Here is a 72,089-nt window from a genome sequence, read left to right as displayed (position 1 = left end):
CTTGTCCCTTTTAGGCTTTTTGCTTCTTTTGAAAATTGTTTTCCTTGTTGTATCTATCTTAGAATCTTCCAATCCATGTACCTTTCCCTTTTGGGGACATTCGCCCCCATGCTCTTCTTTGCTCCTCAGGCCCTCTTGGAATGTGCACAAGTTTTGATCCTTACTTCACACTAGTCCTTGTTTCTCTTCACAAGCTAGCTCATCAACATTTCTTGATTTGCTTTCTTTATTTAAAATGAGGTATCACATGGTACGATGCAATTTGTCATGTGTATGAAGAGAACTAGATAGATTTGCGAGATGGAAAAGTTGATAGACTCGATTGAGGATGTCAAAGGACATGGAAACTTATGATACAATATCCAAATGGCAATGTAAGACACTTTTTCAACAGATGTAGAGGGAGAGAACGCTATGAATTATATATATTTTGATCAAAATATCCAATTAAAGATTAAACTAGGCAATGAGATGGGTATTAATGTGTAGAAAATTTTGAACATTTCCCCTTTTTACTAAAAGCAATCTGAGATATCCATGAAAAGTATGCGCAATGAAAGGATAAAGGTTGTAAATGCCCCTAAACCCTACCCATGAAAAATGGATTTTGAAAATCCAAATTAGCCTACTTATTCAAACGTGCACAAATGTTGACTACCTCCCATCTTCTTTCTTAGAAAAATATACCCAACTCCCTCATTCCTCTTCTTCCACATCTAGCATTCCTCCTCTTCCAATTTCTCTAGCCCCACGCATGTCACTTCTCCCTGTATATTGAACGCCGCATTATTTCTTAGTGGAGCTTTGCATCAAGCCCTTCTTGTTGCAATGACCTAGCCATCCACCCACCATCCATTGTCTTCATCAACCATCCTAAAACATTGACAGAGTTTTTTTAAAATCTGGTTGTGCAAGTGATCATACCCCCTTCCTCTTTATTTTTTGTCAAGTTTTTCATTTCGCATTTATTTCCATCAAGTTTTTCCGATTTTCATCAAGTTCTTTTGTTTCTACCCCCCCCCCCCCCCCCCCCCAATTTTTTGTCCTTTGTTTCTCTTTTTTGTCACCTCCATTCACTCCTCCCTTACTTTTCTATTCACCCCTTATTTTCATCCCTTTCTCCTCTTTTCTAGCCTCCCCTCCTCCAAACCCCCCCTTGCCCCTCAAAGCTGCTAGGATGCTGTGCAACAAGTGCTACCCTACTAGTCACTGCCACCAACACCCCTTAAAATCATGATCTACCCCTTGTGTCCCCCACCAACCTCCCTACCTCATGCATCCATATTCCCCCCATTGTCCCATGTTTCAAGTGCCGTCCAGCTCAAACCACTACTCTACCATGGGTGTTTTGGTCGTGCTTCTCTAACCTGCCACAACAGTGCCCTAAAAGTCGTGTCTCTACCCCCACGTCCACACCAAATGCCTAAGCCACCAAGCATTCCCTACCACCATGCCCCTCCTTGGACATCGTAGCCCTTATCAATAGCCACCATCGAGTGTCATGCTACGCTTGCCTTGGATGTTGGCTCGAGTCATCGGTGATGCTCCCTTCTCATGACACCTCATCCATTTGCATGCCCTTGTCTCGTTAGCCCTTGTGGGCACAGCTCTATCGTTGTCACCTTTTTGCGACCCGCCAGTGGCTCTACCCTTTGCACTTGTGTGCTTGTCTTCCATCTCCATGCCCACCCATGTGTCACACCTATCATTGCACCACTGCCCCTGCCATAGTGGGTGCCATGCCCAAGCCCCTTTGTCCTCGCACAGGCCACTAAGTCCACCTGCATGCCACACACCTCCAATCTTCTCCCCATACCAACTCAACGCATGCCTTTTCTTTGCCACCTCGGGCATTGGAACCCCCTCAATGCCTCCAACCTCTCTTAATTTATGAACCACCTCCTGCAATCTCTCCCCCCCCCTCACATTACCCTGCCTCAGATTTCCCACATCACCATCCCTCTGCTACTCTACAACCCCCTATTCTATTCCGTTTCATAGAGTCCACACCCATTTTTTGGTTTCAAGGTTCATTGATCGAACTATTTGTATAGCCCCCCTTCCATTTATCACCTACACTCATCCCTCATCATTAGGTTCGAAGGCTTGTTCTCAGTAGCGGCAACAGATCCATCCCACCATTGACCATCCTAACCACCCCTCATGCACCTTGCCTTAAAAAATCTAGGCTCCCTGCTGCTCAGATAGAGTACAACAAGCACACCACCAAAGCACACAGCGAACACAATCATACATCACATACTAACTCAAAAACACAACACAACACAATCATGCACACACAAACAAAAAAAACATAGATACCGCAAGCCTAGCCAAATAGAGAACACACCGGCAAGTTGCAAAAACAAACGAATAATACGTTTTGACAATGTAGAGAGAGAGAGAGAGAGAGAGAGAGAGGGGGGGGGGGGGGAGGAGACATGGTGGATGAACATCGACCTAGGTTACATTAATCATAGGTTAGTGAAATTTAACTGTAGTTGGTTAAGCTTAACTCAACTAAACTTGGGTTTATAAACCTTAGGTTAGTGAATTCTATATGTAGTGAGTCTAACCAAATTGAACTAACTAGAATTAGTTAGTTCAATTTGGTTAGGTTTAGTTTCCTAAAGACTAGGGTCTCTTAACACAGTCTTAGTATTAAAGTGACTTCCCACCTAACCTTAAAAGCCAAAGAAGCCTCATTTTTACCTTATATTTAAGTAACTATAACTTGCTCAATTAAACTCCAAATTGATGCCATTTGAACCCAAAGTTCACACATGGAAACACTACATTATGAGGTATTTTTCCAACCCATGATGCACCATTTTGGCATCCAAAGCAATCGATTAATTTGCACTCCCATAAGAGCTATTTTTCGTACTAATTCGCTCATAAGTTTTGCTCATGACCCCTTGATTCACAATCTATTTGCATTAGCACGTTTTTGCTCTCAAGGTAAATGATCCTAGGCATATTCCATAGCACAGTAGTCCCTAAACTAACACAACTCTATCGACCTTGACACACCAATTTGTGAACATCAATTATCCTACTTATTCAAATGTGCACAAATGTTGACTACCTTCCACCTTCTTTCTTATAAAAATATAACCAACTCCCTCATTCCTCTTCTTCCACATCTAGCCTCCCTCCTCTTCCCATTTCTCTAGCCCCATGTAAGTCAATACTCCCTTTACATCGGTTCCATCCTCATCAATCGAAGCCCTTCTTGCTGCAATGACCTAACCATCCACCCACAATCTATTGCCTTCCTCAACCATCCTAAAACATCAACAGAGTTCTTTTTCGAATAAGCTTGTGAGGTGGTCATTTCCCCTCCCTCTTTATTTTTGTCAACTTTTCATTTCGCATTTATTTCTATCAATATTTTCCATTTTTTGTCAAGTTCTTTTGTTTCTATCACCCTCCCATTTTTCATCCGTCTTTATATTCTCCTCCCTTTTTTGTTCCTTTCTCATTTTTGTCCCCTCCCCCCTCTTTTCTACCCTCCCCCCCCTCCGGCCCTTGTTGCTCAAATTTGATTGGGTGCTGTGCATTAGGCATCACCGGCACACTAGTCACTACCACTAGCACCCCCTTAAACTCGTGCTACCTAAGCCACTGAGCACTCTGTAGCACCTCTGGCCCCTCCTTGGGCACCACAGCCTTTGTTAGCCATCGTGGGTGTCATGCTATGCTTGCCTTGGGTGTTGGTCCGTGTCATCAATGGTGCTCCCTTTCGACCACACCTCCATGCCCTTGCCTCGCCAACCCCTATGGGCACACCTCCACCATTGTTACCTTTTTGCAACCCGCTAGTAGCTCTGCCCTCTTGTCTTACATCTCCATCCCCACCTACGTGTTGCACCTATCATTGCACTACCGCCACTGCCATAGTGGGTGCCATGTCCAAGTCCCTCAAATGTCCACCCACCTACTACCCACCTCCAATCTTCCCCCTCCACCAACTCAGTGCATGCCTTTGCACTGCCACCTCGAGCCCTGGAACCCCTTCAATGCGTCCAACCTCTATTTGCGAACCACCTTCTCCAATCTCTTCCCTCCCCTCACAATTTGCCTTTGTTTTCCCACCTCATTATCCCTCTACTAGTCTACAACCCCCCTTGTTTATTCCCTTTTAGAGTCCACATCCATTTTTTGGTTTTCAAGGTTCATTGATTGAACCACTTGCGCAACCCCCCTTCCATTAATCACCTTCACTCATCCCTCATCATTATGTTTGACATCATGTTCAGTAGTGGCAATAGTTCATCCCACCATTGATTATCCTAACCACCCCTCATGCACCGTGCCTTAAAACTCTAGGCTACCTATCACTCTGCACACATAGAGTACAGCATGCACACCAACAAAGCACACAACGAACACCCAATCATGCACCTATGCAATGCATATAAACTCTTAAACACAACACAACACAATCATGCACACACAAACAAATAAAAGCACACATACAACAAGCCTAACCAAATAGAGAACACACTGGCAAGTCATGATGGCAAAGTGAGAATACGTTTTGACAAAGGGGAGAGAGAGAGAGAGAGAGAGAGAGAGAGAGAGAGAGAGAGAGAGAGAGAGAGAGAGAGAGAGAGAGAGAGAGAGAGAGAGAGAGAGAGAGAGAGAGAGGTGCATAAACATTGACATTAAGTTATGTTAATTATAGTTTAGGGAAGTTTAAATCTAGCTGGTTAGGCTTACCCAACTAAACTTGGGCCCATAGCTAACCTTAGGTTAGTGAATTCTATCTGTAGCTAGTCTAACCAAATTGAACTAACTCCAATTAGTTAGTTTAACTAAGTTAGGTTTAGTTTCCTAAAGACTAGGTTCTTTTTACACAAAGCCTTAGTATTAAAGTGACTTCCCACCTAACCTAAAAAATCCTCATTGTCACCTTATCTTTAAGTAACCATAACTTGCTGAATTGACCTCCAAATCGAATGTCATTTGAACCCAAAGTTCACACATGAAAACACCACATTATGAGGTATTTTTCCAACCCATTATGCACCATTTTGTGCAACCAATTAATTTGCACTCCCATGAGAGCTACTTTCCATACTAGTTTACTCATAATTTTTGCTCATGACCTACATGATCCATTTGCATACCAGCACATTTTTGCTCTCAAGGCAATGATCCTAGGCACATTCCATAATACGGCAGTCCCTAAACTAACACAATTCTAATCCATCTTGACACACACAAATTTGTGAACATCATGAGATCACATCAACTTTCAAACCAAAGGAGGACATGGCTGATCGACCTCTTGACATTTGTGCATGCAAATACAAGTCCATTGACACCCATGATAGCCCTCATCCCCAAATTCCTCCCCTCCAATCGACCCAATCCATCCACATTCTTTGATCCACAACATGACAGAGTGCCATCATGATGATGGTGAGCTTGACCTAGGAGCAGATGGAGATTACTTATTTAACCATCATAACTACTCCATATTAATCATGGGAGGTGGCCCCTTGGCAAGATTGAACTTCCAAAATAAAATGGCTAGGGTGATCCAAAAAGATTCCTCCAACGTTTTGGTGAAGTTTGGAGAGCTAGAGGAGATCAATTCTATGACACCCAAGCCACTTGGTTCCCATGGGCTTGGAGGACAAAGCCTTTGAATGGCACCTTGATCTTTTGGTATAGGTACAAGCTACATGGGCTATGCTATCTAATCAATTTAAAAGGTGGTTCCAAAAGAATGCCTTTAAGACAATCCGGCTCTTTAGCTCGGCAAAATGAAATAAGGCCACAAGGAAGAAGTGCACACAAATTTGAGCAGAATGAAGTGCTTAATTGCAAAGGGTGACCATCCCAATGACAACTATGTAGCAACAATGGTTGACATTGAGGATGGAATAATAGTTTTTGATACTAGCATCGATGATGGAAAATCAAATGTGCAAAGATAGACACTCCCAAAAAAGCAAAACTACATCAAATGCATAAAGATTCAATGAAGATCACCTTGCGGCCGTGACCACAAAGTTAAGAGAAGAAATGATACAATCCATGGACCAAAATATTTGCATGTCTTAGTCTCCATCTTTATGGTGGCCACATTGCATGGCCAATCATATGGCAAATGAGTGTCTTGTCCTAAGGTCTAGAATCAATGCACAATGTGGTGTCATATTTGTTCTATCAATGGGCATGATGAGAGTAATTTCATATATTCACCATGTGAAACAACCGAGCTCAACCTCAACAATACCAACCAGCATCCATTTCAATGTACAAGCAACCAAATTTTTCTCAAGCACCTCCAATGCCAAGGTTGAATCTTGTTCATCTGAACCCAACCTCTGCAATTGCTCAAAAATTTAAACCTGCAACAATACCCAAGAGCACCGAATCCCTCTCCTCTTACAATTCCAATATAGCAACTTCAAGCTAAGGTAGACCCTCAAGTTGATTATGATGCTAAGTATTTAAAATACTATCTAGAAGTATTAGAAGGCTTATCCATTTTTATGTGAATCAAGTTTGGCCAAATACATATCGAGCACAACTTAAGTGTGAATCATCGGATTGCAAAATGCCTTCATGATGCTTTACTGCTTTCCAACCACATCACAGGGATTGATGAATTGGCCATACTTATATGGATTGTCCCCTCAAACCCAAAACCCCACAACCAAATGAGGTTAAGCCTAATGTTCCATTAGGCATGATTAGGGTAGACCAACAAAAAGTGTAGGGCCTACGAGCATTTTGTTGTAACTTGTGAATGTCATTACATGTCAACAGAAAGAGGTAGCTAAGTATCCTTCTATTCTTATTCAACCAATAAGGTCTCTACAAAAGAAAACAAAAATGCCAATTCCTCCACCAAGTAAAGAGGAGCCAAGTTCATCAACTTCTATACATATATGTATATGTACATATGTATATATATATATATATATATACATATATATATATATGTATACACATATGTATATATGTATATACACACACACACACACACACACACACACACACACACACACACACACACACACACACACACACACACACACACACACACACACACACACACACACACACACACACACACACACATGCATGCACGTACACACACACACACACGCACACACACACACACACACACACACACACTTACTATCCCTTCCTCCATTGGTTTGGTCACTTGCTCATTAGTTCTCCCCCTGACAACCCCCCAAACCCCTCTTTCAATTTCTCTCCCTAGTATTTCCCTCTTTTAACCCACTCTCCATTCATTTCCCTCACATTTCCCTTCCTAAATGTTCCCTCTTCCCCCCTTTTTTCCCCTTTATTATCTTACTCTATTTATTACTTTTTATTTTCTTAAAATTTTTTAAATTTCTTTTATCTTCCCCTATATTCCATTTTCTCCTTATTTCCTTTAACCCTTCTTTTATTGCTCTTTCCTTTTATTTTTCTTCTTAAATGGTATCTGTAGTTTCTTAACTCCCTTATTAATCTTCTCCTTCATTTGTTAATTAATTTTTTTCTCTTTTTAAATTGTCTTCTTATCAAGCCCCCACCAAACCCCACCCCCCTTTTTTCCTTAGTCTTCCTTTACTTACTTACCTAACTATGTTAACAAACTAACCAAAGTTCCTAAACTACCCCCGACTCCCAAAACTTCCCCCGCCTAACTACATCCTAACTACACTTCTAGCCAACTACATTAACTAACTAACTCCCCACTTTGCCTAGTTACAAAACACACTTCCATCTATTTTCCAAATTCTGCGGCTTCTCGTTCTCACCGACTCCCAAACTCCCAACTGCCAACCAATTGTAAAAGCTTATATAGGCCCCCTTCTCATGCCTCCATAGCTTTACCAGCCCTTCCTTGCCCCCTATTACCATTAGCTCATTGCCTCTGTACCCGTTCCATTTCTCTGCACGGTTCCCACACTCAAGCAACCTACAGTCTAAACTTGCCGCCTCACTAAGCTCGACTTAGCTCATGCTCCTCGTTGTCCTCGATATCGCTCGGCCCTCGAGCCACCTTTTCACCTCCTCGTTGCCCGTTGCGATCCTATGAGACTTTTTTAGTGCAGCTTCTTGATGACGTGGATATACACAATCCACTTACTCCACACCATCTTCCATCTGCTCACGGTCTCTTTTAATCCACGTAGGCTCAAAGTACCTCTACACTAAGCCACCTTTGGATCACTGTAGCTCCCAATCTGCGTTACGGATTCACGATGCCCATGATTCAAATGGCTTCACTGCATACTGCGTCTCGAATTACCCGACTATTTGATACAGGTACTTTAGACTTTAGACGTTATACTTCATTGATTAGTTCCTAACCCCCCCGCCCCCCAAACCCTTTGTATTCTAACTCTCATAGCCCTCTTTTTATATTTTCATGCACTTTTTCCCACCCCACCCCCTTTGTCCTAATGCCATATTCTACCTCCTTACCCCTCACTCTCCCCCTTACATTCATGATGATTAACATCCCTCTATAATTCTTTTATAAATTCTTTTATGACCCTTCCCCCTCCCCCCCTTTTTTTTCTAACCTAGTATCTAATTTCTTAGATCTTACATACTGCCTATACTAACCTATTACTATTATATTCACTACTATAAACTTTTTGTCAATCTCTCTATGGTGACTTGTTTCCCTTTTTTTCTCTTTGTGGATACATGATTAATTTTCTCTCTCTTCGCCTCGACCTTTATTTCTTCCCCTCTAACCCTCCTTAATGTCACTAATATACTAATAAAAACTTCCCCCTCCTTTTACCTATTAAGTGTTAAGATTCCCCTCTCTACAATATTACACTCTACTTTTCCCTCCTTCCTTCCCACCTATTACCCTTGTATGCTAGTATCGTTCCCTCACCTTGTTATTCCCATCTATTTCCCCATTACCCCACTACCCTATTACTCTAACGTTGTCACCACCTGTGCTTTTTTACACTTTCCCTCTACAAAAGCTCCAAATTTTACCCTTTAAAAAAATTTCCAATTCTCAGGATTCACTCATGCTCGCTTCAATCCACTCTACACTCATAAGTCTAAAACAAGCTTGATGGGTTCATGGTTAAGTGTTAATTTTATTGTGATCTTGATAACAAGGGAGGGGTGTTTATGACACCAGTCTTCCCAACTAAGGTTTAAGTGGGTTCTCACCACATTTTTCTTGTTGGATGGTGGCAGGTAGGTATACTCTCCTCTTCAATAAAAGTGATGCTTGCTAGGACTTATCCAATCTAAACTTCTATACAATTTCCACAAAGTCATTTCTACAAAAGGGCCCACTGCTAGTTTCCTTTATAAACAGGGATTCATCGACTCGTACAAACTTTTCCGTTAATGCAATTAGTCCTATTTCATTGTCTAGCTTCGCTCTTTTGTCTTTTCACTATGCAAAGGGGTGTTGTAAAATCTTCCACACACACTTCCTACCCCTTCCTCCACTTGGTTTAAATCTTGACTCCCTTGTCTTCCCACCTTACACCACCCCTCCCCCCAACACACACACACATTTTGTTAATTTGTTCCTTATCCCTTATTTTCTCCTTCATTTTACTGGTCAATTTTTATTTTTCTAATTTTTACTAATTTTACTTTCCTTTAAATTTCCTTTTTTCCAAACTTTTCTTTTTTCATTTACTAATTTTAATTTTCCCTTTTTTAATCCTACTGTCTTTTTATCTTAATTATTATTATTTCCCTCTAATTAGTTATTTTTGTCACTTTTAAATTTTGTTTAAAAAAAATCTCCTCTTTCAATGTCCACTACTTAATTTTCTTTACTACATTAATGTTATCTTACTACATTAATTTTTCCTTTTCTTACTACACTAATTTCCCCCCCTATGGTTTTCCTTTACTATCTTTTATAGCCCTCTTTTTTATGATTAAGTAAAACCCCCCACTTCACGATTTTTTCAGTAGTATTTAAACCACCTTCTCTATTTTGTAATTAATTTTTTTACTTCTGTTTCCTAATTTACACTTTTTTAAAAATCTTTTACTTTCTCTCTTCTAATTTTTGTGTTTTTTCTATCCTCTAAACCTACTATCTTCTTTATTGTTTATGTTCATTCCCTTATTCTTTCCTATTTTAATTTCCATCTTTACTCTTTTGCTCTTGTTTTTGCCAAATTTCCTTAATTTATCTTTGTTTTCCTAAACCTTTCCTTATTTTTCTAAATTTTCCTTACTAAATAGTATTATTTCCCTATGCAATTGATTAACTATCGGTTTTCGTAACCTAACTCTACCAAACACACCTAACCACTCTCTTGACAATCGCCTGATTTATTTATCCTACCTTAAAAAAAGACCCCCTCCCCACATTTTCTACATGCCCGCCATTACACGCCCATCCTACACTTCTCGTCGGCACGCATCTACATGCTCTAAGCCACCTAGATGACCCGCCTTCCCAAACCTTCATCTATAGTATCCCGACTCCCCCAATTGACTAACTTGCCTCCTATTTAAAGGACCTGGCTCCCCACCTCCTTTCCACACATCGCTGTTTACGATAGTCTTTCCCACCCACCCCTCCAATCTGTCCTTTCCCTATCACTCATGCGAGCTACCTAGCTCACACCCAGAGCCTCGAGTTTTTACCACACTCCCGCCCGGCTACGCTGCTGCTACTCCATTATTGTTCCAAAAGCCTCGATTGTGTCATTGCAGTAGTCTAAGAGCAATTCTCCTTCAACCTCTCTCTGCGACTTCCTCATCATCCTTTCATGGCTCATTCCTCCTCTACGTGATGGCCGCTCGCATGCTCCTACTTGACTGCCGACATCAATGGACTCACAAGTCCTTCTGAACTTTTCTCCTCTCCCGTCTTTATTAAAACCTTTTTTAATAAAACACCCCCCCCTCTCTTCCCTTTAATTTCTCTCTACATCTCAAAAAACCCCCCTCCTCTCTATCACTTTTTTACCCCTCCCCCTCTCTTTTTACTCCCTCCCCCTCTCTTTTTACTCCCTCTCCTTGTTACCTTCAAAACTATCAACTTTTTCCTTCTCTCCCCATATATATAGTCCCCTTTTAGTTACTCTCTCTCATTCCCTTAATGTAATCCCTTCCCCTTCACACTTTATTCCTATCTTCATTCAATAATATACTCTTAGCTCTATTTACAAGTTTTAAGGTCTTCTTTGCTCTATTCTTAAAACTACTTTGAGGTTATTTATATTTTTCATTATTTTTCTAACATTTAACTTTAAGCCTTCTTTTAAAGATTTTGTTTTTTTGCATTTATGCTCATTACTCTAGGATAGTTAATCCCTTCCTAATGGGTTTTCTTCAATTTCTACCTTAACCTAGTACTCCTTCCTCTTTCCTGCACCCTTCTCCATATTTAGCTATATCCCCTTATCTCTTTCTACATTTCTTTTCCCTCTCTAACCATAATGCTCCTCTACAAATGCACTCATTTACTCTATATATACAAAACTCTCGCCCTCCTCAACATATATGTACTTCTAATTCTCAAAACCCCCCTCTCCCCCCAAAATTTTTGCCCCTTACTAATTCCCCCAAGTATATGTTTACCATTCTCCACTTTCTAGTTATTTGAAACCAAGTTTATCCCTGTACATTTCCACTCTTATAAAACCCATCTTTTACACTTCAATTTTTTACAGAGTGCTAGTTAAGTTTATGGCTAGGCTTCTAATTTATTGTGACCCTGATAACAAGGGAGGAGGGTTTATGACACCTGTCTTCCCAATTTAAGTTAACTTGGTTCTTATCATGTTTTCTTGTTGGATGGTGGCAGGTATGCAGATTCTTCTCTTTAGTAAATGAGATGGTTGTCATGACTTCACCGGCTTTACTTTTGTTTGCAAATATTTTTTGCATTCCTTTCCAAATAAACTCTTACATACTTTTTTATACATTCTCGTAAGTGGACCCTGACCTCGAAGCTTGGACTACCTGACAGATTCAACACTTTTTAACCAACTTTTGTTTTATGAACACCCATGTAATAAATAATTTTTTATCCACCCTCACGTGCCGTGTTGTTAAAAGGTTTTGTATTTTAAACACACACACACCCAAACCTTGTTAACCCTTGGCTAGGTTAACGCCCCAGGCACTAGACCTACTTCAAGAATTTGCAAAACATCAAAATGAATGAGATGAGAAAGCACAACTAGCATTCAATCTCATCAACTTCAATGTCAAAGATTTCATGATTCCAATCATGAGAGCCAAAAAAATACTCTCCATAAATCATGGAAACTCTTGAGAATTGATGTAGCACAAAGAACATGTCCCAAATCATTATGCTTGAAAATAAAGGAGTTTGTAGGAAAAAATAGGGGGGATGAAAGGGGGGGTCACCTATGTGGGAAGACAAGGGAGCCAAGGTCTAAACAAAAGAGAGGAAGGTGTAGGGTGTGTGTGTGTGTGTGTACCCACCCTTACCTGAGGGGACACCACATAATGGGTGCTGGACACCCATCAAGTGGTGTCCTGCCCTGCAACCAAAAAGTCCAAAGAGGAAGCCTCTTATAAGTATTTGCAAAAGGGATTATATTGTAAGTGTTTCCAAGTGGTTATTTCTTTGTGATCATCAAGTTATTCAATGTAATTTGACACATACCAAAATTTCCATAACTATCTTGAAACAATCACGCATCAGGCACAACGATTGCGTAGTTATGACAATTCCAACAAAAAGTAAAACCTAAAAGGGATAAGTCTTACCTCAAGAAGAGTTGTACAAGAACCACACAAGCACACAAATTTTCTTTTCTTTTGGAGAGAACATATCCAAACTCTCTCTCTCTCTCTCTCTCTCTCTCTCTCACACATACACACACACACACACACACACACACACACACACACACACACACACACACACACACACACACACACACACACACACACACACACTTCCTACCCCTTCCTCCCCTTGGTTTAAACCCTAGCTCCCTTGTCTTCCCACCTTACAAATCCCCCCCCCACACACACACATTTTGTTAATTTGTTCCTTATCCCTTATTTTCTCCTTCATTTTATTGGTCAATTTTTGTTTTTCTAATTTTACTTTCCTCTAAATTTCCTTTTTTCATTTATTAATTTTATTTTTCCCTTTTTTATTCCTACTGTCTTTTCTCCTTATTATTTTTTCCCTCTAATTTAATTATTTTTTTCACTTTTAAATTTTGTTTTTAAAAAAACTCTCCTCTTTTAATGTCCTTCACACTTCACTACTTAATTTTCTTTACTACATTAATGTATTCTTACTACATTAATTTTTCCTTTTCTTACTACACTAATTTTTCTCCCTACTGTTTTCCTTTATTATCTTTTATAGCCCCCTTTTTTATGATTAAGTAAAACCCCCCACTTCATGATTTTTTCAGTACCTTCTCTAAACTTTTTTAATTCCTAGTATTTAAACCACCTTCTCTATTTTGTAATTAATTTTTTTACTTCTATTTCCTAATTTACACTTTTTTAAAAATCTTTTACTTTCTCTCTTCTAATTTTCGTGTTTTTTGTATCCTCTAAACCTACTATCTTCTTTATCATTTATGTTCATTCCCTTATTCTTTCCTATTTTAAATTTCCATATTTACTCTTTCGCTCTTGTTTTTCCCAAATTTCCTTAATTTATCTTTGTTTTCCTAAACCTTTCCTTATTTTTCCAAAATTTCCTTAATAAATAGTATCATTTTCCTATGCGATTGATTAACTATCGATTTCTCTAACCTAACTCTACCAAACACACCTAACCACTCTCTTGACAATTGCCTAATTTATTTATCCTACCTTAAAAAGACCCCCTCCCCACATTTTCTACACGCCCGCCATTACAAGCCCACCATCCTGCACTTCCTGCTGGCATGCATCTGCATGCTCTAAGCCACCTACATTACCCGCCTTCCCAAACCTGTGGGGAACATTACTCTACCTCTAGAGCATAAAGCATATGCAAGAATCTGAGCCATTATGGATGGTGGTTCACATGGTCATTCGAAGCAAGAAGCTGCAAGAAGGTAGTAAACTCAAAGAGCCTGCTACACCATCTTCAGCTAGCAAAGTGAAGGATAGGATGGACTAAAGCTCACACAGCCGTACGGCCAGCCCACAAGGCAATCCAATAGGCACACAAGAGTTGACTTGGGATGCTCTACTACAACAAGACCTCCAAGGCTCTAGCATAGTCCATCAATCTCTACATCAACTGTGACTCTCTCCTGCTCGAGTACCTACAAGGATTGGGACTTAGGGGAATAAAAGCAACGTAGCCTTAAGCTCTGAGTAGATGAGTAGCAGCCTAGGGACTCCTACCGGGATCTCCAACACAAAGATAACAACACTCGCTACTGGCTATTGCACAAAATGAGCTCCGCAAGTAATGAGCCTCTCCATCAACCTTCTTCACACCTCTTGTAAGCGGCTCCACCCAGTGTCCATCTGTGCGACAAGCATCTCCAATAACTTGGCTTCTAAGCTCACAGGCATCTCAACCTCCCACGTCCAACACATAGCGACCCAGAACAATGCAGTTCTGGACTGAGAGAATTCACAGAGAATACATGAGGCTGTGTGAAAGGAGAAGCTACTGTCTCAGGATGTGCTCCAACAAATAGGAAAAAGCGGTTGCGGGCGACGACTCCATCTGCAGCACTCCAGCAAATAGCTTGACCAATAGTGAAGCATGACTACCTTCAATGGTAGACTGGAAGATGATAGCATAGACCTCTGGCTGCATGCAAAACACCAACTGCTCCAACCCATCTCCAGGCTCCTTGCATAGTGCCTACCAATGCCCCGCTCCAAAACACCATCACTCCAAGACGAAGGAGAAGGAGTCGGAGAAGAACTTGCATCTCTTTTGTGTCCATCGACATTGCCATAGCCAGGCAAAGGTCTCACAAAGTATAGACTTAGGCCACATGGCCATCCTTGACAAGACACATGGCAGATAAGGTTGGGTGTGGGTTGTGGTTAAGTTAAACCATGGTTAAGGCTTAGGGTTAGGTTCAATGCTTGGACCATTGTTAAGTTTGGGTTAACTCATTTGTCTCAGAAGATTGCCACATGGTAGAGTGCCACATAAGCATGCACAGTCAGTAGTGCCACCTAAGCACAGAGGCCCTTGTTAAGCATAGTTTGAATTTTGCATGTGAATCCTTGTGCCACATCATCAAAGGCCCTCTTCTTCACAAAAACTTCGACAAGCCGTAACTTCCAATCCAAGAAGAATTTGGGCATGCTCCAAAAATTTAGAGTGATCGTCTTTTCAAGCTCTACACGTTTGTCAAGTCAAAATCATTGTTAGCAATTAGACGCTGCCATTGAAGCAAAACAAATCTCATGGTAAGACCTTTGCAACAACAAATGGAAAAGGAATGCATGAATGCAAAAAGCATGCCAAAAGCACAAGTGCATGAGATGACCATAGCCCGAAACATGGCATACAAACATAAAGCATCAAGGCACATGGAAGAACAAAGCATCATGCATCAAGCTACATCAAGCAAAGAAGAGAATGCCATCGACATCAAGCATTGAGAAGCAACATCCTTGCCACCTTCAGCACACACGTTTGTAAATCAAGCTCGACCACCTGAGAGTAGCTATATGAAAGCACCCAAGGGAGGTATTGACATGTTAAAACCACACTTGACCACCTTAAGTAGCAATGCATGCACTAAGGGGAGGTGATGGAATGTGAATCACATCTGACCACCTTGCAGTAGCCAAAGGATCATGGCACCAAGGGGAGGTGTTGAGATATGGTGCCATGAGCACATAGATTAAAGGCTAAGGTATGGTATAGGAAAGAATTAAAGTAGCCACCCTAGGATGTGGACTACATGATGTGGAGATGCGGACCAGAGGATCCCACAAGTGTTGACTATTCTAAGGGCACTCTCTATATAAGAGGCCTATCATGTATTGTTGAGTACACACATTTGGAATAGATTGAGTATTGCCTACCGTGTGTCTCTCTCATGGAGTTTCTTATACGGTTTGATCCTCCGTGATCTTTATGCTCATTGAGTGATAGATTAGGCTAAGTACGATCCGCACTTTGTCAAAATATACACTTCATATCAAACATTTTTAAAAAGTAGTACTTTTATGAAAAAAGAATGCATAAAATATTACTTCTCTAGAACCCAAAAATGTCTAGTATTATCAATTGAAAAAAGTGTTCTCTTCTTTAATTTGAAAAACACAACAAATTACAAAGAAGAAGAAACTCCTTCATTCAACTACGAGAGTCGTTAGAGCTTTTGGTTTAAAATACCAATTTTTTTTAATGCAAGTGCCCATATATTTTTAACTCAAATCCATGTACAAGGATTTCTACATCCTAAGAATCAAGCATGTCCACACATCGATGAATTCTAATTTTTTTTTCTTTGATCGTGTTGTTTAAGCACCTCTAGATGATATGTTCCCTGAAGTCCATTGGTTGAAAGATTTTTTTATGAATTGACTTCCACATAAGTAACAACATTGCCTTCATGGATAAGTATACATAATTTCTAGAATATTTGTTGTACATAGCATGCTATCCACAAATTGTTAATTTCTAAAATGATGTTACTTTAAGATCTAATACAATTTGATGAAACACTTTTAGTGCATTGTCTAACAAAACAACTTTTCTTTTTTATACATAGTTGACCAAATGGTTGAATTTTAATATATTTTGACACTAAGATGGGTAGGTATATATGGAGTCCACAACCATAGAAGAGGTTTATTCAAAGCAATCATGTCTCTAGATGTAGAGAGAAGCCCAATGACTCAAATGGTCAAATTGTAAATGGTCTTGATTAGTACAATTTATCATTTACTGCGTTTTAGTGTATTGGTTTGATTGAGAGCTGTAGCCTTTGCAAAAATATAGCTTTTAGTTTAAAAAGGCTAGATTTGGAAGCATGAGTATGCCAGCAATTGTATTTTTGAAAAATTTATGAAGATTTAGATTTTGGAATCCACTATGTTGATAAGCGTGAACATAATGATTTTTTTGTCTTTAAAAAAGAAAAGTTTTGTTAATAGAACAAAAATTTCATATGAAAAAAGATGAATTTCAATTTATGAATGAACAAAAATATCATTCAAAAAACTTCGTCACATAAAACTTTCATCGACAGTTTTTTTTTCCATCGACAGATTTTTTCCCGTTGATGAATTTTGGGATTCCAAAATCCCAAATTTCATCGAATGCTGACGGAATTATTTTTCATCGATGGGAAAAAAATATGTCAGCCAGAATCCCAAATTTCATCGACAGAAAAAACAATTACCGATGGAATTGTTTTTCGTCAACGGGAAAAAAAACTGTCGGCGGAAATTTTTCCCCATCGATGAAATTTGGGATTCCAGAATCCCAAAATTCATTGACGGGAAGAAATCATGTCCATGGATTGAAATTTCTGTCAATGGAAAAAAAATTTGCCGACGGAAATTTTTTGTCGATGAAAGTTTTACTTGATGAAATGTTTTTCCTTTTACAAGAATGACATTTGCATTCATTCATGTTAGAAATTTTCATTTTTCCGGATGAAAAGTTTGTTTCATTGATGGAAATTTTTATCCGTTCAACTTTATCACAACAAAGTGAATTCCAGAATCAAGATTTACATCATTTTAAAAAAGGACAACTATTTTCATCTTCATGATTCATATTTAGATCAAAATAAGGTAAACCACTAAATTGTACTACTCACAATCGTCTAAAATTTAAACTCGCAAAAGTCACAAAAACTTACTTGCAAAATGCCAATCAGTCTGGTTTGGGGTGTTCCCAAATGCATACTACCAATGTAGGAGGATCATCCTTCCACTTTCTCTATTATCTCTCTTTACAACTTGCTTGGGCCCACCATCTAGCTCCAAGACATGGTGCTACTCTCTTTCTTTGTCTTAGCTTCTTGCGGCTCCGCTTTTGTTGTTGCTTTCCAACATTTTGTAAATGGCACTTGTGCTATCGAATTATGACTGGGCAAGGTAATCATTGCAGTATGCCATGTTACACCTTCTTGTAGTAGGCCCAAGAGCAGAGTTCTCTGATCCTGAGCAAGTGCTACAAATGGCACTTGTGTTATCCTGACTTAGGTAGCCAGACCCAGGCAATTGTTTTGAAACTGAATGTTTGGTTTAAGAAAACTTTGCCCCTTTGTATGATACTTGGTGGAAAAACATTAGTATAATGTTTCCCTGAATCTGGGTAGTTGTCTCAAAGCTGCATGTTTGGTTTTGTTCTAAACCACCATGGTTGAATAGAAATTAATAGCAATAGATTTCGCATAATAGAAAATAAAAAAATAACCTAGTGGGTGAAATTGTTGTGTTTTTTAGTAGTTAAATTAGTTAAGTTTAATTTCTAGGCTGGTTCAGATCGTATACCTATTAATTTCTAAAACGAGATGGCTTGGAATTAATGTGATTGTCCTAAAGTAGCCCAGTGGTTGGAACATCATGCAATATATCACCGAGCTAGTTTAGTTTAAAAAGCAGTTATGTGATTGTCCTAAACCAATGTGGTTAAACAAAAATAAACAAAAATATATTTTGCACAACAGAGATAAGCATCAATACATTGTTATTGTCTAATTGATGTGACTAGCTCGGAGGTTGAGATTGTTGTGTTTTCTAGTTGTTAAATTAGTTTAATTTGCTAGTTTGTGTTATACACAACTGGCTTGTACTTAATGTGATCATCCAAAACTAGCTTGGTGGTTGGAAAAACAATATGCTATTGAGTTGGTTAATGTGATTGTCATAAAGTGAGCTTTGTTGCAATCTAATTGACGACCATCCCGGTGGTTGAAATTGCTATGTTGACCAGTAGTTAAATTAGTTTAGTTATTTAATTTTCAAGCCAGTTGGGCTAGAGTTAATGTGATTGTCCTAAACTATCCTGGTGGTTGGAACAGATATATATCACTGAGTTAGTTAAGGTCGGACACCAATTATATAACTATCATAAACCAGCCTAGTGGTTGAAATTGTTTTGCTTTCTAGTAGTGAAATTATTTTGTTTTCTAGTAGCTTGATTAGACTATGTTTGCACGTATTATGTTTTGTTTTGTTTTTCTCATAGTATGCAAAAAGGGGGAATAAGGCAATGCTACATGTTGCATGTGTTATGCATACACATGAGTATACCCATGAACGATACTTATTATTCTCAGCCCAATTTTTATATGCTCATTTTGGGTTTTTGTTTACTCTCACCATGCATATGTATCACACCATTTCAATCCTTTGTGGGAACCACCATCTTTACCAAGTGATAGCCATTTCACTTATTGTGCAAGGAAAATTGGTAAAATAGAAAAGTTATTGTATTCCATATGGTCATTGGTTTTTTTTTGCCTATATAAGGCTCTCCAAAACCAAAAACATCACAAGACTAGCACCATTTCCTTAAAATACCCAAAACTAAGCATTACGCTATATGCATACATGTGAATACTGTGAGTACTAATTCCATGAACTTAAGTAGTACTGAGTTTTGTTATAGTTTAATAATTATTCTTTTCATGCTTGAAATTTCATTTCCCGCATGTTGGGTGAGCAGATAGAGTTGTATCACTAGTTTATGGCTTTGAACCTTGACCTTTTGATTGGGCAAGGATTGTAAGCCCTGGTATGTCAAGAAACTCAAAGACAAGAATGTGTGTTGTTACAAAACACACATAGACTTTGACCTGGCCTAGCAACTTTGAATGACTTGAGACCTAGCGATGTTGGAGCATTGCTCCATTTAGATAGATGTCCATGTCTTGTAGATGAGTGCGTATTATGTAGGCCACCTGGATCCTCATCATGTGTGGCAAGGGAAGCCAAGTTTGGTAGCCTAAGATCTCTATGGGAGCTAGTGATCTATTCAAAGGGAGATTCTGAGTGGAACCACATTAAATGCATTCATGGAACATGCAAGCATTGTAGTATGAAGAAAAGGAATTTTTTATGTCTATCCAAATGAAATGAGGGACGACAACCCTATTGCTCTAAAATTTGAATATGTAGATGTTGAAGGATTGGAGAAAAAGAGATGGCTACAATCATATAAGAGCACTCAGTTGAGGGAGCTTATAGATCACTTGGTTCAATCCATCCCAAAACATGTGCTTCACAATTTCATGGCCAGTTGGCAAGATAAGTAGTTCAGGACATGTCTTGCTAATTTCCCCCATAACACTATTGTCTTTGTTATAGATTTTGCAAAAAATTACTCATTTCAAGAACAAGATGAGATACAAAGTGCTCATTGGTACAACAAGTAGATAATAGTTCTAGTGCCTATCACGTACAGTCACTTGCTTGATTCTTCTATGACTAATGCCAATCTACTTGTTGACTCACACGAGTCTAGGTCAATGCAATGCACAAACCATTTCTACATTTTGAATGATAGGGAACATGACACCTTATTTGTGCAGCATTCTTTTCGATTGCATTGGGAATGGCTACAAGAAGATGATCCCCATGTATAAGAAAATATAAAATAACATTGGGTGTGGTCAAATGGTGCTTCCTCTCAATTTAAATCAGCTTGTGGATTCTACTTTGTATCAAGGTTTGAATCCTTGACTAGTCTAAGCATGATGTGAAATTTCTTTGGGTCTAGCCATGGCAAGGGGGAACATGATGGATGTTATTAAGCGAGCTCTATTTAGACACCAATTAACATGCACTCAAGAAAATCTCAATGATGCCGATGATGTTGTAACATGGCTTAAAGTGAACCTCTCCATAGGGGCACAATCAAATACATTAAACAAAGCCTCAAGAATAGTGTATTGTGTAGAGTGTTCCACGAAGTAAAAGTGAACGAAGTCACATTTGATCTACCCATGACTTGGGCAATGGCAAATGACATTCTCTGCATCTTGAGGTTGCATCTAGAAAATCCCAAAGTAAAACACATGTAAAGGATGGCCGCACTGGGGCCATTGGATCATGTACTCATCTATGATGTGCTCACAGTAGACAAAGCATTTATAACCCTGCCACATCTCAAGCGGATAGTCATCTGATTTAACTATTGCGGATGTTAATACCACCATCTAACCTTGTACATAAGCAAGCTTTTCTTTATTCCTTCCTACCTCATCCTGAGGGTGTAGACATTCTCCTTCCTCACCTCCACTTGCTTCTCACCCTCTTCAATAGCTCTATCTAATTCCCTCAATTGCTCTTGAAGAAGCTAGTGAAATTGTTTAGAAGCATCTACGTAAGCCTCTTCCAAGACATCCACTATTTTTAGGGTTTCAGCGAGGGTGGAGGACTAATTTTCAAAACTTTCAAGAGCCATGGCAAGCTTGTGCACAGACATACATAATTCAATTGTAGGAAATTGTACTCTTCTTGCTAATATTGCACAATGTCATTGTATTCTCTACCAAGGCTGCTCTCTTTCTGATTTGCATTCTTCTTGGCTTTCCAACTCTCATAGCTCCTACATCGCTACTCTAGTTTTTGCATTCTCATATTTTAGTTCCTCTATCATTTCATCTTTATCAATGTTCAATGCGTTCTTTATCTATCATTTCATCTTTATCAATGTTCAATTCCTTTTGCATGTTGTAGAGCCATTTGTAAAGACCCTCCTTTTTGGCTCTTTGATCTTCAAAAGGTTTTCTCATCCCTAGTAGCTCTGTCCCCATCCATTCTAATGTCTTCAAGCTCCTGATATAGCTGCCTAATGCACTTCTCTACTTCTTCTTTTCTATGCCTTCCATCTCTACCATTTTTAAGTCGCCTCAATTTGCTCTCGTGCCTGCAAGGCCTTCCCTTCTGCCTCCTCTACCCTTCTCCTCAATTCCTTTATTGCTACTTGAACATGCCAAAACTTCACGATTCCTCTCATATTAGGAAAGAACTATTGTGTCTATTTCAACACATCTTGAACATTTGTTGGCAAGCTTGAAACCTTGACTCCGTTATCTGCACTAATTTGAGAGTTTGGGTATAAATCTATCTTTTATCTTCCATGAATTCTCCAAGAATTGTGCTTGTGAAGTGGCTCTAGGAATGCCTAGCACCTTTCCGATCATGCTTCCACCTATGTTAATCCTATGACTTTGATAGACAATGTATCCCTCCTTCATGTTCACTTCATCTATTGACTTGGTGAAGTTGGTGAGAGGATTTACTAGATTGGTCAAAAACTTCCAGCTTTTCAACATTACTTTCTATAGAACAAAATCTGAGAGAGGAAGCACGGTTCTTTTGTACGTTGCCTAAGAAGGATACATTGAAGTCTAGCATAGAAACATAGACACTCAAAGGGATAATTTTGGTTGTAGTGAATCCACTTTGCTAAGAGGCTTTTAGAACTAGGTAGGGGACTTGACTTCTAGAAATTCTCTTTAAATCGACTGAATTAAATTAATAAAGACGGTGCCACACAAGGAATGACATGTTAACTAAGAAGTTCTACACAAATGGTCAACATAATACACACATAACTAGCTAGTTTCATTTTGAGAGGTGTAAGTAGTGATTGTTCTTGAAGCTAGATGTGTCCACTTAACCATTAGAGACTACCCAACAAGATACAAATAATGGATGCCCAAGATGAAAAAATTTAGAGTAGAAACGACACTTGTAGGTTGTGTGCTCTATAAATTCTAGGAAGCCTGGCACCAATGTACTTTGAACTCATAAGTCCTAGCTATCATGCATCTAGGTGGTAAGTATTATGAAGAGAAAATGGGTATCCAGGTCAATGGTAAGTGCTCCATAAGTGAATCTTTGCCATGTAGTAATGAAATGATCATATATGATGTTTTATACAATGCTAGTATAGGATGTTTTATGTTGCCAAGCTCTGGAATCAACTAGAGTGTCCACTAATACACAAATAGATGAATAAAAAATGATAAATAGAAGAAGCCATCAAGTAGCCTATTCCCAAACGGAATCATAAATATCCCGATGTTTAGAGTTTTAAGAGAGAAGAATCTTGTTCTTCCTACAAGTTTGTAGCAAAAAACAATGATGGTGGGAGTGGAGGCTTCAATAGAATTGAGATTGCATAAATGGACACAAATGGAATGGCATACTATGACAAGCCAGGTGTAGGCATATGAAAACAATTGAGTTTTTTTTGCTTGCAAACTTTTCAATGCCTTATTGGTCAAAGGCTTAGTTTTTGTAACAAGTATATGCAATTTAGATGGGAAACCTCATGAAGGCTTGATGAATTATGCAAGATTAAAATAAATTGCAGAATTACGGTGACTTGTTGAACATCATGTGAACAAATTCCTTATTATGTACAATTAATTCAAAGTAACTCCTTATAGTTGAAGTAGGGCAACATGCTTTTGATGAATACTCCTATTCCCTTAAGGCTTATTCCAAGGGGGCTTCATTTAGTATATTCACAAGGCTCCACCTGTGTGCATCAATGATATTTTAGTTTGGCATTAAACTAGGTGTGTGCTTTGTTGTAGTTAATTGATTTGTCATAGAGCTATAGTCTTATTGGAGAGTTTCTTAGAGCTTCTGCACTACTGAGAGCTATTGCCTTGCTTGAGAGTTTCTTAGAGCTATTGCATGTTGTTAAGGCTTCTAGCTTTTGTTGCGTGCTTATGCTTATCTTGTCATTGTAGGAGTGGCTGTTTGCATAGCTAGTTGCTTTAGATAGCTAAAGGGACATGAATATAGAGCACTCATTCATGTTGTGAAATACAAAATGGGATACAACAAGGAATAGAGAATAATCTCTCTCTCTCTCTCTCTCACTCTCTCTCTTTCTCTCTCTCTCTCTCTATTAGAAAACTCTAGATCACTTTGGATATGTCTTAAACTCTCCATGACAATGATGCCTCAGTGGAGGGCATGACTAGGCTGCTGTGATACCATGTTAAAACATGAGTATCTCAAACTTATGGTGTGCTTTTAAACTGATCCATGGTGGATGATCCTATGTGCAAGCATTATGAAGAGCTAGGTTAATTAAGCATAGAGTCAAGTTCAATTAGGTTACAAGATTGAGACATACTTGCATTGCTTGCTAACATGTGGGATAATGCCTTCTTGCCATACGCTAGCATGCACTTGCCTTCATACATTTACTCATATCTTACCTCTATTCTTGTACTCATGGCACCACAACTATCAATAGACTTAGGTCATATCATTTGCAAAGCACAAATTAGAGATCCACCCACTTATTCAAGGGACATTAAAATGAGAATTGAATGGCACTAGACACTAAGTCTGCTGATACACTATGTCAAATCATGCTTGTATTACGTTGGTCATTCAACAACCATTAGAAGAGATCTAACATGTTCTCTTCTAATGATGTATTATGAGGGCTAGTATATGCTCCGAATGAGACGAGTTTGTATGGCTTAGCATCTTGCACATGTTGGATGGTGCAAACATATTTCCTTTACATTTGGGATCTCTTTTGACTTTTTTTGAAATAACATCTTGTCCGGTTTGGGACATCGCTCCACTATGCTATTACCCATGTGAAAATATATAAAGAAAATGTTTGAATAGTCAAAGGATATAATTTTCTTAATTCACACTGACATGTAGGAGATAAAAAATGAAATTAGTTGGTGGTTCCAATCTTCTTTTTTCATTTAGAGCATTCCAAAATGAAACCCTTTGGCATGTGCGAGGGAAAAAGACTCACATGCTCACTTTATTCTTGCTAAATGAAATATACTACCTAATATTCCATGCAGCCACTGAGGGTGGATATCTAAAATGGTTGTTGAATAACCAAAGTAATACACACCAATAAGGGGCCAAAATTGATTTAAAATACATATAAATATATTTGCACAAGTTTCTTATACATTAGTGTATGAAGATCTCAACCCTCTAGATGAATTTGTATAACATGTGTTTATTGTGTTGAGTACTATTTTGGCTATATTCTAACATCATGAGAAAGTCACATGAACATGACTCCATGGGAGGGAGACCATGGTAACATGTGGTCCCAAACTTCCCCCATGGGGGAGACAACATGCCATTTTATTTTTTCCATGTAATTCTCATACAATGTCAAAATATAGCCAAACAAGTAGTCAAAATCATGTCATCTAGATTCATTTTAGGGGTTAAAATCTTCAAATTCTACCATATGAGAAACCTGCATACATATATTCCATTTCCCCCAAACCCCCCTATTAAGGGGACAAAATAAAAGACTCGAGTTCAAAAGAAACTTGAAATAAATAGCTCACTATAAATATTAATTCCTTAGATCCATTAGGATTTATTTTGGTCCTTGTTGATCCTTTTCAAGACTACTAAGTATGTTATGCCCCCTTGGAACCCGTTTTTTACCTTATAAAACCACTATGTTTTTGAAAATCATACAAAACATGATTTTTAATAGGATTATCTTTTTAAATTCTAGACATGCAATATCACCTAAAATTCGTGAAATGTTGTTAAATGAAATTCTAGGGAAAAAATGACTTATAATATAATATAATAAATGTGCTAGGTTTTCTAAAATGATACAAAACATGATTTTCAAGGGGACTATCTCTTTTAGCTATAGATATTTAATATAACCTAAAGTTCATGAAATGGTGTTGATTGAACTTGAAGAAAGAAGTGCCTTATAATACAATATTATTTATCATTATCATATTTTTTATCAAATTGAATTGGTGACTTGAAATTTATTTGCGGGTCATTGTTTGCTTGGGTGTAGCCATTTTTGGTGAGGTTCAGGGACTTTTCTGTATATAGGTGTCTTGCATGACCCATAACTTATGCATTGCTCAACGGAATTCGAAAAACTTTGTCTTCAAGTTGTAGTACACATTCCAAAATTGAACATGAAAGCAAAAAATTATGGAATGAGGATTTGAAACAAGACCGTTAAAGCATTACAAGTGCTATGTTGCATGTGAAGCATGCATCCTGAAGACTGTAGGATATATCAATTTATTCAAAAGCATCAAAATTTTATTCTATATATACATGCAACCAAGTAATCATTCAAAAGTACACTACGTGAGCTTCTCCTCAACCCAAGGACACACCTAAATGAGATCATTATGCATGGGTTAATGGGTCTCCAATGTTGTGCTAAAGTGATGCATACCCATTTGAGGGCACGCTCCATAACTTTTTTTTGATTTGTTGAAAACCAAAATGGATTGAAAATTTGGAATCCAAACCATTGGGACTAGTGCGTGGGGGTCTTAAAACATTGATAGTTGTTGGTATTGGTATCTAGATTCACCCTAAAATGGAAGAAGTTGGAAAAGTGCAATTTGTGCATGTGAAAAGATATTTTAATAAATCCAACACTATTTATAATTTTGAATTGTTTCTTTTTCCATGCACTTGCTTTCTATATGGCTCATAAGCATGCCAAAGGTCATTGCATTTAATAATACACATAATCAAACCCAATAGCGTGCCCTTTGTCCTATTTGTGTTTTGAAGCATTTTAGGCCACATGGCAATTGTTTGGGATATCCATTTCTGTTGACGTGTATTGCCCAAGGGGGAAAAACCGGTGGCTGAAATTTTGCTACTCTTGCGAATAGAGAACCCAATTGGAAAAAGTATCCCTTTTTGTCTACTCTTTTCAACCCTGAACCTTGTAAACCCAAGGGGAAAGCAGTGTCCTTTAAAGAGACCCAAAGTCAAGGAGCTAGAAACTGATGCTTCAAAACATCATTCCCTTACTGAAAAGTGGGTCCCTAAAACACATAACCCTCCTCCTAAGAGCCAGTCTACTAGGGGCAAGTTTCTAATAAGAGGAACGAAAAGGAGAACAAGCAGACAGACACAGCCAGCAAGAATTTCTTTGATCCACTTAAGGAGCAAGAAGAAACTGTGGGTAAGGAAGCCACTATCAATCAAGAGGACAATATGGTCATAGAGGCTGGCTGGTCAAAGGAATTTTAAGAGGATGTTAATAGAGAAGATGCCATGGAAGAGGCAGAAGCTAGTGAAGAAGAATTAGAGGATGATCCAGGGAAGTCCACATAGGATACTTTACCTCCTCAGGATGTCAGTAGTCAGGACAAAGCCTTCACAGTAGTTCAACATAAGAGAAGATAGTCTAAGGTGACTTTAGTGCCACTGTGAACAGTCCCAACCCCAGGGCTAAAAAGGGGAAAAAAAAGAATGTTAGATAAATCATTAACTTTCTTGACTCTCAATGTTAGAGGCTTAATGGATCCAGGTAGGAGTGAAGAATTAGCTTTTTGGCTAAAAGCTAATTCACTCACCTCTTTTTTTAGCATTGCAAGAAGTCAAGGCAAGTAGGGCTACTCTTAAACATAGGCTTCAAGTCATAGATAGAAGAAGGACTTGGTTTTCTACTACTCATCATGAGGATGGTAAAGGAGGTACAACTATAGGTATTTTGTCTCACTATAGGGATTGTATTTCTCAAGTCATAACAGATGTTCACAAACAACAGATGGATAATGCTACAGTGTTGTGTCAAAGAAATTGATTTTTTTGTCATTTCTATTTATGCTCCCAATTCAGCTCCAGAGAGGAGGGAGTTATGGGAATCATTACAATACCCAGATGGCAATGTACTAATGGGAGATTTCAATATGGTAGAGAGCAAATCATACAGATGGAAGGGTATGGGCACATGCATCAGAGGAGCTAAACTACTTGCTTGGGAAGACTGTAAAGAACATTGGCAGATGGTTGATGTCAGTAATAACAGAGAGTTTACTTGGTGCAACAGTCAGATAGGGGATTGTAGAAGGGAGGCTAGACTTGATAGATTTTATATGTCCCAGAATCTCTTGAACATACATCTTTCTCTAAGAGTTGTAACGTATTCCTCTCTCAGCTTGTCTGACCATAAGCCTATCTCACGAAGGTGTAATTTTGGCAATGGAGAGAGGAGTTCATCCTGGTTCAAAGATGACCCTAAACTCTTTCAACTTAAGAGTGTATAGAAATTAATTAAGGTTTTCTATCATAGAGCTTTCTCTCAGAAAACATCAGCATCTCAAGCTTGGGAATTGGCAGTCAAGGAATCTCATATTATTTTAAGATCAGCCAGAAAAAAAAGGGCTCAAAGAATGGATTACATTCAAAATAACATTAGCATGCTAGAGCAGAAAGCCAGAGAGGGTAAAGGAGGGTAAAGATGAAGCTCATGAAGAATTGAATAAGGCCAAAAGAGAATCAGAAAATAGGAACAAATTAGACTTAATGAGTCTAAAGTGTACTACAGAGACTGGTGGGCAGGAAACATTGACAAGTCTACCAAGGAAACTTTCAGAATCATCAGGAGGAAAAGGTGTCAAGAGGAGATTCCTCTACTTAAAGGACCAAATGGCTCTCATCTAATCAACCCTGAGGAAAATATTGAGTACATTCAAAATCACTTCAAGGATTTACTTTCTAATACCTCCCCCCCTAATGAGGACACCCAGAGGGCAAGACAACTCTTCCAAATATTAAGAGATAAAGCTATTCAATCCTTTGACCTCCCTTATTTAGAATGACCCTTCAGTCTTGAAGAGCTAAAAGAAGCTGTAAATGTTATGGTTGATGGGAAGACTCCAGGGGCAGATGGTCTTCCCATTGAGTTTTACAAATCCTTTTGGGATTTAATTGGGCCTTACCTTCTACTCCTATGGCAGGAAAGTGTCATGGAAGGTTGTCTTCCTCTTCACATAAATGGAGAAATTATAAAGCTAATCCCTAAAGAAGGCCCTAAGGATGAATTGAAAAATTGGAGACCCCTCACAATGTTAAACTGCAGTTATAAGATTTTTGGCAAAGTCTTAGCTTTAAGGATTCAAAACAAAATGAAAGATTGGATACTACCAGAACAAAAAGGGTTCATCAAGGGACGTCACCTTTTGGAAGCTATCATCAACATCTGGGAAGGGTGTGAGTATGCTAAAGAGACCAAACAGGATATATGCTTCCTTAAGGTGGATTTTAATAAAGCTTATGACAGATTGGAATGGGAGTTTATCATACAATCTCTATAGGATATGGGTATGGGCCCCTCATTTGTTTCTGGTGTTAAGTTGTTACTCACCAATGCTACTGCTAGGGTCAATGTTAATGGCATTATGAGTGACCCCTTTTTTCTCAAAAGATCAATGAGACACGGTTGTCCTCTACCTCCTCCTTTATTTGCAATTGCTGCAGACTCTCTAGGATGGCTCCTGAGAAGTCAGATACAAGAGGGAGCTCTTAAAGGTATTGAACTCAGTAATGGTAAAAAATTGCTAGGCCAGTAGCTTGCTGATGATACTACCTTGACTCCCAGAGACACTGATCAAGATATCATCTGTGTAATGGACTGCCTAGAGATGTTCTATCAAGCCTCAGGCTCACATCTATTAACCACTCTAAGACAGGGTATGCTACACTCAATGGGGAAGACCAAGGGATTTTACAACAGCTAGGATGCAAGAAGCTACAAAAAGGTACAATATTCAGACTCTTAGGGATACCAATGGGATTTGACGTCACAATGAAGCAGAGGTGGGACTGGGTGCTCGACAGATTCTAGAAGAAACTAGATAAATGGAGAAGCTTCCAAGCAAATCTGGCGGGAAGAAAAATGGTTCTTAATCACTGTCTTTATCCTATTATCATTTTCTATCTATCTTGTTGGTCTCCTTCCAAGACTGCCTTGGACAGATTTATCAGATTATGCAGATCTTTCGTATGGGGGGGGTCCACTAAGATCTCTAAGGTTAGATGGGACTATTGTATTAAACCCAAAAAGGAGGGGGGGTTGGGGGTGATTGACATCTCTTCTGCTACAAAAATATTATCTACCACATGGATCATCAAGGCTGCTCTGCATCCTGAAGAAGATTGGGCACAGCTTCTCTTGAGAAACATGAATTACATCAGACCTGTGGAAATCCATTTGGGGAGCCTTTGAAGAGATAAAAGCTTACATCCTCTTCACTGGCAAAGGCAACTTCATGTTGCTTGACTCTATCTGGGTGTCTTCCATTTTTAGATCTGCTACTTTGACAGATGAACAATTCACGGCTGCAAGCTAAACTATTCAAGAAAGGACTTCAAACTTGGGGCCAACTGTGGAGTAGAGAACATATCAGATGGAAAACCTGGCATGAAATCAGAAGAGAATTTTCCCTATCTAACCAATAGCAAGGATTGATTATGACAAGATTGGAGATCTGGCAAGGTGAGGTGCCTTGAAAGGGAGGTTCAGTACTGTGCATTCACAAGGAGTTTAGTTGGGTGGGTTGCTCTTCTCTATTACCCATCCCAACTCCTACTGTTGAGATGGAGGATCTATTCAGAACTCTCAACACCAGATGGAAGCTGAATGATGATAGAACCAAATGGTACTACAGATTCCACATAATTTGGGCTAAGAATGTACCTGAAAAAATGTCTTGTCTGGCATGGCTAATACTTCATAAATTTGTTTGGTCTAACTCAAGAGGTTTCAGTATTGGAAAAGGGGATGGCAAATGTATGAGATGCATTAACCTTGTTGAAGATATCTTTCACTTGTTTGTTGCCTGTCCTCATGCCAGGAGAGTTTGGAAATATATCCAGATGGAATGTGGTGAACCTGTTAATTGGAAAGCCATTTTACTAGGAGATGCTTGCAGGATAAGGCATGAGCCTTGGTTTGTCATCAGGGCACATGCACTCTGGTTCATATGGATATCTAGATATAATTTCCAATTTAACCATAAAGATTTTGCTACTGATGCTGTGTTTGCTACATGGTGGAACAAGAAAAAAAGGAGAATTGACTCCATCATTAGTGCTTACAATCTTAAGCACCAAAGATTAAGTGCGGATATTGCCAGGCACAAACTTTCCTATTTTATTTCATATGAGCATGCAAAGATTCCTCCCTTTCTTCAAAGAAGATCTGCTTCAACTGGAGAACTCCTTCCTTCCTCCCCAGGCTCAACACCTCAAGCTTCTACAAGCAAAATCCCCTCTACCTGTGATGCTGTTGGTTCTACCTTTGTTGCTGCTGATTCTACTCAGTTCACCTCTAATTTTGGAAGCCTCTCCATCAATTCCCCTTCTAAATAGACCCAAGCTGCCTCTCTAGGTGACAAAATGCAGTGTGGGGGTTAAAGGTCACTGTGCCTTAACCCCAGTTATGTACAATACTCAAACACATATATAAATGAATGAAAAAGAAGATTAGGGTGGTTCTGCACCCACCAAAACTTGTGTGGCTCTCTGTCTCTCTCTCTCGCTCTCTCTCCTTCTTCCTTTCTTGCTTCCGTTGAGAGCACTCTCAACTGGTATCAGAGCCCGGGTGATCTAGCTGAGCGTGCGTGCATGCTTGAAGCTCAGCAGCTCTGTGGGAGGAAGGAGAAGCTTTGTGGGAAGCTTTGTGGGTGACTTTACTTGCATCCGAGTGTGCAGAGACCTTGGAGGAACCTTTGGAAAAGTCACTTTGGCTTTGCGAAGTGGTTTTGAGAGCCTGTTAAGAGCTTTCAAAGAAAAAGTCGTTTTTTGAGCTTTTCCCTGTTCCGTTCGATGACAGAGACTCCGTATTGACTTGTAGAGGCAACTATTGCTTGCTTTTGGTGTCCACATTACTTCAGGAGCCTGGAAACACCTCCATTCCTGAATCTGGGATCATTTCAGTGGATTTCTGACTCACTGTATCAGTTCCTGCGTTTTTTGCCCGGGTGTTGGAACTCAAGTTTGGAGCAACCATTTGCAGATCTGTCAGTTCCGGTGGACTCAGGAGGTCCTAAAACTTCTATGTTGCTCATCATTCGCACTCCGGTGGAGTTTACAGATAGCTCTGTTTTCAAAAACGTTTTTCAGTCCGTGTGTTGGACCCAATGATTGAGACCACGGTTTCCAAAACCGTCTGTCCCATTACGTTCCGGACGCCCAAAAACCCCTACCTATCAGTTCTTGCGCGATTCGGTGGAGGATTTTCAGAGTTATATATCTCTGTGTATTCGATTTCGTCTCTCTGTTATGCATTTTTCATTCTAAGGTTTTGAAACCTTAGATTTATGCCACATGGCAGTGGATAAGTGTTGACTTCCATTTCTCACTCATCGGTTGGGATTTTGGAGTTTTGGCAGAAGAGAGATATTTGCAGATTTTCTTGCTGATTCCGATTATGCAATGGCGCCCATGTTTTGAGGCATCTCAGGTTCTATTTTCAGTAGCGCTCATTACCGTGGGACTATGATTTCTTGAGCATACCTTATGCAGATCACTCTGGTTGCAGTTTGAGCAGTGTGCGCTCATTTGTGGTATGCATTGGGTTGCAGTGGATGATTTATAGGCCATTTGGATGCATTGCGGTCCTTGTTGGATGCGCTGATAGGCCCAAATTGCCTTGTGGGATGCTATTTTTTATGGACGCTTTGCACATGGATGCTATTTTATGCTGAGGGACAGCTTTGAAACATTGCAGGTGATGCACTGATAGTGCTATGCTCTCTTGGATGAGACATTATTGATGTATATGCCAGTGGACAGTGTTTATGCTTGAGTCATTTGGCACTTATTGACATTTTCTTTTGGGCCAGATTTGCTCATATGGATGCATAGTATATGCACATGAGTCAGATGCTTTGAGTTTTGAGTTTTGGTGATATTTCACTCTATTGTGGCATACACATTTGGGTGCACCTGGTATTTGGTGTGATTCTCTCTTGCAGGCACTAGCATTTGGGATTTTGCTTTATTTGCATCATGGCATCCTCTTCCATGCCTGAAAAGGAGTTTTTCAGCATTAAAAAGTTTGATGGGACAAACTTTTCTTTGTGGAAAGAACAGATAAGGGATGTGCTTATTCAAAAGAAGCAGATTAAACCCTTGGCAGGGATTGAAGCTAAGCCTGCAAATATGTCTGAGGATGATTGGAATGAGTTGGATGCATTAGCAAAGTCTACTATTAGACTTCATCTTGCAGAGTCAGTTTATTTCACAGTAGTAAATGAGCAGACTACGGAAGATTTGTGGAAGAAACTGTGTGCCACTTATGAGAAGGAAACTGCCTCTAATAAAGTTTACCTCATGAAGAGGTTGTTTGAGCTGCAGATGAAGGAAGGGGTCTCCATTGCTTCTCACTTGAATGAATTCAATATTATTTTCAGCCAGCTTCAGGCTCAGAAAATGAATTTTGATGCGGAGACTAAGGCAATATTTCTCTTATGTTCATTGCCATCCTCATGGGATACCTTCCGTACAGCTGTCAGTAACTCTGCACCTGGTGGAGTACTGAAATTTGATGATGTTGTGGGTAGCTTGTTGGCCGAGGAGATTAGACGGAAGTCTATGGATGGCAACAAGCAGGATGCAGCCTTAAATGTGCAAAGGGGCAGATCACAGTTCAGGGGGAAGTCCCAAGAAAGAGGGAAGTCTCGTAGCAAATCCAGGGCACGGAACATTGAGTGTTACCATTGTGGCAAGAAGGGCCATATGAAAAAGGATTGCTACAAGCTGAAAAGAGAGCAAAAGGATAAGAAAAAGAATGCAAATTGGGGTGCAAATCAAAAGGAAGAGAGTCCAAGGGAGGACAAAGGAAAAGTGAAGATCGAGGAGATCAATGCAGTCACACGTGATAGTGACAATGATGTTCTCTTCATGTCTACTTTATCTGCAGAGTTGCTTACCACTTCAGATGATGCATATTCCCAGGATTGGATTTTGGATTCTGGTGCTTCATTCCATGTTACTCCCCATAGGGAATGGTTCTCCACTTATGATAGTGGAAAGACAGGTTGTGTGCATCTTGGAAATGACTATGCATGTGACATAGTGGGAGCAGGTGACATAAAGTTTTCTTTTGCAAATGGGTCTGCATTTGTTTTGAAACATGTGAGACATGTGCCTAAGCTGACCAAGAGTCTTATTTCAGTGGGTCAACTAGATGATGCTGGTTTTCACACCACTTTTGGCTTTCAGAGTTGGAAAATTCAGAAGGGCTCTATGCTTTTGGCCAGGGGTGCCAAGTGTGGAACTTTGTATCCCTTACATGTATCAGGGGTATTTGATCATGTTGTTGCAATAACCGAGCAGCCAAGCACTTCTTTGTGGCATTGCAGGTTGGGGCACATGAGCCAGAATGGAATGAAACTCTTATGCCGTTTGGGTTATGTACCGCATTTGAGTTTCTCTGATTTTGAATTTTGTGAGCATTGTCTCTATGGAAAGCAGACTAAATCAGCCCATAAAAGAAGGGGAAAGAAAGAGTTTAAAAAGCTTGATTTGGTGCATTCAGACGTATGTGGTCCCATGCCTACACGGTCATTAGGCGGGGCTGAATACTATGTGACATTCATTGATGATGCAACTAGGAAAGTGTGGGCCTATGCTATAGCTCGGAAGAGTGATGTGTTCCAGGTATTTCAGAAATGGCTGGCCTTGGTTGAGAATCAGTCAGGTAGAACGCTTAAATGCCTACGGACTGACAATGGTGGAGAGTATCTCTCTCATGACTTTCAGCATTTCTGTGATACACGTGGGATTAAGAGGGAGCTCACATCCCCTCGTACTCCAGAGCAAAATCCAGTTGCAGAAAAGATGAACCGTACCATTTAAGAAAGGTTGCAATGCATGCTTTCCAATGCAAGTCTTTCTGGTGGTTTTTGGGCTGAGGCAATGAAGACTGCAGTGCATGTGATCAATAGATCACCTAGTAAGAGTTTGGATGGTGGTATTCCTGAAGAGGCATGGAGTGGAAAGAAGCCCTCTTACTCTCATTTGCGTACATTTGGGTGTGAGGCATATGCACATGTGCCAAAAGAGCTTCGAAAGAAGCTAGATCCTAAGTCTAGGAAATGCATCTTTCTGGGTTATGGTGAAAGTGGAGAGATGGGCTATCGTCTCTGGGATCCAGAAGCAAAGAAGATCATACGCAGCCATGATGTGGTCTTCAATGAGAAGAAGATGCATAAGGCACCCATGAGGGATGTGGAAATGAGGAGAATCACTTTCCAGGATGTGAATCCACCTCCATATGTTGATAGACAGCAAGCTGTCCATGCACCAAATGTGCAAGAAATGGTGCCACCAAGTACTCCCACAGGTATACAATCAAGGGTAGATGATGGATCATCTATTGGTGGAAATGATGAGCCAAATGTGGCTGATATGCAGGTGGGACAGCAAGCTGAAATGCCATTGAGAAGATCATCTAGAGTGTCTAGACCGCCTGATAGGTTTGTTCCAGGGGTAGACTATGTGATGCTTACTGATTGCGGGGAGCCTTCTTGCTACAAAGAGGCTATGATGCATGAGGATCAACGCAAGTGGGAGTATGCTATGCAATCAGAGATGAGTTCACTTATGAAGAATAAGACTTGGGACTTGGTTTCTTTGCCACATGGAAAGAAAGCATTGCCATGTAAATGGGTCTACAAAATGAAGGTCACAGGTGATGATGTGCCTAGGTACAAGGCCCGTTTGGTTGCTAAAGGGTTCAAGCAAGAGAAGGGTGTGGACTTTGATGAGATATTCTCTTCGGTTGTGAAGATGACCACACTTAGATGCATGCTTGGACTAGTGGCAGTAGAGGATATGGAGCTTATGCAAATGGATGTCAAGACAGCTTTCTTGCATGGGGATTTGCATGAGGACATCTACATGGTGCAGCCGGAAGGCTTTGAAGAAAAGGGCAAAGAGCATTTAGTTTGCAAGCTGAAAAAGAGTCTCTATGGTCTTAAGCAAGCACCTAGAGAATGGTATCAGAAGTTTGATGCTTTCATTCGGTCCCAGGGTTTTAGAAGGAGTGAAATTGATCACTGCCTCTACACTAAAAGGGCTAAGGATAGTAGCCTGATAATCCTGACACTATATGTGGATGATATGCTATTGGCTAGCAAGAATACTTATGAGCTAGATGCATTAAAGGCCAAGTTGCATGAGGCCTTTGATATGAAGGATTTGGGACTTGCAGGTCATATTCTTGGTATGCGCATCACGCGTGATCGGAGTAGGAAACTCCTTTGGCTTTCACAAAAAGAGTATGTTACAAAAGTATTACAGCGTTTCAATATGGAGGGGGGGGAAGGCAGTGAGTACTCCATTGCCTCCATATGTGAAACTGAGTCATATAGATAGTCCCAAATCAGATGAGGAAAGGGCCATGATGGCCAAGGTTCCTTATGCATCAGCAGTTGGGAGTCTTATGTATGCTATGATAGCTACTAGACCAGACATTGCATTTGCAGTGGGAGTTGTTAGCCGATATATGGCTAATCCAGGAAAGAGGCATTGGGAGGCAGTTAAGTGCATCATGAGGTACATGAAGGGTACTAAGGAGATGTGCATTTGCTTTGGTAAAGGAGACATGCGTGTACTTGGGTACACAGATTCAGACTATGCAGGGCATGTGGATAGTAGGAGATCCACTTCTGGTTATGTGTTCACCTTTGCAAGTGGTGCAGTGTCGTGGATGTCTCGTGCACAGAAGTGCGTTGCTTTGTCTACCACAGAGGCTGAGTATGTTGCAGCCACAGAGGGTTGCAAGGAGGCTATATGGCTTGATCGGCTAGTGGGAGATTTGGGGATTCATACAGGTGTACCGACATTGCATAGTGATTCCATGAGTGCTATTCAGCTAGCACGGAATCCAGTCTTTCATGCAAAGACCAAACACATTGAGGTCAGGTACCATTTCATCAGGGAGGTACTTGAGGACAAGCGCATAGAGCTTGTCAAGGTTCATACAGATGATAACCCTGCAGATATGCTGACGAAGAGTCTACCTAGTCAGCGGTTTGAGTATTGTCGTGTATTGATGGGCATTGGATAGTATGCTCACTGGTTGTTCTCCCTTAAAGGCACATTGTCCTTTAAGTGGGAGGTTGTGGGGGTTAAAGGTCACTGTGCCTTAACCCCAGTTATGTACAATACTCAAACACATATATAAATGAATGAAAAAGAAGATTAGGGTGGTTCTGCACCCACCAAAACTTGTGTGGCTCTCTGTCTCTCTCTCTCGCTCTCTCTCCTTCTTCCTTTCTTGCTTCCGTTGAGAGCACTCTCATGCAGATCCATGGTTCTTGCTCTTCTACACAGGCCACGCCTATGCCTGCTGAAGTTACCCAATTGTCATCCATGTCTATTGACCCTATACAGGGTCTTGTTGCTATTCATGGTCATTCCTCTTGGCACCACTGTTGCTCAAGGACACTCTTTAGACACCAATGCTACTACTGCATCATATGCTTAGAAAAATTCCCTCAGCTTTTCATTTCATCCTTGAGATGTTTGATGTAGGAGGTTATACTTTTGAATATTCTCAAGACGTAAGGTTACAACAAACATTTCTAGCTCTACCCTTGTTTTGGATGTATGTTATGATATAAATCAATAAATATACTACTTTTTTTGCCCCCCCCAAAAAAAAGAGGTTTGCTTCAGATGTAATTTATTTTGTTTCAATTTCGATGTAATACTATTATCGCAAAACCTATCAGATGTAATTTCTTTTGTTTCAATTTCAATGTAGTACCATTATTGCCAAAACTATTATTGTTGTACTTCGGTAGTGAAAGTGGCTCTAAAGAAGAACAAATGGCATATTTCTACCCTCGTTTACATTTTTCTGCAACCATAGGGATCGTTGCACAAGAAATTGTTGAAAAAACTATTGTTACTGTAGTGAAAATAGTTCCAATAACCAGGCGGTGGTTTAGAACTATGATAACTCGAATAACTAGTGCAGTGGTTGCAAGGAAACTATACTAAATTGCAAATGTCTACATTTTCCTTAGCTTGGAACTAAAATAGCTCCAAGAATGTGTGTGGTGGTTGAGAAATTGTTGCACAAGGAGTAATACGACTAAAATATCTCCAACATAACTCTATTTTCCTTGGTTTAGAACTAAAATAGCTCTAACATCCAGCGCGGTGGTTGCATATATGGACCTTGAGGGGTCTCGTTAGAGATTGACATGCCATGGTGGTCACGGTGGTCAACACAACAAAAGATTGTGTTGCACAGTGATAGATGGCGAAGCTGACAAGTGGCAAGGCAAAAGTTTTGTGCTGTAGTCAGGCCAACATGGTTGTGCTCGAACTTGCACAATGACAGATGGCAAAGCTGCACAAGCAAACATGGCAAGGCAAAGGCTGTGTGATGTAGTCAGGCTAGAGGCCAGAGCGACAGTCTTTGTGCTCATGTGTAAATGCATATAGTTCCATGTGTTGAGCTGTACGCTATTGACCATGATAAGATTGTGTCTCATTATTACGCTAGTGCACCTTCATGACGTTGGGAAAAATTTCAACAAGAGCGCGGGTCCACACAAAATTCAAATATTCACCCAGAAACGCATCGTGTCATAGCCCAAAAATAGTTCCGCGATTGGCTACACCCAAGCAAATGTTGACCCAAAACTCATTTGTCATTTTTCACAATGAAATTGATCAAAGTCATAATCATGCGATATGGAGGAGCTACTCTCATAGTATTGTGGATGACTACTTGACCTCAAAAATTTGAAAAATTTTCCAAGTAGTGAAAGGCTAAAATATAGTGAGTGAACTGTATGCAAAAGATACATTGCACAAAGATATATGTATTAATTTTTTAAAATCAAAGGTCAAATAGAGCTCACTCATAAAAGGGGTTTTATGTCAATTTTAGAGAAAAATATATAGTTTGTGAAGGGTCAACAAGGCCAAAATTGACATCTTCAATCTAGGGAATTTTTAATGAGGTGAGTGATGTGTCTATGTCACAATTTAGAAAGGATAGTAACTATCCTCTAGCTATCCCTCTCTAATTTAGATCATAATGAAAGGTACTTTAGCTTCAGCAATACTCTTACAATTCATGAGGGGCTGCATGGTATAAGTCTTATCTAGCATGCACTTTTCATGTGATTTAATGGCCTTGAAGTCTTGTTTCAAGCTCTAATATTGCAGGAATATTGCATGGAATATGCTTGATCCTTAGGGTAAAATCTGGAATTAATAGTAGAAGGGTATGACACACATTTTTTTTATTGTCCTTTCATAGAGAACCACACCCTAGTAAATTAGTATAGCTAGTTAGAGCCCATACTTAGTTTTTGGCCCTACTAAGCATCTATGGGAAGATGGTGTGTCCAAATAAGCTATAGTAAACATCAAACATGCTTAGCTAGCGGGCCATAAAGTCTTGCTTCAAGCTCTATCACATGCAATATGCATGATCCTTAGGTTAAAATGTTTAGTTAATAGTACATGGGTATGAGACATATTTCTTTTCATTCCTTTTAGGTTTCAAAGAAAATTGCACCACAGGTAATTAGTATAGCTCTGTATAGCTAGCTAGAGCCTTTACATTCTTTTTGGCCCTCTATGGAAAGATGATATGCATTTTTAAGGTCCATTCCCAAATGGGCTACAATTAACTTTGAACATGCTTAGCTGGAGGGACTTAAAGTCTTGCTTTGAGCTCTATCATATGCAATGTACTTGATCCTTAGATATTTAAATAAAAGTAGATGGGTATGAGACATCGCTTTTCATTTCTTTTGTTTTCCTTTTCAATGAGAACCACACCAGAATTAATAAGTATAGCTAGCTAGAGCCTATACATGATTTTTGGCCCTACTAAGCGCATCTATGGGAAGATGGTGGAAATTTTCAAGGTCAAATGGGCTATAGTCAATGTTGAATATGCTTTACTTTTTAAGTTAGGGGTGACATAAGATTTGGTTAGTGAAAGCTAGTAGTTTATGCTAGATTTAGTGGTTTTAGAGCCTTGTTGCCTTATTAATGTCAGACATGAGTGTGTGACAAGGGTCTTAAATTCCCCCAATTACTCCACCTTTCCCCAAACTAATAAATTCCCCCCCCCCCCTTTTTCATCCCTCTTCACATCCCAGTCACTACCCTTTCACCTATGAGATATGTTACCAAGGTGTCTACCACCTGGACGTAGGTCCAAAAGACAAGGATGTGTTCTACAAAGCACCTTGCTTACAAAGGTGATGGTCATAAAAAGCAAGAAATGACTTTGATGCAAAGTGTCTTTTGGAAGTGTGGAATAGTACACCCATGTGGTGAATTATGGATCTTATGCTTGTGCATTTGCACATGCCTTAATATATAGGGTAGAGGCTTGAGGGGCCAATAGTATTACAACTTGTGGCATTCTAAGGTATTAGAAATTTTTGAAATTGAGAGGCATGTGCATGGTAAAGAGGGTATGAGAATGTAATCAGTCCGAAAGCATGCATTTAGAAAAATAATGTGGAACTCTAAAGTGTCGATAAGGTGTTGAAATCAGGGGCAAAATACTTGCAGTACAAGATTGAGAGGTATGGTAAGTTGTAGTGACTTGGATGAAGTCAATTGTTACGCGGGTGGGAGATTTTTGGTATACGCAGGGGAGACATTCAATGTGGAGTTCTAAAGTGCCGATAAGGTGCTGGGATCAAGGGCAGAATACTTGCACTACAAGATTGAGCAACATGGACCCGTTACACAGGTTGGAGATTTTTCGGTGTATGAGGGGGAGGCATTTGTTTATATCCATGAAATTGCGGGCATACGTGGTTGACTTAGAATAGGGTGAGATTGCACAAGATGGGGTGCAGGCTTGAGGTTTGACCCGATCATTGTAGGTATTTGTGTTTTTTACTTGTCAAATAAAGGCAATTTGAAGTTTTCTCAATAAAGGAAAAAATTGTGAGATCTTTGGTAATGCTTCCACAAACGTCTCAACCCACCTTCAATAAAAATTGGGCAATGAGAGTACCATGGACACTTTGAAACATCCTATGATAAGTTACCAGTGAAAGCTCTAAAAAGACGAGAGATAAAGGGGGTGTGTATGTTTTTTAGTGAAAATTATTTTCCATGGGAAAGAACACTTTTCTTAACTTAAATCTACATTTTCAAGAATCGAAATTGAAAACGTTATTGAAATGTTGGAGGTTTGAAGCTTTAAATTTGCGCTCTTCGACTGTCAAATGTGAAGATGAGTTTCCAAAATTCGCCATTGACGTGGCATTTCCATGGACATGGGCACCGCTGAAAGTCGAGGCAAGGGGTGGGGATCCATTTTGCGCGTGAGTTGTCGAGGTGCACCATGAGAAAGATACGTGACAACTAGGAAAAGGCAGACTGACAAACACTAGAGGCTTGGAAAGTTGGACGAAGTGTGATAAAGCCTATAGAGAGAGGATTGACGGAAGGTTCGAGACGACGTTGACAAAAGGGAGACGGGGGGAAGCTTCGTAAAACGTGATGGACGTGGGCTGCATGGGGGACTGACAGACGGGATCTTTCGTGGGAATCTTTGGATACCTTGCCGGCTGCCGTAACGATAACTGCAGACTTCTGGAACACAACACACAGCTTGGGCAACACAAAACAAAACAGCATCTATCGCCAGATTCAGGCTCTCCTCTCACCTGCACCGGAACTCACTGTATCGCCTTCCCCTCTCCCTATCTCTCATCTTCACGCCATGGCAGTACCCGCTCTTATCCTCCTCCCTACCCACCCCCCTCACCCCCTCCTCCTTCCCATCCTCCCTTGCCTTCACCTTGGCTAGCCGCCTCGCCTTAATTCCCGCTTCCAAGCTGATCCGGGCCGCTCATCCTCTCGGCCTGCCCTTCATCATCACCTCGAACCCCTGTATGGCCGTCACTGTGCCTCTAGCTAACATCGTGCTCGTCGTGGTGGACGCCTCTTCCAAAACTCTGGATTGGGCTGGCCTCCTCCATGCCTACCGCTTCCTCGTTCAGCCTGGCGACAAGTTGGTCCTCCTCGGAGCTCTGGATCACATTCCTTCCCCTTGTACGTATGTTGCGACTCTGGATGGGATAAAAAAATAAGACCGATTCAAACCGGATCTGTCATTCTGTCTATTCTTAAGGGATTTACTGTCGCTAGTTTTTTACTTCCAGTCCATAGAACGAAGGAACGCTCAAGAGGAGCCATTCCTTGTGTATTGAAGTACTGCATTCGTTGCGCGCCGTAAAGAAGAATAACTTGATAACTTGTAAAGCTAGCGTAGAAAGATGGACAGTGAGAGCGATAATTCTGGCCGCTGTGAAGCCAGTTTGCTACATTTCTTATCGTCTGCTTGGACGAAGCTGGTTCTTAGAACTAGGTGGACCTCTCTTCAGGACTTTCTGGTTATGGACAGCGGCATCCGGAGCTGATCAGATGACCTGTTGCTATCTTTAAATCAGCTGCATAAATTAATGAAGAGGTGGTCACACAAGGAATCCTCGTCCATGACATCAGGTCGGAAGGTTGTCAATAGTTTGACTAAGCTTATTATACACAGACGGTCAAAAGAATACACTTGGAACTAGCTAGTTTCGTTTTGAGAGGATCTTCAAGCTAACTTTCAGTGGTTCCCTGACAAAATACAAATAATGGATGCCCAGAACGAAAATGGATGTAGAGTTTACAGTAGAAATGGCCCCTGTAAGTTGCGCTCTTAATGAATTCCTTTCAACATTGACAGCAATTTGACTGCAACTTTGGCACAATCTTGAAATCTTGTGGAGCTTGGCACCACTGTACTTTCAACTCTTAAGGCCTGGCTGTCATGCATCTAGGTCACTGGTAAGTAGTATGAAGAGAAAATGGACCTGGTAAGTGCTTGGTAAGTGAAGCTTTGCCATGGAATGATGAAATCCTGGTTTACTGTGCTTTATGTTTCCAAGCTCAGGAATCAACGAGAGTGTCCCACTAAGATACAAAGAGACCAATCAAAAATGATAAGTAGGAAGCCATCAAGTACCCTATTTTTAAACTGATGTGTCTTTATTCCAATGTTTGGAGTTTAAAGAGTAAAATGAATCTTGTTCTTCCTGCAAGTTCGTGAGGCAACGCAGATGATGATAGGAGCAGAGGCTTCAATAGGGATTGAGATTGCACAAATGAATACAAATTTAATGGCATACTATGACAACCCATGTGCAGGCACTGTCGAGTCTTTTACAAGTGTTCAATCCCTTATTTAACTGATAATAGCAGGAGGAGCATTGGGCACATACTTTTTGTGATAAGCATATGAACTTCAGAGGGCGGAGCTTGAGGAATTATGCAGTACTAGAATAGAATGCAGGACTGCTTAGGATCACCCCGACTTGCTGAACAGAATGAGAATGGATGCCTTATTATGTGGCACACGTAATCAAAAGCAAAGACTTAGTTCCTTATGTTGAAGTAGGGCAACTTCGTTTTTTAGATAAATCACGCATGACCGATATATTCTAGTATTACAAATGTATATGTTTGATTAATAGAAGTTCACTTTTTTGCAAAAACATAAGTTTACAGACTGGAGTAACTTTAGTCCTGGAACGATTTGTATTGGATATCTCGATGCTTCACATTTGTTTAAAACCTAATCAAAGGATAGTTTCCATGGAAAAAAGAGTTGCAGTTTTTGCGTAAGCATGCATCATGGTACCATTCAAGGTCTTCGGCATCTAAATTGTTGTCGTTATTCCAGTGGGACCAAAGAAGGCGTCTTTGGAAAATACTTTTGGTGCAACAAACGAGAAGGCACTGGCAAGGGAGCTCAGTCGGATATCTGAGACCTACGAGACTACAATTCATCCATTGGCCGAATTTTGTGACAGGAGACAGGTCTCTCTCTCTCTCTCTCTCTCCGCCCCTCCCAAAAAAAGAAAAAGGAAAAGAAAATAGGCGAAAGAAAAGAACACCAGTTTTTCACCTTTCCTTATTGCTAGAGATGCCTCAGGGTTGCTGCAGGTTAATTGGGACTGTGGACTTTCTGTGTTTCACTTTCAAACAAAAGGGGGCCTCAATTGGAGAGGCATTAATGGTTGCTTTTCAGACTAAACAGTGATGGACAACGGTTTTAAATGTTTGAAGTTTGGCCTGGCATTTCCATGGCGGGCACTGCACAGCAAATGCCTTTTATTGAATTGCAAAATGTAGATGATGGTAAAGGAAGATGATATGCTGACGTTATCTGCTGTTGTTACAGGTCCTACTTGAGTTCATGATTGAGCCTGGGAAATCTACGAAGGAGATCCTGCTAAAGAAGGCTGCTGAACTTCACCCTAGGTGCATAGTTCTAGACAGGTTAGTTGGACGCAAATCCATTTTTATGTCAACTAAGTTTGAAAAGAAGAGAAGATTATATTAATGGAAGTTTTTCGGTGTCTTTAGTTTATTCCTCACTTCTATTTTTTGTATAATTATATTTATCCTCTCAGACTGAGTTATGCAAACATCTTATGTCTTTGAAGCTCCATATGTAGAGTTACAGCTGGAAAGAGCATCTCCTTAGGTTGGTGACTTGTACGGTTGTAGTTTTTCCCTGAACATGATTAGTGCATAAACAATTAGTCCATGATATCCGTGCAATAGAGCAGCCTTTTTTGCTGTGGGTGTAATTCAAATTAAAAGATACATGTGTCAGCATTCGATCTAGTTTTGTCTATTGTTCTTCTTCCTACTTGTGATGTACAAGGGCTATATTTTAGGAGGCGTGCATTAGTATGTTCGAATGATATCATTCTCGTAACATCCAATTCAATTGCAAAAGGAAACTACCTACAAGTATCCAGGTTCACCTCCCAGCCATCTACACCCTGCACAACAAGGTTTCTGTGCCATAGTTACCGATAATGGCGTTTCATCTTATGGAACATCCGAAAAGATCCGGAAAGGCGCTCCTGAAGGAAGGGGGCACAGGAATGCCTGGAACGGCCCTAGAACGTCTGCAAAGGTGGAAGTGGGGGAATGCATTCCAGGAATGTGCGGGCCTGGTAAAACCGTGGCAAATGCTTGTTTTCACTGCTAGATTCTGTGTTTTTCTGTGCGCCTGGCTTCTACCACTCCCTTTTGAAGCTCCTACACTCCTCTCAACCTACCCACTCAGCCCCTTTCTAAGACCCTTAGCCCCCTCTTCTCTCAGCCCCTTCTCCATTATTGTGGCCTGGCATCTCTAGTGCCAGAAGACTAGATTTCTCATAGCTCACTTGCTTGAGCCTCACCAATATATACCCGATTACCAAGAGGTTTCTCCTCCTCCAGGATACACTCCATTGCATGAGCCACATTATGTGCACACACGTAGATCTAGAACACATAAGTTCGAGAAATACACAGCTAAATCGACGTGTATATACTGTGCTTCAGATTATAGTATAACCCACACAGGCATATGGCTGACCTTTCTACTGCTGCAGATCTAGTACCAAAAGGGGGCCTCTCTGCTGCTATACCTTTTGCATTCCTCTTACCATTTGCTCTACAAAAGGGGCTCTGTGAGGACCGCATAACAAAGGGCCTCTATGTAGTGTGAAGCAGGGCCAATCTGCCTCCCCCTTCTCCCTTGCCGACCACCAGCTAGCTCAGAGGCCAACCACGTATAGGCCAGCCAAGTCACTGCAGAGTCCCACTCAGACTGAGGTAGTGTGGCGATGCCATTAATGCTCAAAGGTGATTGGTTCGACTTAGCTAGTCAGAGTGCTTTTGGCACTACTACGCTAGCCGATTTTAGACTAGCCAATCACCTCAGCGCATGAATGGAGCCTCTTTGCTCCAGACGTCTACGCGGAACTCTCCAGTCAGTTATTTGCCTGGCCCAAAGGCGGCCCTTTAGTCTGGTTCTTGTCTTAGGGCCAAAGGTGGCCCCTTGGTCTAGTTATTTTCTTAGCCCCATAGCCCTACGACATCCCTCCCTGCATGCCCCATTTGATGGGCCCTCCAAGCTCTATGGAGGCGTCTCCCTTTGCTGCGTTTGTGGCCACTGGGACCCAGATCAGTCCTGATTCACTGCCCACATGGATGCCCTTGTGCAATCCATGTGGCTTCTTTCTCTTGCTCCAGATTTGAGTGGAGCACCTGACAATCCTCCATCAAGCTCATTGCTTGGCAACCCTACCCCATACTTGTTGTAAGCATCACTTCCCCTTGTCCTTTTCAGATGGGGCCTCACATGCAGGAGTGGACCCGGACCCTCATTCTCTGACACCATCTCTCAATGACTTAATGTGGTTCGAATGAGACCCTCTAGAAGACACTTACGAATACATCGAAGGCATCCTCCAAATTTGTTCCACATACCCACACATCTTATAGCTTCAAATTTCCTATTGTCTAACAATTTGGCACAAGGTAAGGACATTTAAGTCAGTGCCATGAAGAAGAAATCACTTCTCTGGCTATGTCCTCAAAGTCAAACATGTAACTATAGAAAAATGAATTAACATACATAATCCTCTCTCTTAGGTGATAGTATGATGCAAGCTTGGGGTCCTATGAGTAAGAGATTAATGGTAAGCTTCAATGAGTAAGCTTCCTCTCGACACTCTCTAACTTCAGACTCGAGAATTGTGAAAGGGATGCACATCGTGAATGCCAGTATGAATGCTAATGTGTATCTGTGGAGCCTCTAGATATCTATGTGAAACCAAGCTTGAATCACCATTTCATTGTGTCTATTGGTGGACAAGTGGAAGTGTACTCAAGGTCAAACATCCATCTTAGGTAGGTATATAAACTTAAGTGTCTTAACACCATCAAGAAAAAATGATTTATAATAGTATGATGCAGGCTTAGGGTTCTAAGTGTAAGGTAAGCTCTAGTGAGTACTCTTCCTCTCGGTCCCCTCTAACTTTAGAGAGAATTGTCACAAGGATGGATGCTTGCATGAACGCTAGTGTGTCTGTGTGTGGAGCCTCTAGATATCTATGTAAATCCAAGCTTGGATGAAGAAAATGTGGACTACTTTTAGATTAGCCTTCTCCTTTAGTGCGAGCTTGTCTTGACAAAAACTCGATACGATGACCTTTGTATAAATGGAGGCTCAAGTATGTGTGGGTGTGTGGATTTGTATTTGTGAAAGCTTACGTTTATACTGTGGTCTACACCCATGGTTGGGTGCTGGTGACATCGATGGGGATGTCATACTAGCCAGTCCTCCCTACTATGCATGATGGAGTTTATGGTTTTCAACCTTATGAGTGACTATCATGAGATTGAAACTGCACTATGTATTATTTTTAGAGGATGAGTTTGGGCATGTTCCAACTTCGTGGATTCATCTAGATATATGCAGAACCAAGCTTGAATCACCATTTCACAGCGTCACTTGGTGGACAAGCGGAAGTGATACTCTAGATCCAAGGACTAGCTAGGTCCATCGTAAGGCATCTCAAGGTTTTGTTACTACAATATCTACCAAAATCTCTTGATTATAATGTGTGGCCCTCGAAGGTGTAAAGTAGGCCTAAACTTGCATGAGCAAAATGTAGAGTATCCCTCATTATGGGGTGACAATTGTTGAGATATCGAGCTCCACTCGTGATATGCCAGGGTGACCGTTGTGCATTTATGTCACCGACTTGTTAGCTGCAGATGCGGTTGGTACACCGCCCATGAATAATAGCTGGATGACAGCTATCTTTATATACTCTAGTTAGTGGCTCGATTAGTATGCCACCTAGGTTAGCTGAGTTTGGTTTGAGACCCACATATAGGGTTCATCTATTCCTTTTGTACTAAGAGAGAGTTCTTTTGGCTTTCACAACCAAGGAGAGGAAAACTGTTTTTAGCCTCCACCTTTGTGTGTATTCCCCCATTGTGTATGTGAGAAAGCCGCAAGTGAGACTCCTTACTTCTCTCCCACTCTCTTCACATGGTATCAGAGCTTGGTTTGTGGTAAGGAACTCAAGGAAGCAAACCAAGTTCGCGGTGTCTTGGTAAGAGGATCAGTGTTGCTTTTCTTTTTCGAGTTTGGGAGCAAATCATTGCAGGTAGCACAGCCGAAAAGTGCAAGAGTCACTGTCTCAGATTGGGATGCCCTTCGCAGTGTGGCGAGAGGGTAGTATATGTTGCGTTTCGAGGCCCGTTTTGGTGGTGGAAGTTTTTTGCAAGCACTCAGAAAAGTGCCCTGTTTTTGCTGTGCGACCATTGTTCCGCAGGTTGGTGAAAAGTTGCCGCAGAAATTGCATCGTATGCCTGTGCGCAGAGATATTGGGAGTGACAGAATCATTCTTATTGCCTGTTGATGCGAAATCGTCACTAGGAAGTGACTGTGTGGTCAAATACCACTTTCGTCAGTTTTGTAGATTTGCCCTTGTGAGGCAGAAGTTTTGTAGTTTGCAGTGACAGAATGTTCTGTAATGGCGTCTGATGCTCTTTCACAGATAGTTACTGAAAAGATTGACAAGAACAACTTCCAAGCATGGAAGTTTAGAATGACGAATTTCCTTAAGGGAAAAGGCTATTGGGAGTTCATTACTGGAGTTGAACAAGAACCAATTATTCCTAATGTTCCCAATCAATAGGAGTTGCAAGCATTTAAAGGATGGCATGAGAGAGCCAGAAAATTTATGTGCTGGCTATCTATCAATATTTCAGATTCTATGATTGTGCATATTCAGGATGCAAGCACGCCGAAGGAGGCGTGGGATACTTTGACAAAAATGTACAGCACAAATACGCAAGCCAAGAAAATGCAGCTCAAGCAAGAGTTGCATAATGTGCAGAGAGAAAATATGAGCATCAATGACTACCACATGAAGGTGAAGAAGATTGTAGATGCACTTGCTTCCATTGGGTCGCTAGTGGAAGATGATGATTTAGTTTCTGTAACCTTGAATGGTCTAGGAAAGGATTATGTACAGTTCCGGACATCCATTGCCGTCTGTGAAAAATTTCCTGATTTTGAGGAGTTGATTGCTCTTCTAATTTCTGAAGAGCAGAGAAATGGTGGTGCATCTTCTTCAGGAGGAACTTCGAAAGAAACTATCTTCTACTCAAATGCTGGAAGAGGTAGAGGCAGAGGTAGAGCAGGCCGATCTGGAGGCCGTGGCAGAAATGAGAATATGCAGCAAATTCAAGAAAACCAGTCCTATGGAGGAGGACATGGTAACCTTAGAGGCAGGGGGAGCCAAAGAGGTCGTGGTGGATGGCAGAGAGGCCAAAATGCAAACAGTAATGTTGAATGCTACTACTCCGGTAAAATGGGTCATATGGCTAAAGACTGCCATAAAAAGCAGAATGACATTATAAATGGAAAATTGTAGCAAGGCAATTATGCATCCTCTAGTAGACAGGGTGATTGCAGAAATGAGCATTTGTTTATGGTGCAGCACATGACCAATTCTGTGACAAGTGCAGAAGAAAGCAATGATGTGTGGTATGTTGACCCAAGTGCATCAAACCACATGACAGGTCATGCAGAATGGATGCAGGATGCAAGGAAAATAGAAAGATCAGGATTTGTGGAGACTGGTGATGATACTACACATCCTATTGTGCAGATTGGTAAAATTCCTTTGTCTATGTAGGACGGTAAAAAGAAATACCTGTCTGATGTATTTCATGTCCCGAATATCACCAAGAACCTGGTTTCTGTTGGTCAAATGGTTGAGTAGGGCTTGCAGGTCAGATTTAATCCTCATGGATGCTTTGTTGAGGATATGAAAAATAAAGGTCGCTTGATAGAAAAAGGGAAGAAGAAGGGCAGGATGTTTACGTTGGATGCAGACATGCCTGAATTGAATGCAGTTATGTTTGCACATGGGACCGGTGTAGTTGCAGATATTGATATCTGGCATAAACGCATTAGTCATGTTAATGTACATCGACTTAAATTAATGCAGGCCCAAAATATTATTGCAGGATTGCCTAAGTTCAAGGTTGTAGAAATGCATAAAGTATGTGAAGCCTGTCAATTTGGAAAACAGGCAAGGAAACCATTTCCTAGACATGTTCAAGAGAGTAAGAGGCCATTGGAATTAATCCACTCTGATGTGTGGACTACTAAAGCTGCATCTGTTGGATTCTGTCATTATTTTGTCACTTTTATTGATGACTACAGCAGAAAAGTTTGGGTGTATTTTATGAAAAAGAAAAGTGAAGTGTTTGGGCATTTCAAAGCTTTTAAAGCTATGGTTGAAAAAAAAACAGACTTGCAAATAAAATGCCTAAGGTCAGATGGAGAGGGAGAGTACCTCTCAAATGAGTTTGCAAGGTTCCTGCAGGAGCATGGCATAAAGCAGCGATATTCATGCAGTCATACCCCACAGCAAAATGGACTTGCAGAAAGGAAAAACAAGCATATTGGAGAGGTATCTCTTGCCATGCTCAACGAAAAAGACCTGCCAGATTATTATTGGGCTGAAGCAGTTGCTACATCAGTCTACATAATGAACAGGACTCCCACTGCAGCAATACATGGCATGACGCCAAAGGAGAGGTATACTAGTAGGAAACCAGATATTTCTCATTTGAAAGTTTTTGGTTGCATTGCCTATGTTCATGTGCCAGATGAGTTGAGATCCAAGTTGGATCCAAAAGCTAAGAAGTGCATCTTTGTTGGTTATTCTCTGCAGCAGAAAGGTTATAGATGCTATAACCCTTCTACTCGTAAGTTTACAGTGAGCAGAGATGTTGTTTTTGATGAGATGAGCAACTGGTATAAATGAGTAAATGTGATTGATGATGTAGATGCACAAAATGGTAATGCTGCACAGAATTCATAGCAGCAATCACAAAATATTAGTGGACCTGTAGTGTCCTCTAGCGGTGGTTCACATACTTCACCATGGATAGGCAGATTTGGATCAGGAGAATCTCCTCAAAGCAATGCAGATAGTGGTATGCAAGTATCACGAGAAGGAAAAGAGAAAGTAGATCTGCCCATGGTTGATGTGAATGCAGGTCATTCTTATGTGGATGGTGAATCTAGTGGCTCCAGAACAGAGCCTTGATGATGAGTTGGGTATTCCTTCTATTGTTACACCTAGAGTAAGGAAGACAAGGGATGTTTTGAGAGCACCTAGTAGTGAGCCTATTTTGCACAGGTCTACCAGAGTTAAGTATCTTGTGGATAGGTTAAAATATGATGGATTTACAGCCATTCACTATGCCTATATGGTCAAAGTGATACAAGAACCAGAACCCACTTCTTTTGAGCAAGCCATGGGAAAAGAAAAATGGGAGAAAGCCATGCATGAAGAAATGGATGCCTTGGAAGCAAATGCTACATGGGAATTGGTGCCTTTACCTAAAGATAAGAATGCAATTGGCTGCAAGTGGGTTTATAAGGTGAAGCACAATGCAGATGGTTCTGTGAGCAGATACAAGGCAAGATTAGTTAAGGGGTATGCACAGACATATGGCATTGATTATGAAGAAACATTCAGTCCGGTTGCAAGGATGGCAATTGTAAGAGCAGTCATTGCTATGCCTGCATCAAAGGGATGGTCTTTACATCAGATGGATGTAAAGAATGCTTTCTTGCATGGTGATTTGCAAGAAGAGGTCTATATGGAGTAGCCACCAGGTTATGTGCATGCTGTTCATCCTGAGTTTGTTTGCAGGTTGAAGAAAGCCTTGTATGGCTTGAAGCAAGCACCGAGAGCATGGTCTAACAAGATAGGACAGTATCTTGTTACTATTGGCTTTCAGATTTCCATGGCAGATTTCCAGAGAAAGGCATTATGCTGCTTGTCATTTATGTTGATGATCATCATAGGTGATAGTGATGAAGATATCCTTCATGTGAAAATGCTATCGAAGCAAAAGTTTGAGATGAAGGATTTGGGAGAGTTGCGTTACTTCTTAGGCATTGAGGTGATTAGATCCACAAGTGGGATATGGCTCTTGCAGAGGCAGTATGGATTGGATATGATGTCCAAATATGGGATGACAGGATGTAAGCCTATTTCAGTTCCTTTGGAGCAGAATGTGAAGCTGAGCGCAGATGGAGGTGAGCTTTTGGAAGACCCTACTATGTACAGACGCATAGTAGGAAGTTTGATTTATATGACTATTACCAGGCCAGATTTGAGCTATGCTGTTGGGTTGGTAAGTCAGTTTATGCAGGCTCCAAGGAAGCCGCATTTGGATGTGGCTAGACGCATAATAAGGTATGTGAATTCCACATTGCAGTATGGACTATTTTATGAGACTGGGGTTTAGATACAATTGCATGGATACACTGATGTTGATTGGGCTGGTAGTATTTCTGATAGACGATCTACTAGTGGATATGTGTTTTCTTTTGGGAGTGCTGCAGTCACTTGGAGCAGCAAGAAACAGCCTACAGTTGCCTTGTCGAGCACAGAGGCTGAATACAGGGGTGGAGTAATGGCTGCATGTGAGGTAGCTTGGTTGCGTAAGCTACTTTATGATATGCATTAGTCTACAGATGGGCAAGTTGTCATTTATTGTGACAACATGAGCAGAAATAACCCAGTCTATTATGCTAGAACAAAGCACATTGAGCTGCATTATCACTATGTGCGGGAGAAGGTTCTAGTAGGTTTTATTGATCTAGTTTATGTCAGTGCAAAGGATCAAGTAGCTAACATATTCATGAAGGCATTGGGCGTAGAGAAGCTGTGCAAGTTCAGAGACCTGCTTGGTGTGTAGGAATTGGGATTGAGCTCGAGGGGGAGTGTTGAGATATCGAGCTCCACTCGTGATATGCCAGGGTGACCGTTGTGCATTTATATCACCGACTTGTTAGCTGCAGATGCGGTTGGTACACCGCCCATGAATAATAGCTGGATGATAGCTATCTTTATGTATTCTAGTTAGTGGCTCAGTTAGTATGCCACCTAGGTTAGCTGAGTTTGGTTTGAGACCCACATATAGGGTTCATCTATTCCTTTTGTACTAAGAGAGAGTTCTTTTGGCTTTCACAACTAAGAAGAGGAAAATTGTTTTCAGCCTCCACCTTTGTGTGTATTCCCCCATTTTGTATGTGAGAAAGCTGCAAGTGAGACTCCTTATTTCTCTCCCACTCTTCACAACAATCAGTTCGTGTTATTGAGCCATGCTAAGAAGAAATCAAATTCATCCACACACACAATAATAGCACTTACTATTACCTTGATGGCTACTTTATGTCAGTCTTGAACTCCTAAAGAAGTCACAAGTGGTCAGCTCGCTGAATGGGGTTTGGGAACAAGGGGGTCATTGAAAGAGCCCTTAAGGAGCCTTGAAGGCACACATAGGATCTTGTGTGGAATTTCATGGGCACTTTAGTGGCTAATGTCTTGAGGTTTGAATGTTTCTTTATTCTGTTTTACTGGATGGAGTTTTTCAAGTCTATGAAAAAACAAGGGGAGAGAGAGGAGGAAACTTTAAGTTAGTCTCCCCTGCGACATTTTATTAGGAGACCAATGCACACATATAATTTACATCTAGTGGGCTTGTGGTTGTGAATTAAGAGGTCTACTTGAGCATTTATTTGGATCAAGGTAGTCTTCATTTGGAATAGTGATTGCTTTTATGGAATTGCATTTCTTGATTTGCAATAATGAATGGAATTTTTGACTAAAGGAGTGGCTTCTTGTTAAAGAATGGACATGTCCCTTCATATTGAAGATGGCCTAGGATCTACTATTAGAGTGTTGGCAACTCTTTCAAAATTTGTTTAATACCTTTTTAAGCTCCATATAAACACATTTATTATTACAATGGATTGTCTATTTTTCATATTATGTGATGGATATTATATAGATAATATTTGGACTTAGATGTGATTTTGAAACCGACAATCCTTTTTTTACAATGTGTAGGCAATTCAAAAAGCAGAAGGCATACTATGCACGTAACTTAGTTGGTGATGTTCGGCTTATGAACAAGAAGGGCGAAAGCTCTATACTGAGGTGAACAAGAAGGGCAAAAAATGTATACTGACATAGTAAATTACATATATGTACAAAAGTCTTCTTTAGAATTCAAGTTATTGTCATGTCTCTCAGTATCCATGTACAAAGTTGCTATGAGGTTTTGTACAAATCAAGGCCATGAGGTATGTCCTACAATCATGCCATAAAATCCCATTTTAAAAAATGAATCGTAAAGTAAAATTGTTTCGATAATTAAAATGCTTGAAATTGTAGCGAAGCTTCATTTCTTCTTCATTCTTGTCTCTATTCTTTTGTCTAAGCAAATAATAGACTCTTCTTGAGCTTGTATCATGATAATCTCCTTTGCTTTTAATTCTTGAGGAAATTTTTAAATTTCTAATGAGCAAAGTGAATAATATTGTTCTTAAGATTTTCATTTTATCACATTTTATTTTTGTATAGTTATCAATAATTAATAGTGATTGCTTTGCTTTGGTTATTTTGCATTGTGCATGGGAAAAAAAACCTTTGTAATTTATCCAATAAAATAGATGACCAGCTCATGATTAAGGAGAGCAAGGGATTTATTATTTTATGAGATGATTACTCAAATTTTTCATTACCATTTATATCTTCTTAATATGTAATTGCAAATCTATTACTCACACAAAGAAACTCATTTGAAACATTTCCTCACAGAATTTAGTGGATAGAAATATTGGTTTTCATATGTGAAATTATTGAATCCTTTTTTGCAATTATGGTATACGTACATATTTTTATTGTAATTTGTCTACACATGTGTGAGATTCAACATTATTGGTGTTTTCATTTGGACTCTATCTAGATCCTTCTGTCACACAGGGATTCTACATGCATAGGGTATGCACATGCACATGCATAATGGGAAATTAACAAATTTATCCATATTCAGAACTATGTATTTTTTGTTGTCATTTGTCTGCATGCATGTGTGAGATTCCACATTGTTGGAGTGCATTTAGAGGCTGCCTAGATCTTTCACTCTCAGAGACATACCCCCATGGGACCGCCATGTAAAAACCCCATATAGCATGTGTGATCAAGGAGTATTAAAAAAAACCACTACCTACAGATTTTTATAACCTATATACACCCCTTCTGTAAATTTTGAGATTATTAAAGTATCCCTTATGTATTTAAAAAATCACTTTTTGAATAAAAAAGCCCTTATGTATGTATATTTTCTGTAACTACATAAAAATATAAAACCCCTTTCGTTGATTGCACATACTAACTTACATATTTCTTTGCGAACCCTCTAGGAGACACACACACTTGTGAGGTTTCACATTGTTGATTTTTCATTTAGAGCCTCTCTCTCTCTCTCTCTCTCTCTCTCTCTCTCTCTCTCTCTCATAGCTAGGAAAGAAGGGGGTGATCCAAAATATATTTCCTCTCCCACACCTTAGTTGATGTCCACTTTGAATGAGTAAGTCAATATGAAAGTTACTCAAATATAAGGGAAAGTAGTAATACAGTTCATGAAATGATAAAAGGTCACTCACAAGGATATGTAATTGAAAAAGCACAAGGAAATTAAGGAAGATGCCAAGAGGAAGAAAAGCACTCAATTCTAAGATGGGGGAAACTCCCAATGGATTACTAGTACCATGAAGGCTGCTTCCACATTTGCCATACAAATCTAAGGGAATCCATATCAAAGTCAACATGGAACTCTAGTCAAATGGCCATCTTTAATAGGGATGGTATGCATTCCATTGTTACTTTTGGACCGTGGAAGGGGAAATTTGAGTTTCTCAAACAAAGAATTGAGAGGCGCAAAGATCTGGATATCAGATGACTAAGCTCAACGACATGCATGCGCATGTGTGCATGCACACACACAAACGCACACACGCATGCACACACACGCACGCGCGCACGCATGCACACATGTCAATTTTCATGCCACGTCATAATTTACAAATAGAATTGTTGGAGTCTTTTACAGTGTACTGTTAGGATGGCTAAGAAAGGAGGGGGTAACCATGTACATGTCAAGGCTAAAAGGTTCATTGAGAACCATATTCATAAGAGGAAAGGGAGTGGAGAGAGAGAAGAAAGATAGGGAAGAGCGACACTAGTATATGAGAAGGATGGGCTAGGCATTTTAGCAAATGAGAACAAAGTATACATGATCTTAGCATAGGTGGGGAGAGACTCCCACATCAAATGAAGGGGGAGGCAAGGCCTCCATTTATACCAATTCTACATTAATAAATTGGCATCCCATGTGCAAAAGGTGGGTGGGGCTCTCAGTTGAGCACAAGGTGGGTAGCTTCCATGTGAGCATAAGGGTGAAATATCATGGATTGGGGGAGTGACAACCCTTAGCCTAAATGTACGAGAAGTCTTGGACCCATTTCATAATATTGAAATCCCCAAGAGCCATGTAGGTGGACAAGCAGAGGGTTAGCACAAAAATTCTCTCCACTTCATCATACTTTCCTTGTTCTAAAATATTATCCCTTGATTGGCCCTTGAGTGTGCACAACCACATATTTAATGTGCACATGAGGCCATCCAAATGGAAGGGTGGGCAAAAGGAGGAACTTGCCACCTCAACTATGGGCATGTGCCCTCTTATTCTACATCATACCATCCACACCATATTTCATACAACTTTATTAAACACAATATTATATTTCATTTTTGACAATAATGTTTGCCCCCTCATGCACAGCATTCTTATGCATGGGTCAATTTCACATATGGAACCAAAAGAAAGCTTTAGATCTTGGAGAATTTTTCTTATTTATGCAATATATTGGTTTTGTGGGTGAGGAAGACTTTCCAACATATAGCAAGGCTAGCATTTGCTTGTGATTTAGATGTAAGTTCATTGCTTAGAATGTAGGGAATGTTGAGAAGGCCGTTGGTGGGGCTAGTCAAGAAAACTTGTAAGATGGATATTCTTCTTGGATATTGATTTGAGTTGAGCGGTATATGCTTGGATGTGCAAATGCTATGTTGAGGCATCTCCCTTGGATAGTCCATGAGAGGCTTGAAAAGAAGATGTGCACTCTAGTAGGGGCTAAGTGAACACTCTATTAGTCCATGAGAGACTAAGTGAAGGCTCCATTAGTCCATGAGGGGCTTGACAAGAAGATGTGCACTCTTATAGGTCATAAGGAAAGGACAATTGCCCACTTTGTAAGCCAATGTTGACTGTATTTTAGGATGATCTAAAGCCCTAAACAAGCATTACAAACAATTTGGAAGTTGAGCTTGCAATGAGAGATGACTCAACCAACACTCAAGACTTGATTCAAGAGCGAGATTCCCCCTAGGGTGTCAACTCAATGTGCAATATGTTACTACCCTCGTCCAAAATCTAGGGTATGGGGGGGCAAGGTCCATATATAATATGCATGGATTTCCTTTAAATTTTTCAAATATGCAAGGGAAAAATATGAAAATTTCATGTCCTCCCTCCCACAAAATATAAGGTATATACCTTGAAAAATATGCAAGATTTTAAGATTTGTACATATTTTTCATAATATGTGAGGCCCAAGGGGGGGGTCTTTTGGATGGGGGGGGTTAAACAAAAATACACTAAAATATGAAAACCTGCCTCCTTTCAAATCACTGTAACTTTTTCACATGTTACCCAAATTTCAAGGTGTAAAGACATATTTGAAGCTCTTTTAGTGTAGAACACAACCAATGTAATTTGAATAATTTCTACTCATAGCATATTGTTAAATTCATCTCATACTCAAGATTTTGATAAGTTTTCTTAATAAAGGGAGTTGGCGCCCCATAGAGATTCCCATCAATGGCAACTTGAAGTACTCCAAGTTTAGTGGGCTAAGGTATCAAAACTAGCTACAAAACTCAAAAAGCTTGGTTGATTTAAGCCATAGATCCTTGTTTAGGTATCCATGCAATATTTTTTCACTTTTAAGAACCCCATAGATAAAACAATGGTTGGTGGAGTCTCTAAGGTGGCAACAAACCAAGACCATGTGATGCCCCCACAATAGACAACAATCTCTTCACTGTTTCAACAGGACAACGGATTTTTTTAAACAAGCGAACCTGCTTTTTTGGCAAACGGCTTTCTGGATAGCAATTTCTTTTTCCAAGAAATGGCTTTAGCAGTTAATAGGCAAATTGGATTTAGCGCCTTGCTCACAAACAAACACGTGAGACCTGGATGAGCGATCGAAAAGCTTCAAGTGACTTGAAGACTTGTAGCTAGAGGAAGCAAAGGCAATCATTCTAAGGAGAGCTCAAGCATGGAGGGAGATTGGAACCCCTAAATTGATTTATAGCCATGTTGGAGGGGGGTAAAAAGCACACACAAGCTAAAAGCTAAAAAGCCAACAACCATCTAAAAGTAGAGGTTAAGAATTTTAGAAATTCCTTAAAAAATAAGAAACTCCCAAGCAACTCAATCCTAAAGCACTGGTGCTAACAAAGGATAGATCTCTTATTTTGTCTATTAGTTCACCATTTTGGATTCCCTCAAGTGGTGTGATGCCAAAAATCAAGTTGAGATTTGCAAGTATAGAAGAGGCTTCTTCCCGTAACTATAAAGGACTCAGAGTCTAACTATGGGCAATTATTGGCATGAGCGTATAGATGTTTTAACACCCACTACCAAGTGGTTGGCAAATAGGAGAGCTCCCTCTAGGCAATTAGTTGGCACAAAGTAATTGGGATCTAGTAATAGTCAACCTAATTTGGACTATGGACATGCGTGGCATCTACACCTACATTGGTTGGTGGGGATGAAAAGGAAGATCCTTGTGATCTAATCAACTAAAGTGTCATAGATATTTGCTCACTTTATATGGAGAAGCTGAATGTGGGTTTCCATTTGACATTCTTTTTGTGCAACAACCAAGCTTAGAGATGGCCACTGTCCTGAATTTGGCATCCTCTCCTCCTTCCTCCCCACCTCAAGTATCATACCTCTCTCCTTACTTGCTATGTCCCTTTCTCTTCCCTTTAGGGATTATAGAGTGTAGTTTGGATTATGGCTAGGAGAGGTCTATGTTGGAGAGATGTTAATGTGGGATATATGGTGTGTTGGAAAGAGGTTTTTGTCTTGGCACTCTTAAAATATATATATTGTAATACTTTGATATTCTAAGTATCATATGTGTGAAGCTGGAATTCATTGTGAAGAGACCCTTAAGAAGATAAGGGGATACCAAATATGTGTATGAGCATGGATAAGAGTGAGAAGTCGATATGAATGAAGATGAATTGAAAAGAAATGCAAGAATGATCCCCCTCAACTCCCACTATGTACTTGTGCTCTTCTATTCTCATTCTACATATTGGTATCAGAGAAACTTTCCTTGGGCTAAGGGATGCATAGCTTTTCTCTAGGAGTCATATGAGTTGTTGCTTCTCTGGTTGTTGCCTCATGATATTAAACCACTATATCATGACCTTCATACTCCAACATCAAATTCTTTCTCCAAAAGCTAGCTACTTAGCAAAGCAAACATTGCATCAAAGCAGCTAGTGATCAGAAAGAGCAAGTAGCAGAGCCATTTAGCAACCTTAAGCATTAATGAGGGGATCAACACAGCAAACAAAGTGTGTAGTAGCAATAAGGTACAACAGTAGTTAAGGACAGAGTCCAAGCAAAAGAAAGGGGCAATGCTGGTGGCAATCAAATAATGTTGATAGGATTAGAGAAGTGCAATTATGGCTCAGAAAAAATGTTAACATAGTTGCTTTTGGTCCATAGAGGCACTCGTCCGTCTCCTCCAAGCTCCCTATGAACACCTAAACAAGTAGCCTCGTCATCGATAGCCACCAGACCATGATGGTTCGGATGGTCAAGCTAGTTTACACGAACTGTCACTATCGAGAAACCAGGTGGGCACCTTGGAACCGAATATGAATGAAGGCAAAGGCATCCCATAGATGAAGGCAACGGAAGGGATCATATCCCAGGCTCTCTTAATGCTCAACCCAGCAGGCCGAGTAGAGTGCAGGAGCACATCTACACAAACGTACTATAATTTTGAACATGCTATAGTATAAGTCAAAATTTTGGCAGACACGAGTGACGTGGTAGTGTGGACTGAATTGATTTTGGAGGCCTAGCCCATTTTGCCAACACAAGATCTCCCTATAGCTATCCTAGCTCCAAAAATTTTGCATCGAGTTCTAGATCAGAGGAGATGCCTATACGATATCGGGTCTATCTGCAGATGGAGGAAAGGCCAATGCAGCCCATTATATCAGTATATGAGCAAGCAAATAAAGACTTCAACCATTTTGTTAAAGAGCATGCCCAATTCCATCACAACATTTTTAAGACGAATTGCGAGTTGATCATTGCTTGGATTTGCCAATGCCCAAGCCTACAATACTCGAGCTCCCTTCTTATTACTCCCAAATTTTGTGGGACCTCAAGAAGCTTATTAGCAGTCATGTTATAGAGGTAGTGGTGGCAATGCAAAATGGAGGAGTTGCTGGAGAAAATATTATTGATTGGTCATTCTACTAGAATTGTTTTTTTCTTTGCCACCATTTCATGAAGCTCAAAGAGTATTCCATGAGTCTTTGCACTTGAGAACCCATCTCTCACTTACGTTTTGGAAGCAGCCTATGCTAGAGAAAGCACCGAATTTTATAGCAACACAAATAAGCCTTCCAAAGTAGCGAAGAACAGAGCATAGGGGAGAGCACCAACAAGAGATCATTTCGCTTCGTAGATCCTTTTGCACAATCAAGACATTTATATGAGGAAGAGGTTCAGGGGTAAATAAAAATTCTACAAGTGCTTTGAATGAAGTGAACGAGAGTAGCTTAATGCAATAGATTAAGAGCAATTGCATCACATAGCAACAAAGGAGCAACAAATCAACGTTGCACACAGAGAACCAAGCAAGAACAAGTAGCAAGGAAGAAAAGGTGGATGAAATAGTAACTTCAACATCCAATAGAATTGTGCAACAGTAGATGAGAAAAGAGGCATCATTCAATAAGGGTGTCCAGTAGCAGAGCAGCTGATGCAACAGTGCAAGATAGAGTAGTAAAGCTGCAATTCTTTTCTTGAGATGAAGATGAATTGATTGCAGATAAATACACACAAAAATGAAAAATTGTAGATGTTGGTGTGTGTTGAATCCAAGATATATTAGTTGATGTAAATGCTTTGTGAGTCCACATGTTGTAGGGATCTTGGAGGAATGACAATGGAGTCTCTGCTCCTGAGAAACTTCTTGTGAGAGATTTTGCAAGCACAATCGTAGCACTTGAGTCACTCAAGTGTCTACCAGATTGTGCCAATGTGATTCTACAAGAGTGAAGAGGGGAAGGGAAGGAGAGAGAGAGAGAGAGAAAGAGAGAGAGAGATAGAAAGAGAGAGAGAGAGAGAGAGAGAGAGGTTAGGAATGTGGAAGGGAAGGGAGATGAATGAGGGGAGAGTGGGAATCACAGGGCAACACACAATGGAAGCAAGAAGTCTCACTAACAAGAGAATGAGAAAGATTGTATTCCAAAAGTTGCAAGTACACAATGAAGACCAAAGTCAAACTTTTGGCCATTTATACATTCCACCTTTTGAAGGGAGGCTGACCTTGTAGTCTCTTTTGCTGCATTAGCAGTTGTACTGAGGTTCTACCAAAATTTTTGCAAAAATTACCCAACTTACACCAGCCTTCCAAACTACCTCCTGACTTACCCACACACTTTATGGGGGTGGAGATCGCTTTTCCACCGATGAGCTAATATTCAGATTCAAGCGTGAAATTTTGAGTAATGAAGCTTCCTCCTTCTTCGCGCCTTCTACCACACCCTCCATCTCCCACACAATCTTGGTGTCCATCCCCTCTTAAATGGATCCATCTAAACTCCAGCCGAATCCCGAGCTTAAGCAATCTGCTTAGCACTCTACATCTCACCCCATAAAGAACCTCTGCATTGTAGATGAAAAAACAATAAAAAATTACACTGAGCACGGACATGCTTCATGCCCCTTGGTGTCGATTGGCTGCAAGCACTTGGAGGAGTAGTGGTGCACTTTCAATTCTACTGTGGCAATAAAGACTTATGGCTATACTATCACAATGCCACCCGGCTCTTCATGACCCTGAGGTGGCACCATACATCAGGGCCATGGGCCTACAATTAGTCGCGCAGATTGTCTTCCATATTGCCTAAGCCTCAATATGGTCAGTGTGTTTGTGGACAAATTTAACAATGCCACCAAAATAACATGTTGGGAACATGCGGATGTCAACATTAAGCACTATCATTTCACAGCCAGTACCATTCGCACAGCTTTCAATCTCCCAGTTATCTTTGAGCCCTTTGCATAGCTACACATGATGGATAAGTTCCTCTTGGGTTTGGTTCATTAAAACACCAAAACCCATAGGGGAAGTTACTTATTGAGGCAATCTACCGACCATTGCCAAGGCCACCAAAGCAGAAAATCCCCTTGCACAAATTTCTTATACAGAGAAGCATAATGTGATTTAGATGAATTTGCTGGCCCACCTATACAAGCATGAGCTCACCAACTAAGTAGAGTATTTCTATATGGATGTCTTAGCGATGTGAGGCCACTCTCAATACAAAGTAGGCAATGCAATGATATTCATGCCGATTATGGCTCAATAGTCCCAAGACCCGTTGCCCACAGATAGTTATGGCAATGCAACAAAAGGAATTTCATTGCTGTCAGCTTTAACACCCACAAAGCCAACTCCCATGAAGCCAACACCACTCCCCAATATGGTGTAAGGACAATCAAGCTACCAACTCCAAGGATCAAACTTTGATGATGATGCCAAGTTGAAGGCCCGACCAAGAAGTGTGCTTGGAAAAAGAAGAAGAGGCCCGATGTTGTCTCTCTGCCAACATGGACTTAGGTAGTACAGAACATGCAAGTTCTACTTGCAACTTGCAACTCCTACATGCATGTTCTACATTCAAGTCCTACATGCCATTCCTACATGCGAGTTCTACATGCAACTCCTCCTACATACAAAACGCAACATGTGAGTTCTACATGAAACTACTACATGCAACTTCTATATGCAAGTTCTACATGTAGAGAGAGAATGTCTTACAACTCCTACATGCAGAGAGAGAAGCTCTCCAACTTGTATAAATATCCCATAATGAAATGAAGCCCACACTCTTTGGGACATTGTGTTGAGTTCTACTTTGGTATTCCAAGCAATTGTCTCAAGTGTCCATGGTTCCTTGCACTCCACGTCCAAAAGCATGTCCTAACATTGCAACTCCTCCTCCCCTCTCCTCCAGCCTTGCAACACATCCTCTCCCTCCTCCTCCTCCCTTCTCCTCCTCCTCCTCCCCCCTCCTCCTCCTCCTCCCTTCTCCTCCTCCTCTTCCCTCCTCCTCCTCCCTTCTCCCTCCCTCCTCCTCCTTCCTCCTCCTCCTCCCTCCTCCTCTTCCTCCTCCTCCCTCCTCCTCTCTCTCCTTTTCCCCCATGCTCTTACATCTTCTTCCTTTCTCACTCCTATGCTCCTCTTAAACCCTTAGTCCCTCAACCCTTGATCTCCATGATCTATGAGGGAGACGAGTTCTCCACCATGTACTCTACCCTGAACCTTGGAACCTCCGTCTGAACCCTGAACCTCCCTCTAACCCTTAAACTCCCAATGCAGGCAAAAGCCTTCATTACCCTGACCATGATGATGCACGTTCCTTTCACACATGCATGTACTATGTTTGCTTACCACTTAAGCCTACGTCTCTCACCGGAATATGACTCGAGCTCCTAAGCTACACTTATACCACAAACAACAACACCGATATATCTGTAGGTGACAAAAAGCCTCGGAACCTTGCAAACTGAGAATACCTTGCTCTTCCTACAGAAGTCATGGGAAAGAGCAGCATTTGGCACCACCACTGGGGACACTAGCTTCTCAAGTAACGAGTAAACATAGGCAAATATGTGTAAAACATGACCTACTACAAAATTTCACGAACATAACACTCAAAGGCAAGGAGAGTGAATTTTTTTTCCAACTCTAGCCAAACATATCAACCCCAAGCATCAACCTTGGGTTACTACCTTAAGAAATTTTCTTTATTTCTTAAAAAGAAGCCACTTGAAGAACAAATCAGGCTAGTAAATGGACACAAATGCGTAAAGCTTGCAATTTTGAACATTTTGTTTTTTTTCAAAAGCAATGATCCGAGCTAACCATGAAAAGTTATGGCCCGGGAAGAGTTTAGGTTTTACCCTAAACCTACACCCATTCCTATAAAAACCTACTCCACCCCCTCATTCTTCTTCTTTCACATCTAGCCTCCATCCCCTTCCCCATTCGAGCCCTACACAAGACCCTACTCCCTCTCCATCGACCACCACCCTACTCCCATCCTCACACGGTGAGTTATTTCGAGCCCTTCTCGCAGCGATAACCTGGCCATCCACCCAACGTCCATTCACCTTCAACAATCCTGTTACATCGAGAAAGACTTGGAGAGCGTTAAGCTAACCATCTCTTCCTCCCTTTGGATTTCTGTCAAAGTTTTTCATCCGTCAAGTTTCCTCCACCACCATCCCCTCCACACCCCCCCCCCCCTTTTACCCCCCTCCATCCCCTCCATCCTCCCCCCTCCCACCCCCACCCCCCTCCATCCCCTCCCCCCCCCCTCCTCCATTCCCCCCTCCATCCGCTCCACCCCCCCCCTCCATCAACTCCACCCCCCCCTCCTTCCACCCCCAACCCCCCCTCTCCGCCTACTTCCCCTCTCTCCCCTCACACTCCTCTCCCCTCCCCACCCCCCCTCCACCCACACCCACGTGATAGACCCCCCTCCTCTCGTCCTGCCGCCGCCGCCCCCCCTAAAACTAACCTAACCATAACTCTAACCTAGGTTAAGTTAGTAGGATAGGTTAGGTTAGTGAGATAGATTAGTTTAGTGAGTTAGGTTAGGTTAGTGAATCAGGTTTAGTTGGAATTAGCTCTCCCTAGTTAGTTAGGCTTATAGTTAGGTTAGGCTAGGACTACTTACATTCTGGTTAGGTTAGACTAACTGTCCTTCAGCTAGTAGACTAACTCTAGTTAGTTTACCTAAATGCAGCTAGTTAGGTTAGCCATAGTAACTAGATAGTTATACTAACTGGACAGTTAGGAGAATAGGCTAGTTAGACTAACTCGGACCACCCTAGTCTAGTTCCCTCAGTTAGACTTAAAGCCCATTCACCTCTGACAGCTCCAATACAATAATTTCAAGAGTAGGTTTAATGGTTAAGATTAGGTTAGGTAGAGTAGAAAGTTAGGGAACAAATTAGAGAGAGAAAATAGTTAGATAAAGGGGGGGTTGGGGGAATTAGTGGAAAATTTTAGTAGGGAGAGTAAATTAAATAATGAGAAAGAAGGAAAAATGGTTTAAAAACCAAAAAAATGTAAGGAAATTTTTTGGAAGAAATACGATAAAATTTAAGGAAATTTTGAAAAAATGAAAAATACAAATTTGAAATTAAGAAAAAAACAAGGCAAAATTAAGAGAAAAAAAGGTTAAGAATAAAAAATTAAAGAAAAAATTAAAGCAAAGATTTAAGAAAATAAAGAGGAAAATAAGGAAAACTTAGGGAGGTTTAAATAAGAAAGGAACAATGAAAAAATTAAAGAGGAAGGTGAGGAAAAAAAATAAGAGAAATAAGAGAAAAAATAAATAAGAAAAATTAGGGAAATTTTTAATAATTTTCTTTTATAAAAAGGAAAAAAGGGGGGGAAATAAATAAGGAAGATTATGGAAATTAAGGGAGATAAAAGTGAATAGGGAAAGATGGGGGAGGGGAGGAACTATGGTAAAGTGAAAGTAAAGGGTGAAAGGAATAGGAAGTGTGTGTGTGTGTGTGTGTGTGTGTGCGTACCCACTTTTGCCCCAGTAGAGTACATCACACAGAGTGTGATGATCTGCTGTCTACCCAAAAAGGGAAAGAAGTGAGTGTAAGTTTAATTTAAAATGCAGAAAGGAGTTCAAGCAATGTAGTCATCAATAATTTTCCCGATTCTGTGGGGGAGGAAGCCGTTGTCTTAACAAATGTCAATAAGTAGTGAGATATGAAAAAAGGCTTCAAATTCATCGGTACATGAGTAAAGGATAGGGAGAATGAAAGTTAGGCAGACTTTGTAAGAGGAGGAAAAAGGTCGGTTGCTATGGCAGTAGATAACAGAGAATGTGGGAAAGTTGAGGAGTTTTTTATTCCAAACAAATGTAGAAAAAAATTCTCCAAGAACAAGGGGGGGAAAGAGAAATGTAAGTGTTAAGAAAGGTACAGGAGAGTCCTATGAGATTTTGGTTGGTGTCGATAAAAGAGGAGGTCATGCTACATTTAAGGGAGATGATGTGAAGTGGGTAGATGGTAAGTCGGTCATTATCATTAAGAGGTCTAGAGGGGTCAAGAAATTTAGTAATGTAAGAGGATGTCATTGACATACCTAAAGGTAAGAAGAAAGAGAGGCAGAAAGTGGGAATGGCCAAGACGTGCTAGTTTCTTTATGAACTTGAATTCGAAGGAAGTGAGGTAAAGGTGGCACCAAAGAGGTGGACAAGAGAAGCCCATGGGAATAGCTTTTGATTGGGTCCAGCAATAAGAACCATCTTGAATAACACATGAATCAAGATGAAGGTGGTTGTAACCAAGAAAAGTATCAAAGTGGTAAAGGGATTTTACATTATCCCTTTAAGTGAGGTGGAAGCTACCAAATTTGAGGAAGAAGCCTTTGTAACCTACTTTGGAAGCAAGTTTGCAAAAGTAAGTGAGAGATTCCATAAGGTTGAATGGGCCAAAGTGGGGAATAGCTTCATAGCAATTTAATATGTCAGCAGAATATAAGGAGTGAATCTCATGGGGTAAATTGATGTCAAGGGTATTAGAAAGGGACAAAAGAGTAGCGGAAGGGGGGTTGGATGAGGGTAGGAATTCAAGGGAGTTTAATCTTTCAAGGGTCCGGGTATGTACTAAAAATTTACAAAGGATGAAGGGAGTTTGGGAGGCCTTATCTAAACCAGTGATGAACACATGGCCAAGAAGCCAGTTAACTTCATTAAGAAGAGTTTTGTATGATAGGAATGTGATTGAGGCCATATTGAATGTGAGAGCGGAGCAAGGGATGATGAAAGAAGTTGGGGTCAGAGGTACAAACATGGAGCTTGTTATCAAAGATTTTGAGGAAGGGTTTAAATCTCTTGAGAGACGTGCAAAGACGAGAAGAGGTGAAGTTTTCAGCTAAGAAAGTAAGTTTAGGTTTGTAGAGAAGGGATCTAAGAGGAGGTGTATATTTCCAACTAAAGGAGGAAGAGTCAAAAGTTTGAACAGTGTCAAAAAGGGAATTGTAATGTAAAAGAAGAGTATTTCTATAAAGGGTTTTGAGGGGATTTTAGTTAAAATTTTGTTAGCGTAAAGAGCATGAAAGTATTTCAAGTTCTTTTGATTTGGAGACAAGTGTAAAAAAAGTAAACCATTATTGAGAAGAGTAGTAGTGCGTACCTCGGGTGAACCAGAAGGGGCAATCTACAAAATCGAAGAGCCAGAGCAGATCAGTGTTTATCCTAGTCAATGGATTAGTGCAGATCATCATCATCAAGTGCTTTTACTTTGGGAATTGAAGTGGAGGAGGAGCTAGGCAGGGAATTTTTAACAAGGGAGGCTTGAGAAAGATTAACATCAGGAGCCAGAGGGGATGTCTTCTAAAGTTTGGGGATATACTTGGGAGGGGAGCTGTGTCTGCGTTTGAGAGGGGGGTTGGTTTTAGAAGAGGAGGGAAGGGAGAGAATGCTGAGAGCAAGAGAGGGTCCGGGAAGGTTTTGAAAGGTAGAGGGGAAGGTAAAGTCAACGGAGGGTGCAAGAGACTTGGCTGTTTCAATAAGTATCACTCTGAAATGATAAAAGGTAATAAGGGAGAAAATGACTTCCTTTGGTAACTGAGAAATCCAATTAAGGAAGGCGAAGAATTTAGCTTGAAGGGAGCCAAGAGGGAAGAAGATATCTAGGTGATTTAGCATATACCATAAGACATGGTCAAGCTAGAGAATGGAGGATTTGCAGGAGAGATTGGTCTTTTTGATAAGGTAGGTACATTTAATGTAAGGATGCAAAATGTTCTAGCAGTTTTTGACACAGTAATTATCATCTTTGTTTGAAAAGCTAGAGTCCTACCAGTTGGAGCCTTTGGAGCGAAAAAAGATTTCCTTAGCTAGACCACACTTGGGATGATCAATAGTTTTTAGAAAGAAGGGAATGTTGAGGAAGTAATTGGAATTTAGATGTTGACGACCATGGTAGGCATCATTTTTGCATTGCTCCACCTATTTGGAACAGAGGTTACAAATGAAGACGATAGACTGAATGGAGAAATGGGCAAGGAAGCTGAGATTATCAAGGCACCAGATTTTGTGATCAAGCAAGGGAGCCTTCATTTCGATGTGTTTAGAAGGGAGAAGTGGTACACATGAAGCGAAGTTCGTAAGTTCCTTGCCATCGAGGGGTTGAGGAGGCTGGGAGTGAAACTGGGAGAGGGTCTCAAAGGAAGATTGTCCTCAGGAGAGAGGACGTCAAGGTTGATGAAGGAGTGAAAAGTGTTGTTGGGAGGGGCAAGGCCAGTAGGGATGTGGAGGGGGAAAGCACCGTTGAGGATGAGTATGTCATTGGCAAGGCCAGGGATCATGGAGTGATACTCATTAAGAGCAATAGTATCATTGAGGTCAATTACAGCAAGATTAGAAGTGACTCTTTGAAGTCTTGCAAGAGTGCCGTCAGTTTCTGTGCGGGATAATTTCAGAAGTTTAACCAAATCATTGAAGGAGAGGGATTTGATGAGTAAGGGGGAGTTTTCTACAAGGGCATTGAGATTGTGAGTCCTAATAAAAGAAAAGAACTAAAAAACCTAGAAGCAAGACAGTACTGCTTGAGAGGCAAGAGAGGGAGGAGGAAGTGGGCTATTGAGGGTCTTTGATTAGAGCGAGACGTCCCAAGAATGTTTATGAAAGGAAAAAGTTAAAAAGGAGAACCAAGTTAGATTAGGGAGTCAAAAAGCCAAAGAAAGGCCTTGATGACTTAAAAGTCCTATGTGCAACCATCTAAAGTTGCAGGGGAAAGCGTATGTGTGTAGAAGACATTACAACACCCCTTTCCATAGTGAAGAGAAGACAATTTAGAGTAGGAATAAGAAATATTTTATTGATAAACTTTAAAATAAATAGAAAATCCACTATGAATGAAGTAGCATCACTAGAGGGTGAATATTTTTTTATGAAAAAAGGAGAAGTAGTTGAGCTTTGATAATTCATTGAAAGCATCACTTTTATTGAAGAGGGGAGTCTGCCTACTTGCCACCATCCAACAAGCAAAACACTAAGAACTAGTTTTAACTTTAGTTGGGAAGACAGATGCAATAAAACTTAACAATTGGCCATATACTTATCAAGCTGAATGTAGATATAAGAATATCTGGGTAGAAAAGTGGGTTTAGAGGTTATAGAGAGAGAAATATTGAACCATTGTAGAAGGGGGATAGATGAGAAGATTGTGGAAGGGGAGGGGTTTATGGAAGAAGTGAGGGTGAGGAATAGTGATGCTAGAAGATATAGTTATTGAATAACCAAGCAACTTGAGTTGAAAATAGAGGGAAATTTAATACAAATTAATTAGAAAGAAAAAAAAGTAAAAAAGGAGGAATTAATGTAAAAAAGGGGGGTTATAGACTATGGAGTGGGGTGAATCATCTTGAAGTAAATCTAGTGGGTTAAACCAACATGACGTAGAATTGGAGGGGGACAGGGGAGGTGTAAGAACAATAATTAATAATAAGAACAAAGAGGGTGGAGTAATACATGGGAAAATTTTAAAGGGGATTTAAAAAGGGCGGAAGTAAAGGGAAAATCTAAGGGGAAAGTAAGGGGGATAGAATAGATAGAGAAGGGGGAGGGACAAGAGAGGTGGTGGGGGGTTGGAAGAGGATAATCTAATTAATTAAGTAAAAGAAATAAATAAGAGAAATAAGTAAAAGTAAACCAATGAAAAAAGTAATAAGCATTATAACCTTAAGAAAGAAGAATGAAATTTAAAAGCGAAATATTTATAGCTTTAATAGAATATTTATAGTAAAGGGGAAGGAGAAATTATAGTTGACAAAGTAAAAGAAGTGTGAAAAAAATTAGAGAGGGGACAATAACAATGTAAGAAAGGAGAGCAGAAGGTTAGAGAGGGTTTGGGGGTGTAATTTAACAAGTAATAAAAGAGGAAGGGGGGGGGGGAAACCCACGTACAAAGACGAGGAGAAAAGAAAGGACCTATGAGTCCATAAGTGCAAGAGCGGTGGACGTGAAGATGCGCAGTTCAGAGCAGATCGCGCACGACAATGTAGGAGTTATGGAACGGAGAGGCAAGGCAATTGTATACGAGCCTCGAGGCCTGTGAATGGCACGGAGTCCAAACGTTGCGGCAGAGAGACATCGAGCTGCACATGAGCACCCAGAATAGAGGCAAGCAAGGTTTTAGAGGGGAAAGAGGCAATGTAAAGGTGAAGGGCTCCAGAGGTAGAAATAAGGCACAAGCGGGGGATTTTAATGATGGCATAGATGGGAGTAGAGACTACGATGGGACTTGGTACGGAAGAGAAGCAAGAAGGGGGGTTTAAGTAGTTGGTTGGGCATTAGTTGGCAAGGAAGGGAAAGGAGCAGTCGGAGAAGGCAAGGTAGTTAAGGAGTTTGGGTCCCGAATAGTCAAGAGGGGGAGGGACACTTGCATGTAATGAGAAGTAGTTTCGTCGGGTTAGGGGTACGTGTAGGTTTAATGGTTAAGATTAGGTTAGGTAGAGTAGAAAGTTAGGGAACAAATTAGAGAGAGAAAATAGTTAGATAAAGGGGGGGTTGGAGGAATTAGTGGAAATTTTTGGTAGGGAGAGTAAATCAAATAATGAGAAAGAAGGAAAAATGGTTTTAAAACCCAAAAAAAAAAAGGAATTTTTTTGGAAGAAATATTGAGAAAATTTAAGGAAATTTTCAAAAAAGCAAAAAAATACAAATTGGAAATTAAGAAAAAACAAGGTAAAATTAAGAGAAAAAAATGTTAAGAATAAAAATTAAAGAAAATAATTAAAGTAAAGTTTTAAGAAAATAAAGAGGAAAATAAGAAAAACTTAGGGAGGTTTAAATAAGAGAGTAAGGAACAATGAAAAACTTAAAGAGTAAGGTGAGAAAAAATAATAAGAGAAATAAGAGAAAAATAAATAAGAAAAATTAGGGGGAAATATAATAATTTTCTTTTATAAAAAGGAAAAAAGGGGGGGGAAATAAATAAGGAAGATTAGTGAAAATTAAGGGAGATAGAAGTGAATAGGGAAAGTTTTGGGGGGGGGGAGGAAATAGGGTAAAGTGAAAGTAAAGGGGGAAAGGAATTGGAAGTGTGTGTGTGTGTGTGTGTGTGTGTGTTTAGATTAAAAAGTCCCATCAATAATTGAGCCATACAATTAATTTCATCAATTGGATAAAAAGTTTTTTTTTAAAGGGAAACATATAAGAAATAAATGTTTAAGAAATTGAAGTTGAAAAATGCAATAACCAAAGTTTGCAAAAATTTTCACCAAATTAAGAATTTTCAATAATATTGAGTTTGACAAATGCGATATTGAAAAAAGATGTCGAATCCTCAAGCAGTCCACGTTTCGAGGTCAGGGTCCACGTACATACCACAATCCAAACAAACTAGATGTTAAAACATCATAGTTACGATTGGGTAGACATGTAATGCTTGTTTTCCTCGGCTTGTTATCACTTTACCTAGGAATATAGTCAACCATATGGATTCTTAGATTATATATATATATATATATATATATAAAGTTTAAGTGACAAGTGGACTAAGGAGTGAATCAATGCATGGGTTGAGGAGGGATTAATGAAGGTATGGGAGGATTAGTGTGCTTGGTGCATGGGTTGATTAAAAAGATAGTGTAAAGGAGAGATTTCACGGGGGCTTACTTAAAAGAATAATTCATAGTTGGGGAAGTATACATGTGTGTGTGTGTGTAAAGAAAAAAGTGTTTCTGTGAGATATATTTACTAATCAAAATTTGTGTGTGTGTGCGCACGTGTGTGTGTGTGTGTTTTGCAAGACTAACGACATAAACATTTATTTTGCTTCTATATAGATAGAAAATGCAATCCAAATGACATAGCTCCACTCACCTACATGTATCTATAAAGAAGGAATGTTAAAACAAAAGACCTTCTATTGTGAGATTGGAGGCTTCAAAGCATAGCTCCACTCGTTATCAATGTCATATTATCATAAACATTTATCAATATAAAAACAAGTTAAATCTAAAAAACCTTTAGCTAGTACTTTGGCTCCTTGCTTCTTCCTTCTAGCCTTGGCCTTTGACCTTTCCCTCTTCATCCTTTGAGACTTGCCTTTCTTGCCCTTACTTTTCTAACTTTGGAGTCTTTATCTATGCCCCATTGCTCAGCTATCTGTGTAAATATGGTACTATTATACTCTTGTACAACCTATGTACAATCCCCTACCTATTA

At 40.2% G+C, this 72,089-nt stretch overlaps 1 protein-coding gene across 1 annotated transcript; it reads left to right on the top strand.

The window, feature by feature from the left end:
• Nucleotides 1-41,399: 41,399 nt before the first annotated feature.
• Nucleotides 41,400-53,738, top strand: LOC147880552 (uncharacterized). The gene is made up of 4 exons (XM_087371260.1): nucleotides 41,400-41,748; nucleotides 43,424-43,560; nucleotides 43,925-44,022; nucleotides 53,490-53,738. The coding sequence occupies exons 1-4, from the start codon at nucleotides 41,589-41,591 to the stop codon at nucleotides 53,581-53,583; spliced, it is 489 nt and encodes a 162-aa protein (XP_087227386.1). The 5' UTR covers nucleotides 41,400-41,588; the 3' UTR covers nucleotides 53,584-53,738.
• The last annotated feature ends 18,351 nt before the right edge of the window (nucleotides 53,739-72,089 follow it).

This window comes from Dipteris shenzhenensis, chromosome 32, assembly GCF_047967505.1.
Source record: "Dipteris shenzhenensis isolate YYH24624 ecotype China chromosome 32, Dip_SZ_1.0, whole genome shotgun sequence".
NCBI lineage: Eukaryota > Viridiplantae > Streptophyta > Polypodiopsida > Gleicheniales > Dipteridaceae > Dipteris > Dipteris shenzhenensis.
The sequence above is the reverse complement of the archived record's forward strand: the minus strand, read 5'-3'. Positions and strand labels throughout refer to the sequence as shown.

Excerpts from the sequence above, each read along its gene's own strand:
- LOC147880552 (XM_087371260.1), top strand. The coding sequence starts at position 41,589 with ATGGCCGTCACTGTGCCTCTAGCTAACATCGTGCTCGTCGTGGTGGAC. Across the intron at positions 41,749-43,423 it reads GGATCACATTCCTTCCCCTT|TGGGACCAAAGAAGGCGTCT; the intron begins GTACGTATGTTG and ends TCGTTATTCCAG. Across the intron at positions 44,023-53,489 it reads AGGTGCATAGTTCTAGACAG|GCAATTCAAAAAGCAGAAGG; the intron begins GTTAGTTGGACG and ends TACAATGTGTAG.